Genomic DNA, 72,089 nt, shown 5'->3' with positions numbered 1-72,089 from the left:
GATAAAATAAAAAGGATATGAAAGCTCTATTCTTCTTTTAGGATTAAATATTAAATTATTTTATTTCTAACGGTAAAATAGCAAAATTGTTGCAAATGTTCAAAAACCAAAATTTTCTAATTTTTTTATGTTTTTACTTCTCTCGTAAGGAAGTGGGAAAATTTTTTCTGATAAAATGATTATTATTTTTAGAAAGGCTTTTTATTTGGCTTTAGAATTTCTTTTGTTTCAAACTTACGATTTTTTTTACACTGCAATATCAGTCATCAAACCAAAAACCATACTTTTGACTTTGACTGTCAATATCTCAACAACGGATCACTAAACAGAAAATTTAAGGACACATTTAAAAACTTCATTCAATTCTCTACAAAGAAAATAAGTTTGTTTTGTAAAAAAAAATGTTTTCTTATTTTTGAGATTAATTTAGGAAAGCTATCAAAATAGGCATTTTTACGGTTTTTTAGAAAATGTACCGCTATTTAATTTCTATGGGTGAAAAGATTAAACTGAGGCTTAATTATTGAAGCTTAATATACCTGGAACTAATATGCAAAGTTTCAGGCTTATTCATCAAGCAGTTTTTCTGTTGTGAAGGTTTGAACATTTGAGATGAAGTAAAACACCATATTTCTGCAGTTCTAAATGACTTACTTCTTGTTACTTTTTTATGAGCAAAATCAATTTTTTTTGAGTTTATTTGAACATTTTATTGATAAATATCGTTTAAAGAGCTTTCACATCCTTTTTATTTTATCACGATGCGGTCATTTTTTACTGAGATACGGCTGTAAAAAGATTCGATAGGCTTATCGAAAATCACCATTCGGATAACATTCTAACATATGAAAATCTTTTTCGGTTTCATCAAAGCACCCTAAATGATCTTAAAGAAGCGGTTAAAGTTATGAATAAAAAAAACGATTGCTCGGGTTTAAACTGCATAATTCTTTCAGATTGTGAAGATGTGGTTCTACTATCTCTACTTAAAATAATTAATTTGTCACTATACCATGGAACATTCCCGGAAAGCTGGAAAAATGCTGTTATTGTTCCTGTCGAAAAAGTTAAAAATGCAAAAAAAAAGCAGAGGATTAGAGACCGATAAACATGTTACCCACATATGAGAAGGTTTAGGAACATATTTTTATGTGAAGAGCAATCAGGGTTTAGGCGTGGTCACTCTTGTGAAACCTCGATATGCTGGATTATCAATGAATGGAAAAAGGAATGACAAAAGGGTAACACGATACTGGCAGTTTTCTTGGACCTCAAACGGGCGTTTGAAACGATCGACATAGAATTACTTACAAAAAAACTGTTTAAATATGGTATAAAATGGAACTAATAAAACGCAGAATGTCAAGTTAAAAGATACTTCGTCCAGTTCAAAAAAAAGTATCCATTGGTGTGCCACAAGGAGCAGAACTTTTAGATTTTCTATTTCTGTTGTACATAAATGACTTTGGTAGAGTTTTAACTGTTTCTTAAGTTTGCTTCTTTGCTGATGTTACTCTTATATACATATGTGGCAAACATTTTAAGGATTGTGAGAGCACTATGCAAAATGAGATCAATGTTGCGAACAATTGGTTGTGCAAGAACAAATTAAAGATAAATGTTAAGAAAACTAAATGTATGTGTGTAAATAGTGGGGGAAAGTGTGAACACTATCAAATACTAGGAGTGTACTTTGACAATAAATTAAAATTTGATTTTCATTTAAATTACGTCTATAATAAAATTTCAAAAAAACTGGGCTTTTTAAAAAGAATCAGAAATAACATTTCTCAGAGTTGTGCTTAACGGTATACAATACCATAATATTTCCACATTTCAACTACTGTTCGTCAATAATATGTATGTCTAGTATTGCAAACAAAAATATGCTTCAAGTTTTACAAAATAAGGCAATGAGAACAATTTTAAAGTGTGATAGAATGACCCCAATCAGTCAAATGTTACAGTCCTTAAAATGGTTTAATGTTGAGTCACGTCTAAAATTCAATACTCTTATCATGATCTTTAAAATCAAAAATAGTATTTATCCTGTTTATTTACAGAAAAATGTGGAATATATAACCAACGAAACATTGAATATTGGCGACTTCCGGCTCCCGTTAAACAGAAGAGCGCAAACACAAAATAATCTTCTTTACAAAGGAGTTCAAATGTTTAATCTTCTTCCTAGAGATATAAAAGCTATAACAATGTTGAATGAATTTAAACTTAAAATTAACTATCTTCTTAGAAATAATTTAATTTAAAAAGACTGAATTGTAAATAGTATCAAGAGTTTTTTTAAAACTAATAAATGAAATACAATTACAACATTTAACAAAATTTTACAGCCCTTGGTTGGTCTTTCAGAAAATTTTATTTCGAAATTATATGTAAATTTTTGAGTGAAAACTGCACGGCTACTTTGTATTGTATACAAATATGGAATTAATATTTTTCGGCTACTAAAGATGTTCGGAAAAAGGTGTTTAGGTAATGATAAAGGTTACGATAACCCATAAAATGTATTTATTCTATATTACCGAGGTATAAATAGAATTTCATAAATATAATATTTAAACTAAAACTCTTCTACACAGGAAGGACATTTTCCCCAAGGTGAATTATTATCTACCTACCTCGGAGATTTTCTTTAAAGTGGTATTCAATCGTTAGCGCATATTTTTGCATATTTTGATATAAGGCCGTGTGTGAATTGCGTTAAATAGTTAACCCCGTGTAAAATTTTTGACACTATTGAGGTGAAAAAAAAAAATTTCAGTTGTTAAAAATGTAATGGGCTCTGGGACCTGGTTAAATTTAGGTTAAATTTTTTTGCAGATGGTTTTGATTTGTTTTTTTTTTTTTTATAAAAGAGGAGTATCATGGCAGAAAAGGGGCAGAGATAAATGTTAAACAATAAGCCATACAGGACAGCTGAAATTTTTTTATTCACCTCAAAAATTTTACACGGGGTTAACTATTTAACGCAATTCACACACGGAGTAAATGCATATTTTGGCTTATTGATACGGTGACCATCCGTCGCGGTTTGCCCGGGACTGTCCCGTATTTCTATAGCTTGTCCCGGGTTTTTATTTAAGAAACCCGAGACGTATAAGTGTCCCGTATTTTGTAATTTGTCCCGTGATTGTCCCGTATTTCTACATTTTCTGATTTTTGTATCCAAAATTTTAAATACTTTGTACGGAAAACAAGAAAACAGTGGTTGGTAAATAAAAGTTTTTTAATTTTTCGTATAAAAGCATTAGTTTTTTTTAACTTTTTCGTCAATTATTTAGTTTTAGCTGGTGTTTGTCAGGTTGAAAAGCTACATCAGAAAAAGTGAACAACATCGTCTGCTCAAAGAAAAAACTCACTAACTGCTATAGAAATCTTATGTAATTAGTGAGTTTTTCCTTTGGACCGACGATATGAAAGGGGAAAAAATCGGCTTAGTTTCAAGAGTTTTAAGGACATATTTAAATGTTGAATTGGATTTTTTTTTTTTTTTTTTTTTTTTTTTTTTATAATTAACGCGCACTAAAGGGAGTTAAATACCCTTAATATGTTAAACACAGTGCGAGCTTCAGGAAAATAGGGAGGGATTTAAAAGGAGCAACCGATGCACATTAGTTTTAAAGCTCTGGACATTAAAATGGCAGGGAAAAACAGAGGCGGGTAATATATTCCACATTCGTGTGGTGCGGCTAAAGAAAGAATCTCTGTATTTGACGGTACGTCCGAAGTTGGGCTCAAGGGTAAACTGATGAGCATTCCTAGAAGCGCGAGTATTACGGTTAAATTTTTTCAGGGGAGGAATGCAACTAGCTATTTCATCTGAACATTGTTTATAAAAATAGCGATAAAACAAGGAGAGACATGACACATTACGTCGGTGGTCTAGGGACGCAATTGTCTCAGTTATCGATCTATCATCTATCATTTTGAAAGCACGTTTTTGTATTCTGTCCAAGAAACTCAAATACGTTATCGGAGCACCTGCCCAGATGTGACAATTGTATTCAAGTTTTGGTCGAATGTAAGCTTTATAGATTACAGCTAGATCAGAAGATGAGAAGAATTTCTTGCATCTTCGGAGAAAACCTAAACATTTCGCAGCGTTTTTGGCGACATCGAATATGTGTTCGTTCCACAGAAGGTGGTTTGTTACACTCATACCGAGAATGGAAAGTTTCTCAGTTTCCTCGATGCAAGTGCCACTCATTGATAGTGGCATGGGTGGAAGGTTCCGTTTTAATGATAGTAAGCAACATTGTGTTTTTGATGCATTAAATTCTACACGATTTCTTATTCCCCATTGAACAATGCTGTCAAGGTCAGAATTTAATGAGCTTATCATATTTTGTCGTTGAAAGTCATTTAAGTAAAATTAAATTAAAATGTTAAAAACAGCTTCACTATTTTGATTAAACAAATATTCTTTAAGAAGTTATTAACAGTACCTATTATAAACCCGTTTTCTTGATTTCTGACTTCCTCGTAAACGACTAAAATGAATTTAAAGGCTTGGCCACACTGGAGGGTATGCGGTAGCGGTACGGGTAGCGGTGAGGGTACTTGTATGAAAAAAATTCCAAACTGACACATCAACGTTCAGGTTTGGAATTTTTTTAGTACAAATATCGTTACCGCTATACCGCGTACCCTCCGGTGTGGCCAAGCCTTAACGAAAATGTTTACATAAAATAGTTTAAGAAATCTTGATATCAAAATTAGGAAAAATTATGATTTTATAATTTGTTTTTTTTTTTTTTGAAAAACCAATGTTTTCAAAACAATCCAACGAATTTTTTACCTGTCCCGGGTTTTGCCCGTAGAAATATGGTCACCGTACTCATCGAGCATATTTTCACAATAAATGCTTTTTTTTTTATATATACAAAAAAATTTTGAGACCAAATCGCCAAAGTGTCGGTTTTCATTTTAAAAACTTCTAGGGGACTATTCTGGTTCTGTGAATAAGTGAAACGAACAAATAGTTTTCACATTGTTTTCACTTTTACTATTCATGTGGTGATTCTCTTTTCGTGAATAAAAGCAGCCAATGAATTTGCTATCGACGTCAAAACATTTTGCAATTTCTATCGCAATACGCTCAAATTCGGTACAGTTTTATATATTTTTTTAGAGAACGAGAATCGGTTTTAAGAGTGAAAAAGTGAATATATTTTCGATTCACTTATTCACACAACCAGAATAGGTCCCACGAAAAGTTATTTTAAGCGCAAATTTTAGGCGTATTTTTTTTATTTTTTAGTGCATTAAAATCCGGGCCTTGTGGCCTAATTATGGAATACGAAGTCGATCGTTTAAGGAGGCGAATGTGAAGTATTTGTTTTATTTAGAAAGAAATTTTTGTTGCTGTTTTTCATAAACTGTTTGTTTGTTCCGAGCTAAAGCCTGGTACGCTGTTCGCGCTAAATTTTAGCTCCCATACAAATTATCGAAAAATTTTAGCTGGGCTAAAATGAGTCCCAACAAATTATCGATAACTTTAATGGAAATTTTATCTTGGCTAAAATTTAGCGCGAGCAGCGTACCAGGCTTAAAGAAAAAAAGTATACGTGTTTAGACAGACTGGAATATTGGAAATATTCGCTTCGAATTCCATAATTGAGCGATTCGCGGCGAATCGAAAGGGGGACATCGAATCTTAAACGATCGACTTCGTATTCCATAATCAGGCCACTGTTAACTTTTTATAAATAACTAATAACTTCTTTTGTAATATTTCCTTGTTATCACCTCCAACTATTAATAACACCTAGATATTTAAGAAAAATATAGCATTATACCTACCTACCTACCTAATTTGTACTTACCTACCTGCCCGAAAATAATATCACTGAAAAACATTCCTACCTACCATAAACTTCTAGGTATAATAACACTGTGTTACAAAATAAAAATCATGTTAATTACTTTAGAAGTGACCTAGCACTCTAGCAGAGGTTGTAGGTATTACTGAGTACATCATATCTGGGCACTTGAAATTTTTCATAGACCCTCAAAATTTTAAGTCAATTTCAGATTTGTGTATAGTTTTAAACTTGTTCTTTTTGAAAATATTATTTTGCTCAAGCAAAAAATTGGGTGTAGATTTTATGGACTGAATCTCAAAGTACAACATTTTTTAACCGTTTTTTTTTTTTTTTAATTCGGAGACCGTTTTAAGCTACATTTTGTTTTTTTTTTGTTTTAAAAATTTTTTTTATGAACAGTTTTACTGTTCTATTCATGCTGAACCATAAAAGTTTTTATCCATAAAAATTAGTTAGGAATTGTGGAAGTTATGATTTTTTTACTCGAGAAAGAAATTTCAATTTATTGCAAAAAACCCAAATTTTCATGATTTTTTGCAATTTCCTCAAAATTTTGAGGGTTTTTGGGCAAAACTGACAACACGCCAAAATACATAAAGATAGACGGGTCCGGTTAAAAGTATTGGCACTTTTTTTTTGTGAGCTTGTTTTATCATGGTCAAGAAAAAATGAACAACATTTAAAATTTATATCTGAGCAACCAAAAACGATATCAAAATTTTTCAAACGTAGTTTCAAAAAATAACATATTTTCTTAAAATTTAAGACCATAACAAATCAAAGAAATTAGTTTTTCATTTCCTCGATTGTCCCAATAAATTGAAATAAAAAAATCATAACTTCCACAATTCCTAACTAATTTTTATGAGTAAAAATTGTTTTGATAAAAAAAAATTTAAAAACACAAAATGTAGCTTAAAACGGTCTCCGAATTAAAAAAAAAAAAAACGGTTAAAAAATGTTGTACTTTGAGATTCAGTCCATAAAATCTACACCCAATTTGGTGCTTGAGCAAAATAAAAAAATATTTTCAAAAAGAACAAGTATTCCTCTATTTAAAACTGTAAAAAAATCTGAAATTGACCGAAAAATGACTGAGTAAAAAATTGTTGAAATGTGAAAAAATTGAAATACGGTTTTTTGACGATAACTTGAAATTTTTGATGTACTCAGTAATACCTACAAGCTACAACCTCTGCTAGAGTGCTAGGTCACTTCCAAAGTAATTAACAAGATTTTTAATTTCTAACACAGTGTAATTATAAAAATACAAATACCCACGTATGCAAGTATTTACTCAGCTGAAAAACATAAGGTCAGCAACATGTCCATTAACCCTGCAACTGCAAACCCATAATCATGATATACACAAATATCAGCATCATAGATGCATTTAAAAAACAAAAGCAACCAAGAGCAATAGATATTAAATGCCCATTATAAATTTTCGAAAAGTAAAATGTCATAAGCAATAAACATAATATAAGTATAGATAGATACCTACCTACCACTCACCGAAAATAATTCGTTCGTACACTCGAGCTGGCAACCAGCAGTCAGACATCAAGTACAAACAGCACCAAGCAGCCAGCACAAATTTGTTGTCTGCCTGCACCCACTTTATATAGGGGAAAAAGATACATCAGCGAATACAGCACATAGTTCACACATACATGCAACAAAAATTCGTTCGTGTAAACTGAGGCAATTTACCGCCTTCTTTGCTTCTCTCCTCTTCATCGTTGTTGTAAACTTCGACGAGCACGCTACAGCTACACACAAACAGTTCGAGTTGTGCTCTGGTACAGCAAACAGCAAGCAGCACAGAAAACGGCTTGAAAATGAGGAAAGAAAAATCATCGAACGAACAGAGTGGCATGTGGACAAAGCCATCAATCGAAATCATTCTTAACGAGCTGCGGAAAAAAAAAACTCTTTATGATCAACGGCATCCAGACTATTTAAATCGTTCCAAAAGACAGCTATGCCTTGAGAGCATTTGCAAAGTGCTACTAGATAAATTGGGCCTTAAAGTTAGTGTTGAGAATCTGAAAACCAAAATTCAAATTCTTCGCGCTCAGTTTAACAAGGACCTGCGATGCATGGTGCGGAGCAAAAAATACAAACCAAAGTTCTGGTGTTTCAAAAAAATGGAATGGTTGAAACCATATTGTAATAATCGGTATAACAGTTCGCCGTATTGTACGCCTTCAAATTCAAACTCAAAAACCGTAGATGTAAGTAATTTTTTAAAGTTTTCTTTTATTATTTAACGTTAAAAGTTTATTTTTTTTAATTATAGAACGCGATTGAAGATGCTCCATCGAATACAAACGGTGACACCGAACACAAAACGGAAAGTTTACAAAGACCAGAAGAAAACCCAAGGCTTCGTGCTCAGAGTGACATGACATCTACGACGACGTTAGACGAAGATGCTCCAATGTCGTCATCCAACATCCTGACATCAAAGGTAGGTACATTTCCCTCATTTGCAAAGTAATCTGCAAACTCCTCTCTCATGGCCTCGGCGTTTTCATTGTAATGCGTAACTCCACCTAAAGCTATAACTTCAGGTCCAGCTTCTGTGTACTCCTCGTCAGGTTGTGCTGCATACAAATCCGAATTATGCTCGATTAGAAAGTTGTGCAAGATGCAACAGGCCTTGATAACGTCTTCTAAGTTGGGCTGAGATATGCTCAATTGCGACGAAAGAATCTTAAAGCGTTTCACGAGTAATCGAAACGCGTGATCAGCAACTTGAGCGGCAGCTTTCAAGCGGTTGTTAAAATCCCGCCGAGCAATTGTATCGGTGTAAACAAAAGGGGTCAGAATATGGTCATCTAAGTCAAAGCCGTTTTCCGAAATGAAGACATACGGTAGCACTCTGTTGTTACCGATACTTTGTGGTGGAGGGGCTGTATCTTGGGCCAAATAGACACTTTCTTCTTCCTTTTCTATAGCAACATGTAAAAATTTGCTGTTTGCATCGACCAAGGCAAGCAAGTTCGCTGTCCGCGGCGACTTGAATTTGAAGTGCCGTCGTGTCAAGACTCCTAGACATAGGGGAAAATGCCATTGGTTGTCGAATTCTTCCGCTTTATTTGCCCATTCAGCTTCACATGATGGCAACTGAAATAAATACAAAAGCTTATAGTATTCTTTGTTTTCTTGTTTAATTATAGCTTGTGGAAGCGGTTTTGGAGGAACCAAACAATGAACACAATATCGAAGATATTAACGAACAATTCTACGAGACGATTGCACTAACACAGCAGATTGTTCAAAACAGAGTAGCAGCAAAGGAGCTGAGAGCAGACAACCGAATAAAAAGCCAAAGTAGCTGGGAAGGAGATCTTGTGAAAAGTCAACTGGATCTCATTTCTGATGAAACGATTCGCACCGACACTATGTGGGAGATACAATGTGTCCTCAGACGAGGTATTGAGCAGGACAGAGTCCTGCCGAAAAGACGTCGTGCAAATAACCGAAAGTTATCGCTGGCCAATTCGGAGGTATCAGCCAACGGAAGTTATATAAGTTTAGACTCCAATGATAGTATAGACGGCATGCAAAATTGCGTCTAGTTTAATGTGTTTTGTTTCCTGTTAATGTAAACTTAAATAAAAAGATATAGTTATACCTTTAAATATTTCTCCTGTAAATTTGTCCAAAGTGCTTTTGATAACTGTGGCAGGTTGACGCAGAGAAAAGATCTTGATACTTTGATATTCCTTTCCATGGTAATATAAGTTTCTCCGGCGGCCAGGTACCTCAAAATTATTGCCAAACGTTGTTCAGATGCAACAGTCATTCGCATGCAGGTTGTTTGATGATCGATATCTTTTTTGATAAGTGATAAGAGTAAGTTGAAGGTGTTTATGTCCAATTTGAGAAAGTCCAAGAATAGACTCATGTAGTCAGTAATTTTGGGTTCGGCACAGAATAGGTCAAGTGAATCGGTGGGTTTCAGACCGAGGAGTACTCGTCTTCGTTCGTCTTCGAACTGGGACCATTGTTTTCGACGTTTTTTGTCAGAGTCTTGTATTCCGTCTTTGACATCGCCGTTCGTTTCCGTGTCATTAAACTGCTCCCCATTCATTGGCGTCGAATGAAGTTCGATCTTAAAGTCTTCGTCATCTGCATCACCGCTATCTTCAATCTTTTCTTCAATAGGAGCAGGCGGTGAATTCATAACAATCTGACGGCGCATTTCCGGACGAATGTTTGGAAGTCGTCGTACAGTCATTGATCTATCCGGCGATGGACTTTTAGAATAGCTATTGAAGTCATCATCGAGCTCATCTTGAACGGCAATGCGGCGTATTTTTGTTCCATACTTTGGTTGTTTAAGCAAATGCAGAGCAACTGCAGATGTGACCAAACTTAGAGCTAATATTTCATCTTCACTATCCGAACCCTCTTGCAAAAGAGCGAGAGCAGACTTGGCCAACTCTAGTGGTGCTAAGTTTTTATGCGACATTTATTTATCGTTCAAATAAATTATCTCCCGTGTGAACATTGGTTTTCTACGAAAAGAAATGGATACTAATGAAAATCTTACAACCAGCTACACGTTAAAGCTAGTTGATTCACAGGTTTACACTAGCGTTCGATTGAGTATACACAGCACGGCACATGGCAAGCGAGTTCTTCTTGCCATGATTTCTGTGCAGCCGCTATGTAGTACCGTGTCTAGTGTGGCTTGGAAATAAGTTCCTTTGTGTGCATGCTATATACATAGATGCTTCGTATATGGATACATAGAAACCTCATACACAAAAGCAAAAACTTCGTCGCAGTCACTCGTCGTTCATGTTTTTTTTTTATTTACCGTGTTGTGCCGATGCGATACTATTTGTTGTATATATAGATATATGTATAAGTTCACAATTCTATGTTAACAAAATAATACACACACAAAAGTGTATGTACATACATAAAGTAAAATGCGAATTTGCGAGCTAAAGAAAAGAAAATATAGATGAAAACAAAAAACCAAAAGGCTTTGTTGTGTTGGATTGCATGAAATAGTCAACCAGAGGAAGCAAACAACAATCGAGAATTATACGATTACAGCTGTTGTTTTAGATATATGCGTTAAACTATAAAACGGCGAGCCACGGGACGCAACAAAAACAAAATAATGCTTCAATGGGTTCTTGTTTTATTCTTATCTACCCATGAAGCTATGTTGCCAAGTTTTGCGTTTTTTTTTGTGGTAGGAAGGTTTAGATAAGCGAAAGGTTTTATTTTTACAGGCTGCCATTCAAAATTGTATTCAAGATCATAATTGGTGTTAGTACCTACCATTGAATAATTACAACATTTCATTATTCAATGGTTTGGTTAGTAGGTACATACCTACCTACTTGCCGTTTTAGTTCTTCTTCACCCTTAACAGGTATTACGTATTAACATACATAAGTAGGTGCTTAAAGATAAGTACATTATTAATGTCGGCACAACAGTTCCTAAAGTAAAAAAAATCAAAAGGGAAGCACGTCCAAATATAACTTTTTGTGGGAAATTAAAAAAAAAAACTGCAAAATTAGTTTGAAAAAAAACTGCAAAATAATACAATGACATGCTATTCAAAAACTTGTAGGTAGGTAGGTACATATCGTGGGCGTAAAGCAAAATTGTTCTAAATCCATTTTTTACCGAAAATGAGTTAATGATGCAGTTTTACTAATTTGAGGGTGCTCTTTTCGTTTTTGTCAAAAAAAATTTCATTCCGCAGATACCTAATATAGGTAACACCGGCACACAAAATAAAAAAAGTGTCATGTACCCGGAACCAGACCTATCTCTCTATATGTTTTTGGTCACGCTGAATCCGAATTTCAAGTCCGTTTGGCCCGGTCACCCTCCAGTTTTGAGCTGTGACTGCATTTTGTTTGGATTTTTATGACTTTTTTTTTAGTTTTTTGCATTTTTCTCAAAACTGAAGGGTGTTCGGGCAAAACGGACTTGAAATTCGAATTCAGCGGATCCAAAAACATATAGAAAGATATGTCTGGTTCCTGGTACATGAAACTTTTTTTTTTGTGTGCCGGGGATGAAAGCGACATTTCGCGACAGTGCCAGCACACAAAAAAAAAAGTTGTATGTACCAGGAGCAAGACCCATCTTTCTATATGTTTTTGGACCCACTGAATCCGAATTTCAAGTCCGTTTTGCCCGGTCACCCTCCAGTTTTGAGAAAAATGTAAAAAAGACCCCAAAAAACGGCAAAAAAACTTCCTTTTTTGAGTTTTTTGCATTTTACTCAAAACTGGAGGGTGACAGGGTCAAACGGACTTGAAATTCGGATTCAGCGTGCCCGAAAACATATATAAAGATAGGTCTGGTTCCTGGTACATGACACTTTTTTTATTTTGTGTGCCGGTGTAATTTAATGGGACATAGAACAATAAAAACAGGGAAGTAGCCTTTTGAAAATGAGCCCGAGTATTCCTGATTGTTCTAAGTGCCATCATATTTTATTCTAAGTCCACTTTTTATTTAAGGAAAAAACGTCCTTTATAGGAATTGTTCTATGTCCAATTTTGGGTTTTTAGTTTTAAAAAATATTTAAAAATAGTATAGGTACACCAACTAATGGAGCTTTCCATTGTAACGTATATGAAATTTTGGCATGTTTTTTGGTGTTTGAAATAGATTTTAAGTGCCGTAACAGTTTTTAGATCGATTTGAACACTTAGAAATAATTTTATATTATCCCTTCTATGTAATGAAACGTCCTACGTCCACAAGTCGCAATTTAACAAATAAAGTTACCATTAATTAGATACAAATGTTGCGTAACGTATGCGACATTAGGTGCACCACGTTTAAGCGTTTATTTTTACTTAAAACTTGATGAAAACTTTGGCAAGGTGAATATCGATTTAGGAGTTAAGTTCGCAAACACTTTTTTTCTGCCTCTAAAGAAGTTTTTCATTGCAATAAATCCCATCTATTACTCTTTTTCCTAATTATAAAAAGTTACCATTTTTCATGGAATGCCCCTAATGAGGTAAACTTGTATATTTAATTCAAGAGAAAAGAACAAAATTTATAAAAACATAGGTATTGTGAATGGCAAACGAGCAGAAAATTGTCGCTTTAGGCTACGGCCACGTCCTGAGCGGCTGAGCGTCAATCCTAAGCGACGAGGTGGCCACGTCCTGATCGGCGATCCTTAGCGGCAATTTCAAAACCCTACAAGTGCAAAATATTCGATGAGTATTCAGCTCGCACGTGGGAGTCCCAGGTTCGATTCCTAGAAGTGCCTATTTTTTTTTTATTTTATAATTCTAAATTAAATAAAGTTCGTATGCCATATTGTAGTAAATATAGATCAACACCTAAAACCCAAATTTCAAAAGAATTCAATGACCTGTTTTGGAAAATTTGATTTTTCAAAAAAAAAAAAAAATTCAACATTTTTTCAAAAATCCAAAAATGCATTTCTTTGAAATTTTATTTTTGATTTATACTAAGACTATATAAATGCTTTTGTATAAAAAATTTTAATAAAATTTAATAAGTCGTTTGAGAGAAATTCAGAGTTTAAAAAACGGTTCTATGACAGGTACCGTTAATAATGACTTTCGAAAAAATCTTTTTCTGTTAAAAGATAGGCCTTGTAAAAAAACCCACACTTAATTTTTTTTTGTTTTAATCGTTAAAAGAGTATTTGAGAAAATTATACTTTTCTAGAATAGGTGCATCACAGGTATGGTTAGATAAGGTTCTAAAAAAATTAATTCCATAGAATCATCTGCACAATCTCCAAAAACTGCTACATACCAAGTTTGAAGAGAATTGATCCATCCGTTTAGGCTATAGCTTCTTAAACAGACAACGATGCGAGTATTGCGAGTCACAGGTTCGATTCCTGCCGGGGCCTTTTTATTATTTTTTTTTATTTTAACGAAAAAAATTTATATATTTTAAATATTTTTCTTCAAAAGAAACCATAATTTTCACCATTTTTTTCTTTTATAATTAACGCGCACTAAAGGGAGTTAAATACCCTTAATATGTTAAACACAGTGCGAGCTTCAGGAAAATAGGGAGGGATTTAAAAGGAGAAACCGATGCACATTAGTTTTAAAGCTCTGGACATTAAAATGGCAGGGAAAAACAGAGGCGGGTAATATATTCCGCATTCGTGTGGTGCGGATAAAGAAAGAACCTCTGTATTTGACGGTACGTCCGAAGTTGGGCTCAAGGGTAAACTGATGAGCATTCCTAGAAGCGCGAGTATTACGGTTAAATTTTTTCAGAGGAGGAATGCAACTAGCTATTTCATCTGAACATTGTTTATAAAAATAGCGATAAAACAAGGAGAGACATGACACATTACGTCGGTGGTCTAGGGACGCAATTGTCTCAGTTACCGATCTATCATCTATCATTTTGAAAGCACGTTTTTGTATTCTGTCCAAGAAACTCAAATACGTTATCGGAGCACCTGCCCAGATGTGACAATTGTATTCAAGTTTTGGTCGAATGTAAGCTTTATAGATTACAGCTAGATCAGAAGATGAGAAGAATTTCTTGCATCTTCGGAGAAAACCTAAACATTTCGCAGCTTTTTTGGCGACATCGAATATGTGTTCGTTCCACAGAAGGTGGTTTGTTACACTCATACCGAGAATGGAAAGTTTGTCAGTTTTCTCGATGCAAGTGCCACTCATTGATAGTGGCATGGGTGGAAGATTCCGTTTTAATGATAGTAAGCAGCATTGTGTTTTTGATGCATTAAATTCTACACGATTTCTTATTCCCCATTGAACGATGCTGTCAAGATCAGAATTTAATGAGCTTATCATATTTTGTCGTTGAAGTTCCACATCCGAAAGACTTGGGTGTGAATCCTCAAACGAATATGAAAAACTGAGGGTACTAACATCAGCGAAACAATTTAATGGATTAGAAGTTTCAGAGAGCAGATCATTTATGAAAATGAGGAAGAGAGTCGGAGACAAAACGGAGCCCTGGGGCACACCAGCGTTTATTTTGTGGGTTTCAGACTTGAAACCATCCAATACGACTTGTATTTGAACGGCCCGAAAGGTTATTTCTAATCCAATGAAGAAGAGAATCATCGATACCAAATGCATGCATTTTCGATAAGAGAGCTTGATGCCAAACTCTATCAAATGCCTTTGAAATATCAAGCGCAATAATCTTGCTTTCTCCAAAACGATGCAAAGATTTGTTCCACTGTTCGGTGAGATATACCATCAGATCACCAGTGGACCTATTGCTACGAAAGCCATTAAGAAGCTTCCGTTCTTCGAGATATTTCTTAAGCTGGAAATTAATTAGCGTTTCCATGACCTTGGAAAGAAGGGACGTGAGTGCAATCGGTCGATAGTTGGAGGGTGAGGAGGATTCGCCTTTTTTAGGGACAGGCTGGACAAATGCGGTTTTCCATCCACTCGGAACGAGCCCAGTAGAGTAGGACAGATGAAAAAGCTTACGCAGTGGTTTTGCCAGCGTGGAAGAACACCTCTAAAATGTTCGTGGTAATTTAGTATATAATGTAGTTCGTCGCTCAGGATTTCAAAAAAAAAAAATAGAACAGAGCTGAGCGACATCGCTCAGAGCTCAGACGCTCAGGATTGCCGCTCAGCCGCTCAGGGTGTATGTGGCCACCCCCATACATTTTCATACGTTTTAATTTAGTTTTGACGCTCAGACGCGCTCAGCCGCTCGAATAAAATTTTTCGATAATTTGTATGGGAGCTAAAATTTAATTTAGCGCGAGCTACCAGGCTTTAGCCTGGTACGCAGATCGATCTTAATTTTAGCTCGATAATAATTTATATAGCCTGGTACGCTGTTCGCGCTAAATTTTAGCTCCCATACAGATTATCGAAAAATTTTAGCCGAGCTAAAATGAGTCCCATACAAATTATCGATAACTTGTATGGGAATTTTATCTTAGCTAAAATTTAGTGCGAGCAGCGTACCAGGCTTAAACAGAAACATGAACAAAAACAAAACATACGAGTTTAAGTATATGTAGCTTTCCTTTACTCCACTGAGTTTTTTTTAAACTTTTTAAAATTTTGTTTTCCTTAGCGACAAAAAAAAATTTATTTTCAACATCACTCTAGAAATAAGATTAAATCTCGAGTATACTCCTTAGTGGAGTGAAGGAACACGACAACGAAAAAAGACACAACACAATTTTAATTAAGGTCAGAGACAGAGAATGTGTCGCTTTCCTCCTCTCCAATGAGAGTAGGTTCGCTAAATTTTAGCTCCCATACAGATTATTGAAAAATTTTAGCCGAGCTAAAATGAGTCCCATACAAATTATCGATAACTTGTATGGGAATTTTATCTTAGCTAAAATTTAGTGCGAGCAGCGTACCAGGCTTAAACAGAAACATGAACAAAAACAAAACATACGAGTTTAAGTATATGTAGCTTTTCTTTACTCCACTGAGTTTTTTTTTAACTTTTTAAGATTTTGTTTTCCTTAGCGACAAAAAAAAAATTTATTTTCAACATCACTCTAGAAATAAGATTAAATCTCGAGTATCCTTAGTGGAGTGAAGGAACACGACAACGACAAAAGACACAACACAATTTTAATTAAGGTCAGAGACAGAGAATGTGTCGCTTTCCTCCTCTCCAATGAGAGTAGGTTCCTTTTTAGAACTTATTTTTGCACACTTGACATTTGTTTTAGTATTTGTTAGGCAAGGTTTTTTTCATATAAAAAATCTACTCTCATTTTCGTTCCATCACTCCAGAAAAAAGGGTAAATCGGAAGTGATGAAAATCTGGTGGTGATTCTCATAAGAATAAAAAAGTGTGATTGATAATGACATTTAGAACTAATAAACTTGTGGAATGCAAATCTATCGATAGTTTTTTTAAGCTATCGATGTACGCGATAGTTTTTTACTATCGATAGCCTATCGATGTTTAAGCAACCCTATAATCAAGTTTTAGGTTGAATAATCGCGGCGATTTTTTAAAGTTTGGACCTCCTAAGTAAAATTCTCTCCAAAATTTAGCCGAGCAAAAATGTTTAAGAATTAATTAAGAACACGAGACGAGTGACTCCCTCTTTGGTCTGAGGGATGCACTTTTTTTGCTAGATACCTATGGCAAATTAGATTTTCTGAAAAAATATTGGGTGTTTTGCATTATCAAGATTTTGAACGTGGAGGTTAGTAGCTCTATACCTACATATGTACATGTTTTGAAATTTTGCACCAAAAAGAGGCCGATCAGGTTCCAAAAAGTTGTAAATTTTTGTTTCCAATTACCTAGGTATATCGCAGTGCTATGAAAAGGCTTTTACGTAAGTTAATTTTACATTGATTACCTACATCTTGGTATAGTCCAGTCACAAAGTAGATATTAATTCTAATCAAGCATATATGTACCTAACCTACCTATGTAAGTTCGATGGAAAAAATTGGATTAGGTAATATATACGTACATTATGTAGGTACCTTACTATCAATAAATAATAAAAGGTCAAGAATCTTTAAACATCACCGAGATAGGTAGGTATACCTACATACATACATGTTGGTAGATAAAAAATCCAAAAAAAAAATACAACTAATCAAGAAGTCGGTTTAAAATCGCCTGGACCAGAAAACGGCAGCGACTATGATGTGACGAGCGTTCGATTCTTTTGTTCAGCGCTCAAAAATGTAAGTAGGTACATATACCTACTTAAACCTACCTAACTACCTATAACACGAGACGAGTGACGACTGACGAGTATACCGAAATCCAACGACGCACTCGACTTGCAAAATATTTACACCAACACTTAAACATTATTATATCATTTCTGGATTCAACTTAACTGTATATATGTAAGCTTTGATTAGGAGGTACACTTAACTTATACCAAAAAAAAGAAGATAAATATGTCATCATCATGGGCATGGCGCACGTTCTGCAATTCTACATACCTACATACATATACATATATAAACATATATTTAACTGCGTTCTTAGTTTTTCATTACATTTAGGAAGGTATAGATCAGGGTTCGGACTTCAGTTTCAAAATTTCGAAGCAAATTTGAAAAAAAAGTGAAGTAGATCCAAAATTTCGGAAGTAGATTTTAAAATTAAACTTTCATAACATTTATTTACAAAAATTATTTTTTAACAAAATTATTTTTCTTTACTTTTTTTATTATGATCGTTTCCAAAAAATCCTTTCATATCTAGTGGTTGTAACGGTGCTTTGGGGCAAAACGGGTAATTCAGCATAATCTAACAAATTTTTGATCAGGAATTCTTCAAAATCATTCAAAATTACTTTGATAAACCTATTTATGTGTTGAATTCGAAGAATAGTTGACCTCCATTCATCTTTTGAGATTTCAGTTGAGCTTTATTTCTCAATGCCTCGACCAGATTTAAAATTGAAGTTAAATCCCTTTGTCTAAATTTATTATTTGAAAAATATTTTTCAATCAAGAAATAGAAGTAGATCCTGAAAAAGAGAAGTAGGGAAGTAGATTTTATTTTTTTCCCAAAATCGAAGTAAATCTACTTCGATCGAAGTAAAGTCCGAACCCTGGTATAGATATATGGATGCATCTATTGTTGGTTTTACAGATTTTTCAATTCCATTTGCCAGTATCTAACACTTACTTAATTTACCCACAAGCAAACAGCAACAAAAGATACCTACATGTACGCATACAGAAATAAGAAAGGAAGAATTTACTTTTTCATACCTGTATCTATGTGTAACTGTAGATACAGAAATCCAATTTGTCTAACCAAAAATATCCCAACGACGCAAAACGATAAAACTCCCCTCGTTTTTTTGACACACACCGACACCAGCAACAAAAGAGGAAGCGAGAAGGAACTGTGATGAAACTATTTCGTACCACTGAATACCACGACGGCGGCGGATACAGTTTGGGGCTTGTCGAATGTCGACACTGGCCATATTTATTCAACCGTATGTGTATGTATGTATGTATGCACATTCATATGCAATGAATAAAATATTTTCTCATAAAATTAAGCTTTTGTCGGTCGGCGTTCGCGTTTTTTCGGTGTCGGTATAGTTTTTTTTTAAGAGATGTTGCCATCTTGCCATTGCCATGTACATAGTGTTATGACTTATGAGGACCCGATGTATCTATCCATCTATGTTATACATATCTTACTTATCAAGCAATGTTGCCAAGTTTCATTCTATTTACCTTTCACAACAGAAACAGTTCCTACAATTCGCTTTTTCTGGTGATAGGTACATTCGAATGATATGTATGTATTTTTGAAATCACTATTCACTAATAGTGGCCGGTGTTTATATCATTCATTGTAAGTACATCTACAACCTTTACCCCTTTTTTCCTTTAATCAAACTTTTTTTGTTCCTTCGCGGTTTTTTATGTTCCTGGTGATCGTTATGTTGGTTTGAGGTTGACTTTTTTGTCGTCATAAAAGTAAAACTTGCTTTTGGCACGTATCCAATTATGTAGGTATCCAATAAGATGAGCTGGATTGTTAGGTGTGTATACGTGTACCACTACACTGGTATGCGTTTCAGCAGAGGCCAAATAGGTATTATTATGTCTATTTATATACATAAGTAGCCCTATACCAGTACCTAGATGTTATTTTCTGTATGAATATATGTATGTAAGTGCTTTAATATGATGTGGCTAGTGCAAAGGATAAGAGTGTGTGTAAAATCATATCGATTTTTTTTAACTCAAATGTAAATGTGTACGGAAAGTATTTTTGGGATCAGTGACGCAGTACGTGAATGTTTTGTGTGTAGAAAATGATTTGTCCACGCTACACATAGGGTACATCATCATTGCATACCTATTGAACATTATTTGTTACCCCGTTTGTATGACCGATTTAAAGATCGAATTGAATCTGAATTGAAATTTCGATCCAGGTATATGACTATACCAGATCGAGGAATCGAATTGAAATAGAATCGAAAACACAATTTTTCTTTTAAATATATTGGCAGTAAAATAGAAAAATCTAACCAAAAACAAAGTGCAAGTAAAACTAGATATCATAATACATACATACAGTAAATTTGCAAATAAAAAGACAGCTGAGAGCGCAGATTGAGCTTTCAGCAAGTTGACATTACTCTGGGCCTTTTTAACCGCTGTAATAGCTGCGTTCCTTTGGAAATATTTATCTACTGCTTAGTACTTAAAGCTGCTTTGAACTACTTTTTCAGTATAGCAAAAGTAGTTCAAAGTAGTTTTAGGTACTAAGCAGTAGATAAATATTTAAATATTTCGAAAGGAACGCAGCTAATATAAACTAATGTTGAGAGTATGTTGCTTACAGATTTGACTGAAAACTAAGCAATTTAAATTTAAGGAACCTTATGCTCAAAATTAGTTTTCATTTAATGCGAGATTTTGATATTTAACGTAGGCAGGTACTTGTAGAATTTTTTTTGGTTAAAAGCGAAATTTTTATTTGCAGGATTGTTAAAATGCGAGATTTTCTTATGTGCGATTTTTAAAATGCAAAATTTTATTTTACGTGATTGTTCCAAAAATGCGAGAATTCGTTATAAGTGATTTAACTTATGCCGACTTTTCACGAAAAAATAAGGCATAGAAGCATATGGTTTTCAGAATTTGATTAGAAATTAATTGAGGCAGTTTATTTCATTGATTAATTTCATATTTAAATTCACAGTCTTGGTAAAAATAGTATTTAATGTGTTTTTTTAACTGTTTTTTCCCAAATTTTGACTTTGAAGTTGATTATTTCGAGAACAATTAATTGAAATAATTTGAGTTAAAAATAAGAATTAAGTGTACAATTCTGGCTTTTGAAAAAAGTATCGTTCATAACGTGTAATGTCGTTTTCTATTGACTTTTGAGATTTGTGTGTAAAATTCTCAGATTTTCCACTGCAAATAGAATATGAAATCTAGTTTTGTAATTGTGTGCGAAATCTGTGCGTATAAAAAAAAAAAATAAAACAACAACAAATGTTCAGACAAATGTCAAACAGAGGAGTGTGTGTGAAAGTGCGTGTGTTTGTATGCGTGAATCTTGATAAAAATCCAGAATCAGATTCTTGAATCTCAGATTCATTTTTTTGTCATTTTTTTGAATCTCAAGACGCAAATAGATCATGAAATCTGATGTCGAATTCCTTTCAATTTTTTGAATCGCCTCAAAAAAATCGAATTTTTGGTCTTAAAAAGGAACATGAAAACAGACCGAATTCTTTTTGCGATTGTATGTGTGTCATTTGACAACAATTTTTACACGAACGTCAAGCTGAAACCAAAACAATTTCTGCAAAATAAAACCAGAGATTCCTTTGATCAATAATTTTGTTTATTTTCTTCGGTAATATAGATTTATTTTAATCAGAATCAAAGGGAAATTGCAGTTATTATTAAGATCTGAGTGAAGATGAAGTAGAAGATTATTATTTTGGCCGTATGCTGTGGTTTTACAGAGAAAACATTTTCTGACGACAATTACGAGAAGAAAAGTCACAGTAATTTAACTTTTTCACAAGAACTATGCCAGGAAAAAATATATTTTGATCGCACATTGTTTTTTTTTTATTTATTTAATATTTTTCCGCAATAAAAATAGGATATTCAATTAAAATTTACTTTTTATTTGAAGTTGGTGTTCTCAAATAAACAAACAACACGAAGAAAACTTTCAGCTTGACGTTTGAGAAATGTCAAATGTTCCAAGTGTGTGTGCAAATCCGTGTAAATCTCTCAAAAAAGAGGGATTAAAAAAAATTCGAATTCTGCTTCGTTTGAGGCGAATTTTTTTTCTATGGAACATGATTTTCAGAAAAAATTCGCTTCGAGATCGCCGAAAATTCGATTTTTCAATTGAAAGGAATTCGACATGAGATTTGTTCACTATTTTCCCTCTTCACCCCCCCTTTCAGCTGTCAAATTCACAAATCTCATTCTGAGATTCGTCAATAGAAAACGAAATAAGTGTTTTTTTAATATTTTTTTTTTGTATTTTACGTCATATTCTAGAAAATTGCCCCTCCCGCCTAATAAAAGATTGTATTGAACTTCTCTACAAAATACCGTTATCAATTCTTGTCGCCTAGGTTATCGTACTCTCGCCTAGCTTGCGATCAATCCTTACCGCTCCCCACTAACATAATAGTGTAAGCTTGAATTTCTCTTACATCACAAGTAGCTATGCTATACAAATATTTTATATACTACTCTGTGGCAAATGCTACAAACAAATTCCTCTTTCACAGCCGAAACTACCAGACTACTACCACTACACAACTCACCATTACGACACCAGTATATATATATATATATATACTGAGTTTTCATCGCCCATTTTTTTTTTCATTCTTTCAATGTGTGCGAATTGCTTATTGTCTGATTCATGTTTCGGTGACTTCAAGAATGTTATTTGGCCGCAGACAATTTTCTGAGTTCGAAAGGAAGGAGTGTACGTTTTTAGCGCGCTGCACGCCCAGACAGAAATTAAGAGCAAGTATAAAGAAAGAAAACAATTTTTTATTCTCAAAGGAAATCTTAGACCCGAATTTCCAATTGGATATTTAAGATACTAAAATACTTCCTTATATAATTAATTATAACTCGAGATGTAAATTAAAAAAGCTGCGAAACTCGCGCGCGATATCAAAATCAGAATACTTATAAAAGTAAACCAGCTTGAAAAAAGATTCGATTGATAAAACTCATTGTGAGTGTGAATTGAAAATTTGTTGTTGAATTTTCAAGTGCTTGTGCGGAGCCGAGCGAACTGTGGAGTGTAGTGTCAGTGAAAGGCTATTTACGAGACACAACGGGAGTGTGCGTATTTTTCTGTCAATAAAATACTGCTCTATCAAGTGTATAATAATGTAAAGTGAATTTGCAAAATGCAATATAAAAAATAAAAGTGCATTGAATTTATTTATTAGTACCTACACAGCGCAAAAGCCCTTTTCGGAATTTATTTTATTTTTTTTTTGTTGGTAATTTGAACGACTAGCCGTCAAAATAGATCGCGATCACGTCGGAAGTTCCGCCCGGTTTGTCAGGATGTCGCTACAAACTAAACGACAACACTGCTACCTGTGCGACTTGCCGCGTATGCCGTGGGCAATGATTAATGATTTTTCGGAAGCCGTGTGTCGTGGTTGCGTTAATTATGAAGGCGCTGATAGAATCGAGCTTGTATTAGACGCGGCGCGACAAATGAAACGCTTACACCAAGCCGCAAAACGCAGTCATGAAAATGGTGAAGTTGTTCAACAGCAGCAACAACAACACCGAAATAGCAGCGGCGGTGTTGGCAACGTATCCGTTGGCAACGCTGGACCGCAGCAACACCATCACGCATATACAACTCAACGGATTGGCCCTCCACCGCCGCAGCCAACTTTAATGGATTTCCCGGTCAAAATTGAGTCGCATGAAGCAGCAGTTCGTCCTGTAAGAATATCACACATGCCACCACATCACATGACGATGCCAAATCGTGCTGCTGTGGCGGCGGCCGCTGCATCTGGCAACGGTCCCCCAATACCAACTTCTTTGTCTGTGAATCTTAAAAGACCACCGCCAGATGATGACGATGGACATGGGCATAGTGACGCACCTACTGGCATGAAACGTAGTGCTTCGACTGCAGATGATTCGCCGTCGGGTGGACGACCACCGCTTACTAGAGGCGAATCATTGCCTGCAGTTTCATTTGTGCAGGATCGACAACAAGGATTACGCGATAAGCATCAGCCCGTTAGGGCACCGTCCTTTGATTCGACTACTTTTAAGCCAGGCGGTAAGTTTTGTTAGTATTCTTTTATAGTATTTTGGTTTATACTTTTTTTTTGGAAGATTGTAGGTATGTTGTTTTTTTGTTCAATTAATGATTTCAAAATAGGTGTTTTATACCTTTGGTCAAACGTCTAATATTTTTTTTTTAATAGATACCTACCTAGGTATTTTTTTTTGTTTCCAAATTTGTAAATGGTGCTAGAAAATGTATTTTCAAAGTTAAAATACCTAATAAAACGCAATTGTTGAAACACTAGGTAGGTAGGTAGGTATATTACAGTAAAACCCGCTCAAGAGAAACGGCAAAATGTCACAGTTTCTCTTTCACTTAAGCGGTTTTTTTTTTTAAGTTATAGATATAGCATATAGGTATTGTTATGGGGTTTTCGTTTGGTAAATTTCTATTTTGATCCATAAATTGATTTTTTTTGTTACGAAACGAATACGTTTTCAGATTGATTTTTATTTGCTATAGTACTGGTGTGTATTTGTGTCCGTGAACCAGGCAGCTATAGCAGTTGTCAAATATTGATTCGACCGTTGATTTTTTTTGTCCGAAGATGAGCCTGATTACTTCCATTTGAATTAAAAACTATTTAAATACTTTCTCGAAACCGAAACAAATTATTATCAAACCTAAACTTGTAAAACAGATGGATACCAATAATGATGCATAGTGGTGTTAGTAAAAGAGGGGTAAATCTGTCGAAAAATCTAAATCTGTAAAATTGATCTAATATCAAAAAATAAATCAATTTTTTTGGCCAAACGAAGACAAAAATTGTCCAAATCAGTTCTTTGACAAATCTAAATCAAAAAATAAATTGATTTTTGTACCAAAAACGTTCATGTCGTGGATGGAAGCGCGCAGACGTGTGTTCTTTTTCTAACAATAGTTAACTTTTGTCGTTCCTTTATTTCAAAATAGTTACGATTTGGAACTATTTTCCTAAACTCGTTTTGAGGTGTCAAATATGTAGTTACAAATCGTAACTATTTCCAACTCACCTCCATGATATGAGTTGAACACTTATGAGATGTTTGATGTGCCAAAGTGGATGTTTTGTTTACAAAACGAACTCAAAGATTTTTTTCTTTTGAAATAAGCGGAAAAAATTAAAATAAAAAGTGGGTACTTTTTGTAATTTTATGATGCGAGAGAATTTATTTTGATTTAAAAAATACCTTTGATTATTTGTTAAAATTATGCAAATAAAAGTATTCTCAAACCAATTTTTTATGGTTTAACAATATCAAACAATAAATTGTTCCTAAATGATTTGTAAAAAACCCAACAATTTCTAACAATGACATAGGTAGCAACAATATTTTTTGACATAACAACCATAGTTGACTATTGTTCAAAAAAGAACGCAGCTCAGTGTGACTGTGTAACTCCCTTTAAACAAATCTTAGAAAATTGTAAAAATAAGGAATTCCTAATTTTATTAATGTTTTTTTTTTAATTTATTTTGTATTATTAGGTAGTAGGCTATTGATTATGTAGTTTAGAAAGGAACTAAGACGTTCACGGGTTTTTATTGCAGGAATCGTTCAATGGGTTATAAAAGAAGATAAAACCGCGGAGTGCTATTAAATGAGAGGGTGGAAACTGAAGATAGGGGTGCAAAAGCCCCCTTTTTGGTTTTTTCAATATAACTCGTAAACCAAGCAAAAAAAATACTTAAAATTAAAAAAAATTATTAAAAAACAACGGCAACACTTACAGTTTTGATTGATACTTTTTTCAAAAGCTAGAATTATAAACTTAATATTAATTTTAAAATGATGGTATTTTAATCAATTGTTTTTGAAATGCCTGATTTCAAAGTCAAAACTTGTGAAAAAAAAGTTTAAAAAGCACATACGAAATTGTTCGACAAAGTAAACTGCCTTAATTGATTTCTTATCAAATCATGAAAATCATAATGTTCCTATGCCTTCTACTTTTTGAGAAAATTGAAAAATAGACAAAATACTTTCTTTATCGGAATCACTCGCTTATTTCAAAAACAATTGATTAAAATAACTTCATTTTAAAATAATATTAAGTTTATAATTCTAGCTTTTGAAAAAAGTATCAATCAAAACTGTAAGTGTTGCCGTTGTTTTTTAATAATTTTTTTTTATTTTAAGTATTTTTTTTAGAAAATTGCCCCTCCCGCCAAAACGGGGGGACATAGACCCCCCCTCCCATAGTAAACAATGATTGTTTTTAAACCCTCTACAAAATCTCATTATCAGTTCTTGGTGCTTAAGTTATCGTACATTCCCCTCAAATGTTTCTGTTTTACTTGAGTAAAACTAAAAATGCGAAAAAAAGCTAGATTAAAATGGCCATACTTCGGTTAATTTTTAATGAAAAAATTTAGTGAGTACAGCATTTTGAAGGAAATTTAATCTTCTTTTTTTCTTTGGAGCAGCGTTTATGTCTATCTCAACCCAAAAAAAATGTTCAAGTAAAAAAGCAAAAAAACTCAAAAAATCGATTTTTTTTTTAAATTTTTTTATGATTGTTTCGACTATTTTGGTATGGAAATTTTTTTTTCAATTTTTAAAAAAACATTAGTCAAATAGGAAATTTAATTCTCTACAAAAAGTTATATGTGCAATATATCAAAATTTTGCTTGGTTTACGAGGTATATTGAAAAAACCAAAAAGGAGGCTTTTGCACCCCTATCTTCAGTTTCCACCCTATCATTTAATAGCACTCCGCGGTTTTATCTTCTTTTATAACCCATTGAACGATTCCTGCAATAAAAACCCGTGAACGTCTTAGTTCCTTATTATGGATGGTGTGTCGTTGAGCTGTGTTGAGAGTATAAAGTACTTGGGTGTTATTATTGATAAAAAGCTTAATTTCAAGGAACATGCAAGTCATATTTGTTCAAAAATTTCCAAGAAAACATATTTTTTGAGTAGAATACGAAAAAATTTAACATTTGATGCTTCTGTTCTTTTGTATAATACACTGGTTAAACCACACTTCGATTATTGCTCTACTCTTCTGTTCGGTTCGAATGCTGATGTTAAATTAAGACTCCAAAGATTACAAAACAAAGGTATGAGAATAATCTTAAAGATGAATATTTACACTCCTGTTAGTGCTATGCTTGAATGTTTGAAGTGGATGAGTGTTAAACAAAAGCTGACATATGATGCAATGGTTTTTATCTTCAAAATGGAATGCTGCCGGAATATATCTCGGATGGAATCTTAGAAGTAGCGGACGTTCAACCGTACAGTCTACGGAATAGTAAGAACACAAAACTCCATTATGTATGACGGAATTAATTATTTTAACAACCTCCCCACCGTTATAAAGAGTGAAAACAGAACAATCGAACTCAAAAAAAAGCTTATTAATTTCATTAAAAATAATATCACGTGGTAAAAATACAATTTATATGACAATTATATGCAATCGTTTATTTTAAAGTTATATAACTAATAATCTTTGTTTCTTTCATAACTTAATCTAGGGCTAGGGATTTAAATAGAGCCCAATCTTCTGAAGATGGGTACTCTTGGCTTAAGCCAGGATGTTATGCAGAAACTCTATTATTATTATTACCCTGTTTTTTTTCGACATAATCAATAGCCTATAGGTACTTACATTAAATCTAAGAAATTGATTCAAAATCTTGTTTATTTATTCATTTTATTTAATTTTGAAAAAATTGGAGTTACACATTTTGCGAATGAATGTTAATACAACAAAAGTAAGTCAAAGTAGTTTTAAGAACTTAGCAGTAGATAAATTTTCCCAAAGGAACGCAACTATTAGGTACCTAGGAACTTTAAAAAAATTGCTTCAAACGGAGCCGAAATCGCTTCTTTTTAAACTTTTTTTTTATTTTGCGGATTTAAATGGGGATTGGCACAGACATTATTTGAAAGATTTGACAATTCGCAAATGTCCAGCTGAAGACCACCAATTCTTGCGGGAAATACTTCTTCATAAGACCACTGTATAGGTACGGCCAAAAAAATTGACCTTCTGATTACTGTTCACTCAGATTTAAATAGTTTCCTCACGTCTATTGGTTTTGATTAAATTTTATTTATATATATTATCCTTGTATATAGCAAGTGTTTGAAAAAACTTTCAAGTCTACTCATAAATTTCTTAAGAGTTATTTTCTAAAAAGCTAGTTTTTACGCACGTGTAATTTAAAAAGTCTACGATCGCATATGAAAGGTGAAATTATCAAATCCCAAATTTCATTAAAAGTGAGACATTGCTTAGTAACTAACATTTGAATATTTTCAACAAATCGCCTTTTTTGAGAAAATTAACTTAAAAAAAAATGTATTCCAAAAACTCCTCTGGAGAGGTTTATCGGTAAGTTCGTTTAGGCTGTTACTCCGTATACAGACCGACAGACTGACAGACCGACGGATTAGGGAGACCCACTTTTTGCATTCTCTGCATATAATCTGACAAATGCAGACATAGGCAATCTCTCTCGCTTCAAATGGTTTAACGACTAGTGATAGCCACGTTTACCTTACCTTACCTACATAACTACTCTTACACATTCTTAAAATTGATCTCGAATTATTACTTTTGATACATCTAAAATATATATTAGATATAATAAAACGTTACTAAATAAAATCCAACCTTGGGTGTCTGTTTCCATTGTTTCGTTTCGAAAAGTGCGGATTTGGAAGACCATATATGATTTGACACCATTAAATGTGATTTGCCATTGTATATGCACACAATTCACAAATATTGTTCAAGTTATCTACTAATATCAGAATCGAGCCAAAATACCAAGGTGACTATGTCCTATGGCAATAAAAGTTAGATAGCAATTTAAATCATAGACGTGTTGTAGATATTTAGAATTATTTTGTTTAACAAAAAATGGATAATCCTGTATCCTATCTACGTTTTTTCTGTATTTCAAATTTTAAGACAACAATTAGATGCCAATGAACTGGCAGAATATAGAAAAAACAACCATAAAACATCGGTAAATATTAGATAGGCATCCGTTGAACCTCGAAGTCCAGTCAGTAAAAAGTCATCACATAATTTTAAAAAAATGAATGCTGAGAATTACAAAGGAACAAAGGAAGGTATTTTCTTCCAGTAAAAATGAATTTTAGTAAATGGGACATCAATATAAAAAGAGGTTTTAAATAAGATACAAAAAAATTGCTTTACTTTCAGTTCATAATTCTCACGATAACATGGATATTGCTTTCGGTGCTTACTTTCATGTGTTGCCCATAGGTAATTATTACAAAAACAATACAAAAAAATAAAACCACGTAATAAAAAGAAAACAAAATAATGAAATGAATGTTTCATTGAAGAAGGTTTGTTGACCTTTAAGCGATGTACCTATGTATGTTTGAAGAAACCTGCTCTCAACAGTCTTTTTCATCGTTCTTGTCGTCTTTTCAACTTGTTTATGAAAATACTGGAACTTGCAGAATAAAGTATCAGTGTTGCTTAGCGTGTGTGAGTAGATCGGTTAATCAGACGGCGCAAGCATAATCTATGAAAAAAAGGTTTTTCTTTTTTTGTGTGTGTCTATAAAAAGTTTTTTTTTGTGGATCATGGCGTTAAATAACTTTAAATTGAAGAAACAAAAACTCAATATGTTTTCTTCGCATAGCTGCCTTCCTAGGAAAATGAATGCAAAATTGCAAACTTAGTTTAAGGCTCGAATGGGTGAAATGTAGATTTAAATTTAAAATAAATGTAAATTTAAAATAAAACTTAATACTTTTGTACCTATGCGTGATAGAAGATGATCGCCTTGCCGATGCCAAAGTGTATATTGAACTAACAATCTTCTCTTATCTGCTTGTTGATATTGGTGTTCACTAAATGACCATGTGTCCTGGATTTTAATATGTTATCAATTAATAGACTAGATACTAGATATATAAGCACTTGTTGAAGCGAAAAGTTGAAAGCTTTCAATATAAAAGGAATCCGCAATTTAAAGCGGAAATATGTAATTTTTAATTAAGTATTTTTCGGACTTACCTACGTAATTACCTACAACTTTTTATCACATATTATAAGCTAAGCTAACCTATGTAGGTACATATTGTTGAGTTAGATTATAATGGTACCGTAGGTAGTTACTTGACTGAAAAAGAAAGAAAATTTCAAACCTTTTTTTGCAGGAGTTCGCACGATGAACTTTTTTTCTATGTCTTACAGATCAATAAAGAAAGAATCATTGACATTTTTTGTACATTCAAACACCCATACATACCTATGAATTTATATAGCTTTTATTATGAGTCCGACCTCCACGTCTGCATCTCTAGGTATCGAGAAAAAATTAAACGTCACATGCGCAAAATAAAGCGGCTACGTCCTCATGGACGATACAAAAAAAAAAAAACAAAAAAAAAACGACACACTTGCAATATTTTGTTATTATTTTGGTATATCTATACTGCGCTTTCTTTCTCTCGCTTATGTGTTTTATCTACCCATTGAAACTTGGATTTATTTTCAGACAGTGTGTTGCATATTTCCTTCCATGCGTTTCTTGTTCAACGTCCGCAAAAACAGTCGTAAAATGAAAAGAAAGAAGAGAATTATTGAGATGACCATTATATCTACGTTTTCCCAATACGCTCTCACCTCACCCATCGCACCACCACCCACTTCTTTTTCTTATTGAATTCATGTGAAATACGTAGTAGGTACCTGATTGTGTGTGTATACATTTTGTATACCTACAAGGCACAAGGGATATAAAAAAGGTACATACAGTAGCGAGCAAAAAAAATGCAAACAATAAAAACATTTGCATTTTTTTGCTCGTCTAAAATCGCATATTTAGGTAGACTTTTGACCAAATAATTGTATTGGAGTATAATATTCCACAAATTGACTCTGTTTAGTGAAAATAAAACAGTTTTAATATGTCAAATTTGGTAACTTAGTTCTTGTTCAAAAGTCTTTAAACCTTTTTCGTTTGCATTTTTTTTGCTCGCTACTGTACATACCTATACACATAAACACAAGTTTGCGTCGGAAAAAGAAAAAGTGTGCACACTGCAACTTAAAAAAAAGAGATTACAAGATGCACTAGAATGCAATAACGCCGAGAAAAAGAAATCAAAAGATCATCACTCATCAGTATCTTCGTAGCGGAATATAATCATGTACCGTTAACCCTGAAAGAATGACTACATACATAGTCATCAGCCACAAATACATACATACATACTCGATACAATCAGCACAAATAATTGACACTTATTTTGTTTGGGTACCTACCTCATTCTGAAAGAATATTGTTTTTTGGTAGGTAGGTATAATTTTTAATAACAGTTTATCTAGATTGTTGCAATAAATTCTCTCAAAATCTGCATGGATTTACTCAGTCGAAAACTATTTTTTTAAATATATTTCACTACATGTATAATCTAGCTAGGTAGTCACCGTTCGATTATTACAATAATGCATTTTTTTTAATATACCAAAATCTAGAATTAGGAAACAAAAGCGATTTTTGGACGCTTTTAGTTCTGTTTAATGAAATCTAGGACAGAACAGACCAGAGCAGCACAAGTTTGTAAATACTGTCAGAACAAGAAAGAACAGAACTTCGTATTTAACAAGATTGACAGTCGTCTATATCAGTTGCAACATTTTAATTTCAAAAATCATTTCTTTAAATGATTTTTTACTTTTCGCATCATTTCTGTTCTTTTCTATACGGATCAGATTCATTAAACAGGCCTCTTGTTTCAAATGAAAATCGACCTTAATCTCCTTTTTTGCTGTCAATGTTTTATGAATACCTGCAGTAATTTATCAAAGAAAGGTTTTCACTATTTTCAAAAATTCCAGCCGAACATTATTTATTTGACATTAATTTTCCTGTACACACGCCCATCACATCGACAAAATAGAACTGAATCTTTAATTCTATTTCGTTTCGTGTCACCCTGGTGGTGAAATTGCTCGATCGTGCTATTTTTGCCCAAAATGGCTCATAACATTAAGATTTCAATTCTTCAGTCACGATGACGACTGCGATTTATATACAGTTGAAACTCGATTAACCGGGATGGTCGGGACCGAGCTCATTACGGATAATCAAAAATCCCGAATAATAGAACTTTCTTTTCTCAAACAAAAATTAATATATGTCAAAGTTTTTATTTAAAAAATGTAATAAACAGAATAAAAACAAACATAAGGTCCTCGAAAAAAGCAAAAAAAAAAAACAGCACATATAACGTAACTTCCTTTTCCGTGTGCTGAATTAAAGTAAAGGAATTTGTTCGGTTCTGTTTTATGCTACGGATAGTAGAGTTTATTACGGATAACAGAGTTTAAATAACATTGTGTCTATTGTTGAAATATTTTCATCACGGATAATAGAGCGTTCCGGTTAATCGAATCCCGGATAATCGAGTTTCAACGTATTTTTTTTAAATAAAAACGTAACCCAGCTTCATAAATCTTCATGAAACATGATATCTGTTTGTGGCACTGAAAAGACGAAAATGGCCCGATTTTTTTAAGAGAGGCCGGATTTAAAGCAAAATCGGCAATGCTAAACACCACACATCAATAATTATGCCATCTAACTGAATGAATATAATGGTGTAGCTGTAGCCCAAGTTGAAAAAGTTTCAACTTTTACCTCAGCTGCAGCCTACTCGTGAAGCGTTTTCCCTCAATAAATTTTTGACAGCACTACAAGCTACAGCTACATTTGCACCATTGTATTCATCCAGTAAAGACATAAATTTAAATCCGACAGATATTGTCGTTGGCAACCTATATTTTTTATTCATGTTTTCAACCCGTCGAAGATAAAGTTGATTTCTTCTTGTAAACTAAATTTCATTGTAAGCATCAAATAAATCGACTAGTTATTTTTCTTTTTCGGTTCATCCACTTGCGTTGATTTTTAGACTCATTGCAAATAAATTCGTTCTTTTTTTTGTAATGAAAATGTATAAATTATGCTTAATTTTTTGTTATCTTCACTGTCGCAATTTTCTTGAGTCATAAGTAGGTACGCGTACCCGACAGTACATCATATATGTAGATTAGGGTGGTCGTTATTTTCCAAAAATTGGAATTTCTATGCTCCCAAGGGCTTATATGGTTGGAAATAAATTAAAAAAAATATTCCCGAAGTTTCAAGTCTCTAAATTAATTTTAACCCGTGCCGAAAAGCGGTTGAAGTTTCTTATGGGAATAACATGGGGTTTTTGACCTTGTCCCATCAAATTTAAATTCCAGCCAAACTATTCGTTCTAAAAATCTGAAACTTGGCAGACTTATACCTTATAGTTGTAGTGAATTTTTTTTCAGATTTTTAACTATTATAGTTTCGGATATTCAGCTCGGTAAAGAAAACCATTTTTTTCTGACTTTTTTCATTTTTTTTTTCAAAAAAAAAAAAAAAAATAATAATAATAAATTCCTTATTCGTTTATGAGTAATTCCATGTGAAAAGAATATAGGAAAAATACCTATGTATGTCATAAAATCTTGTTGTGTCATTTTGTAACGGTTCCTTAGCTCAAAATATGAACTTCTGTATATAAATAATCCCCCAAAAAAATTAGCAAGTGAGTAGAATGAATTAATTCCCTAAGTCACTCAATTTTTGAGAGTAAAAAAAATATGATCTTTAATTACTTTTTTGCATATTTCTTGCGACTTTATACATAATTGAATTAATGTTTTTTTTTGCATTTGTAGGGTGATATTTAGACCTTTCAAAAACCGTTATTAAAAATGAAATTAGTTCATTGTAAGCTGATCTGTTACAAAAAAGGTGAAAAACACATTTTATTTTTTTTTTCTAAAAAACACATTTTTTTATTTTTTTTTTTTTTTAAGTAAAAAATTATGATCTTTTCAAAAAAAATAGTTTCGTAATTATTTTTTCACTTTTAAGCTGTTTTTTTGCAATTTTTTATTTTGATGATTCAAATAAAACCATAATGAGGTTCGGCACGAGTAAGATAACTTAGGCGACAAGAATTGATAACGGTATTTTGTAGCGGAGTTCAATACAATAATTTTTTACTATGGGAGAGGGGGTCTATCTGCCCTCGTTGAGGCGGGAGGGGCATTTTTCTAAAATATGACGTAAAATACTAAAAAACTTATTAAAAATCAACGGTAACACTTACAGTTATAATTGATATCTTTCTGAAAAGCCGGAATTGTATTATTAATTCATTCTACTCACTTGCTAATTTTTTTGGGGGATTATTTATATACAGAAGTTCATATTTTGAGCTAAGGAACCGTTACAAAATGACACAACAAGATTTTATGACATACATAGGTATTTTTCCTATATTCTTTTCACATGGAATTACTCATAAACGAATAAGGAATTTATTATTATTATTTTTTTTTTTTTTTTTGAAAAAAAAAAATGAAAAAAGTCAGAAAAAAATGGTTTTATTTACCGAGCTGAATATCCGAAACTATAATAGTTAAAAATCTGAAAAAAATTCACATGATTGCTACAACTATAAGGTATAAGTAATTTAAATTTGATGGGACAAGCTCAAAAACCCCATGTTATTCCCATAAGAAACTTCAACCGCTTTTCGGCACGGGTTAAAATTAATTTAGAGACTTGAAACTTCGGGAATATTTTTATTAATTTATTTCCAACCATATAAGCCCTTGGGAGCATAGAAATTCCAATTTTTGGAAAATAACGACCACCCTAATGTAGATTGTAGGTAGGTGCCTTTAACTATTCAAATAAAGTTCTTAGTATGCCAAAAGTTTGTATGTATTCGAATTCTCAGCTGTTTGTGTCGTAATTGGCGACGATAACGACAATAGCGACGACGTCTGGGTGAGTTGTGAAGATTGTTGTTTGTCGTCGACTAATTGAATAGCAGTGCAGAAATAATTTATGGATAGATGGGTGAAATAAGAAAAAGAGTGTATAGTAAGTATCACAACCCACACGTCATCTGCCCTTGAACTTTATAGGTGAAAGTTCTTCACGATTAAATGTATTCTTATTCTTCTCAATTGGTTTCTGAGCATACAAAAACTACCTAAAACCTATTTCAATCATTAATTGAAATTTTGGACTTAAATTTTAGTTTAATGTTCAACTTTTAAAATGTTTGAATTAAGGTAGTTACTTTTTCGTTGATTTTATTTATTGAATTCTAATCTACCCACAGAAAAGTATACCCAAATAAATGTATATGAACTTACTGTCATGCGCATGCACCCTGATTTTAAAACCATTTCCAAATGTAAATACATACCTACCCTGTCGAAGAGTTGCCTCGATAAGTTGGAACTATGAGGCGTAGGCGCCAAAAGATGTGCCTAAAAAAGGCAAAATATCAGTGATAAAAAATATCTTCAGAGGCTACTCATATGCCATGACGCCCAGTAATCAGTGGGTGATACTGGTAACTGGTGTCATGATAACGTAATCAAAACTGTTGTTTGATAGAGATACTAACACACAGGCAAATAAATAAACATGTGCATGCACGTACATAAATATATATTTGAATACATATCTAATCCATGATATAGCAACACCTAGATATGTATATATATATATCTACAAAAAAAAATAGTCTTTATGTGAGTCGTCATGTGAGACTTGGAGTTATGCCATAAAAAGCTATCTACGTCAAGTTTTTCAGATGATTGTATCGATTTTTCGACTGTTTATATCTACGTAATTCTACGTTTTTCTTTCTGTTTTAAGGATTGCCATGTCATTAACATGACTAGGATTTAAAAAGTGGTTCAGTTCAGTTGGAAAAAACAGTAGTTAGGTCTACTTGAGCCATAAAAAAGGCATCGAAATCGAGATCCTTTCGGGAGTTCTTTAACTCATATGAGTGTGTTGATCTAGAGGTTATCCAGTATTTGGATGCGCTGGATTTTAGTTTTTTTTTTTTGGAGCTGATAGTGTCGGACATTTTTATCCCGCTTTCTTATGGACTCTTCGGTATTTATTTATTCATAATAATAGATTAACTTTCACAGAAATTATATCCGTTAAAATAGCGCAAGTTTCAGTATTATAACACTATTGTAAAAAAGAAAGTGATTTTAAGAACGAAAACAGGTTAATACATTATACAAAAAAAGAAAAATCTAAACAAGAAATAATAAATATTTAACCGAAATCATTAATTTAATGGTTTAGCGAGAAAAGAAGAAAACAAATTGCATTGCACTCTAACGCCTAAAAATATTGCCTAGTTCTCATCTTAAACCGAGTGGTGCATCCTTATGATTTGATTGTTTATTCGAGAAAATGACTGGATTCAGAAGCTTATCATCTTTGTTTTCACATATTTATTTTTGATCCCACGATATCCGCTTCTCTCTCCATGCTAGATGAAATTTGATGAATATGTTTGAATCTGTGAGAGAGTAAGCATACGTCGCGTCGACCGTGCATAGCCTAGATGTTTAGACTAGATCAAATAGAATAATTCGTTTACTTTCAACGTTGCTTGATATCGATCCACGACATATCGATGGATTGTTGACATACAACCCTATAATTCTCAGATTGGTGTAAATCACTGATTGTTATTCTCTGTCCGATACAAATTGACAGTACAGGGAAGATAGGGTGTTTGCATCTCACTCTGCTTATCACATCAAAAAGCTCACACAGCGATGCCGTATTATCAATAAAAAATGTTTCAAGTTTGGTCGAAAAAGTACGAGCGTTACCATCTTGTCGGTAAAATTTCAAAATAATAAATCTTTAAAACTAAGAAAAATAAATGATTTACTGTTTTCCTAAATACACAAAAAAACAAACAGCCACGAACAACACGACAACACATATGTATTCTTTTTTTCGTTCTAAAAGCTTGAAAAAAAGCATTTATCCTGAAAGCCCTTTTATAAAAATAATGGAAAAAGGAGCAGTTCATGAAGGAAGCTGCCAATCAATGTTAACTCTTATGTCTTGTGAGTACTTTTAGTACACATCTTTTATGATTGAGTTTCATTCTGCCACGGCTACCGATCGCGTGGCAGATAGGTCAAGGGGTAATGTACGTTGCTTAGTAAAGAAATTACAACACCAATGCCAAGGCGCAATCTAGCGTCAAACTAAAATGCAAATATTAGAGGATTTTTTTTTATTATTTTGAAATAGTTTTGCCACTTACGAACTTGATTCTCGCAAAACCCTTAAATAACGAATGCGAAGAGTTTTAGGGAAATAGGATATGATTTTGGTGGCAGCATTATTTTTAAAATTAAAATCGCTCTTTTTGTAGGCAAACCGAATTATTTTATTTTAAACTAGTGATCATAGTTCATTTTACGCAAAAAAATGCTACCACCGAAAATATACCTTAACTAAGATCGTGTGTCAATTACCTATACCTAAAAATTTTGACCTAAAACCTTTGAATTAAAACCTATCCTGCTGTTTCCGTCCCCCTCAACCTGGACGAAGTGAAGGAAATCAGATTCAAACTTAAGTAGTAGCAGATCAATTTAAAGCTGGAGATGTTCTGGAGCGAAATCGGCTAAAGCAATAGTCCATAGTTGATAGTCAAAAAACTATTATTTAGCTCCAAAAATCGTCGATTTTGAATATCAATTTATTGACTATCGCGTTAGTCGATTTCGTCCCTGGTTGGGAGTATGCACCAAACCATCGACCAAATACGGTCGAAGGAAAGTATGCCCGAAACTTAAGGGGGGAAATCCCTCTGAAATCTCTTATTTTTGCATTATTTTTTTGTTCGATAATAAATTTATTTATCAACCGAAGAAACTATTTTCAGTGGTCTTAGCCTTAAATGAAGCGTCATAAGTTCCTAAATAGTCCCGAAATCCATGCGCTCCGAGCCTACCATAGTACGAAAACGAAAACTTTAAACGCATTTTTCTCGAAACGCGTTTTTTTCCGCGCCGTGCAACGTAACTCAAAAACCAATGAAGCTTTCGACTTGAAATAAAAAGCAAATTCCTCGTTCACTAACTGGCCATTGCATGAACCTAAAAGTTCAACAAAATTTTTACAATAAATATTTTTTTTTAACAATTTGTTTTTCGTTTTTTTGGTCTCTAATTTTTATTTTACACTTGTTTTTAGTAAATTTAGGTTCATGCAATGCGTAGGTCGCGCATGACAGTAGTTATATATAGAGACGAGCTGTATAGAGCAATACTATTTTGGCATACCTGCAAAGCTCGTCTACCTGGCAAGATGACGATGGAGAATGCACGCCACCCCCTCAAGGCTCAGGGTCACCAAAGACTTCACTGATACCTTTGAAAATTTTTCGGGCGATTTTCGCTCCCGTCTTCGTGAGTTACCTAGCGAAGAGAGTAAAGGTAAAGCGCCTCAGATGACTAGTTCATGTGAAGCGCATAGACAACAATGCTCCGGCCGGAAAAGTTTTCGACTCCAACCCAGAGGGACGGCGGCGCATTAGAGGGTGAAACTGGAAGCAGCTAGCTAAGGATAGAGTTGGCTAAGTAAGTACCTATGCTGCGGTCTAATACGGAAATAACTAACACAGAACGTGGCATTTTTTCTCATTGTTTCTTGAGTTTCCTCTCACATAGTGAATGTTCCTATAATGATAATGTAGATAGATCCCTATAAATTCCACCTATTTATAATGAAAATGATCATTACGCAAATCGATAGTTGGCAACCCTCACGTAACCCACACTGATAGCAAAGCAATGTTTCTACTGAAGCTTTCGTATTACCTACCTACTCGTTTTTTTAGCTGTATAAGTTTCGCAAATCTAGTGGAAGGAAAGATAGGCTGTACTTAACTATACATATTTGTTAGTTGTAGGTATAGGTACCTACATTCCATCCCAAATCCGAATTCTCAACGTTCTCAAATAAAAAATGTTCTTCATAAAAGCTTTATCGACACGTTGCAAATTTTCTCTGAAAAAAAAACAAGAATGTCACACACCAGTCTACTTATATCTGCACGTAATCTGTTATTCATTCAATTCGCAAATGCACTTGACACAGTAGGTTGTAACTGTATTTGTAGGTGCTGTTTTTATCATGCCTGGTTATTTACACACTGCAATCACAAAACTCGTTTCAATAAATGTGCTCACGACTACATTCACATTCTACATTCAAAATAACGACAAGACATATACTGTTATAAAATATACGCAGATGGAAAGAAAAAGATGTTCACAATCAAAAGTTAAACAACCTAAAATATACATATATAAAAAAAAAACAACTCACACTCACATAGTTATTGAAGTCATCTATATACAATGCATAAAAATATACTATCTTTGAAGTGGCGCAAAAATGACGTATAGGTTGTAGGTAGACCAACTCAACTTGACTCGTCGTCGTCGCGGTTGGTTTCGCTACACCAAACAGCAAGTCATTTATGTACTATATTATGTAGATATATATATACCAAATGTGCACACAGGGGAACTTGAAAAACCAGTTTTGTTGCTTTCGGGTCTTTTTGTTTGTTTCTTACTGTTTTTTTTTTTTTTCATTTCGTTCATTCTACGATTTTTCGTTTTTGTTTCGTCACAGAAATTACGATTATGGGAGAGAATGACTTGACTTTGTTCAGTAGAACTGTAGAAGTAGCAGCCCAGCAGACATCGATTCGATATTGAACAATTGCTGAGGTCTATTTCTGTCTGACTGTCACTGTGGTGTTTGGATTGGTACAACTGGCCTCTGTTCTCTTTTGGTAGGAAGTTTGGTTTATGTTCGTTTACGTTCTTTGAATAAAGGATAACTACGTATCTTTATTAGGCAATGAGATAAAATTAAACTATTTTATAGTACTTTCCAGCAATACAAAAAAACGAAATATATCATAATATGGTTCAGTAGCAGTAAATTTTTAACTCAAACTTTGGTGGTTTATCTGTGGTTCATCTCTGGTTCAAGCATAACGTTGGTACCTAGTTGGTTATATTCAGTGCGTTTCCTTGGAGGTTGTAGACTACTCATGAATAGAAGTCTAGTAGGTACATAGGTACTACCAACTAGGTACATATCCTGATCATATCTATTCGATATCACGTGTTAAATGAAGTAGGTACTAGATCAATTATGTATACCTATGTACCTAGTTACAAAATTAAAAAAAAAAACGAATTTTGAATGCTTTCCTCAAACTTTGATGCTCGAATACCTTTTAAATGGTTATATACCTACCTATGTAAATAAAAAAAAAGTTCGTTAGGTTGTTTTTGTAGATCGTTCAATTTCCTTCTAGAATATGTATAGAAATCAGTCAGTCGAACTGAAGTAAAAATGGAAATTTACACACATACATTTTCCCAAGCGCCGGAAAGGTCTAGAAAAAGACTAATATTTTTGTTTTATTTTCTTTTTATCTATAGTGCCTTTAAAGCTGAAAAATTCAAACAAACGAACATTGAATTTAAATATAAGGGGTTTATTGAGCCAATACTTCCAGGTAACATTAGCGACTTGATTTTAATCAACGTCGTTTTCTGAACGAAATTAAGTAAGACCATTAATACATGTTTCTTTGTTAACTGCGGAACTTTTCGTGGACTTAGAGCGTACAAATTTTCCTCTAACAGTCGTCTCCGAATGGTCACTGCACTGCAATCCAGGCTTAAAGCCTTCTGGATTTCAAACGACGATGCAGAAGGCTCAACTTTGCTCATGTGCGCAAAAACGCTTGTCTTCTACGGTGGCTTTTTTCTTTTTCTACCGCGCCTTTCGGGTCTTTTGCTGAATTTATCGCTTTGGCTACCATTTTAGGGGAGTATCCTTATAAACCTTGAAATTCCAAGTAGGTTTTCCCTTCTTCACGCAGCTTTCGTATGAGTTGCCATTTTTCCGCACTGCAGTGTTTTGCTCTTCCCACTTTAAATTAATTTAAAACCGAAACAAATTTTTTTTTGTATCAAAAATTGTTAAAATTATATGAATATTTGAATCGGTGATTGTTAAAACAACATAAGTGAAATTTTATTTTTTTTCGTAGGAGAGAAAAAACCCTTAAAATTTCCATGAGATGGTCAAATTTTCAACGCTTTGACAATTTTAATACCTCAATTGACATTCCAAGATTTAATATTGATTATTATTATGTACAAATCCGTAGCCTATTTAAAATTATAGCGGTTTTGGTTTCACGTTAGAAAAAAATAAAAAAAAATCACTTATGGTGTTTTAACAATCATCGATTCATTTACTTTTAAACCAAAATAAATATTCTAAGTTTTAAACCGCTTTTAAATTCTTCAAAAATAACTTTAACTACTATTATTCTGAACAGGTCTAATTAAAAAAAACAACCAAAAGTCAGTGAAAAATTAATTGGCACATTATTTTTAAGACAACGATACATTTTTTTATAATTGACCGTTGCAAACTTTGACATCAAAGAAATTCAATTTTAAACCGTAGAAGCACCGTAAATATAACAAATGTTATTTTGTTCCAGGCACTACTAATATTTTGAACACAGCTATATCGTGGGCACAACGCCAAAACCACGAATCTGCAAAATTGTAGTTTTGAGAAAAACGGCTTCAAAGTTTTGGAAATGCATACAATCTTATGGGAACTCGTGCTACGGAAATTGATATTTTAGGCTTTTAGGCAACAGATGGATGATTGGGGTCGAAGCAGTGGATAGAGGGACCGATAACAAGTTAAATGACGCATTAAAGTGAAAATGTCCAAAAATGCAGATTCGCGGTTTTGGCTTTGTGCCGACGATATGTTCTAAACTGCAGGAATTAAAGATTATTATTAAAGACATACTTTACCTTTATTAAAGACGTACGTTGAGTTGTCGGGGCCTCAGGCCAAGACTAAATTTTGGGGCCCCTTTGATATAGAAAATAAGAACAAAAAAATTACGTATACGCCCCACATTTTTCTTGGGACCCTGATGTACCTATCATTTGTTGGTCGTTTGGATTATTCAAGTAATATTTTTTTCGGGCCTCAAGATAATATGTAATTTTTCTTTCAAAAAAGCCATTTATTTTTTTGGTACCCCAAAGGTAATATATTTTTTTAGATAAAATATTATTTGGCTGGCTACCAATTCATTATGCATTACACGGAAGAGTATAATTAGTCTCATATCTTATCTTTTGTTTTGAATTGTCTCCTGTGGCTTACCCCAATGGTGTGTACGCCCCTGGCCTTTATGTTTTTAATGATATATCTAACTTAAAAACTATTGTTTAATTCCAGAATCGGCCGTTTTCATAAAAATCTAAAACTTAAATATGTAGCAAATATCTGAAATTATTTTTAAAAAAGTTTAATCAACCTTGCGCTTATTTTTAGTTTAGATACCTACTTATTGCTATGGCGAAGACATTATTTTCCATTTAAAACTATATTATTCTAAATAGAACGAATTGACTCATAAATTTTATATAAAACTAAAATAAAAAAATCAAAAAGAGCAATAAAATGCAATAAGTGTAAATGTGTTCCGATTAGGGTATAAAAATAAATTTGTTTACGAAAACGTTTCATGAAAACTTTAAGTTATTTAATATAGTTCTTTTTTAAATTTTTAGTTCCTTTATGTTTGTTTTTAAAGCGATTACGTATGTATAATATGAAATAAAACGCACGACTTGGTCTTACGTACTTGCTCTAATATTTGTATTTGCAAAAAAAAATTTATTTTTTCATTTGTATCTAATAAATATTTTTTTTTAATGCAAATATTTTAATGCAATTTTTTTCATACGCGAAGAAAATACCGTTTTCCGCTGTTTCAACTTTTAAGCATCTTTATTTTTCTTTCACATGACTCAGATTCAGATTCTTTTATTGAGACTTTAATAACTTGTTACATTTAAGATCTTATTGAAAATACCACAGTAGTTTTATAGTCTAAGAGCCCAGAGCACATTTTGGGAGTTTTTGGATAACCGAAAATGGGTCATATGTATGTGTAGATAATAGCGTCCTGATGAAGAATTCGAAAGTCTGGCAGGTTTATTTCACGGCATTCTATGGTTTATGGGGAGTTGAAAAATGCATTTTTTCCGATTTTTGTGTCGAGTATATAACCACTTAAATTCATATAGAGCCGATAAAGGGCGATACCTTGATTGCAAAAAGTTCGGTCCCAGACGTTTTATTCGCGGCATTACCCTTGCCAGACGTCCTTAAAGATTCGCGAAATAGCGATTTTCATACAAAAGTCAGAATATCATTTTTTGCAAGATATATAACCGTCTGGTGGTAACTCTTAAAAAATTGCCACTACCCATTGATAGAAAATAAATTAGTGCCAGACGTTTAAATCACGGCATTACCCCCACCAGACGTCCTTAAATAGTCGCGTAATAGCGATTTTCATACAAAAGTCAGAATATCATTTTTTGCAAGATGTATAACCGTTTGGTGGTAACTCTTAAAAAATTACCACTACCCATTGATAGAAAATAAATTAGTTCCAGACGTTTAAATCACGGCATTACCCCCACCAGACGTCCTTGAAGAGTCGAAAAAATTTGAATTTTTTGAAAAAATCCAAGTTCAAGTTAGCAGAACACGAATTTGTATGGAAAATGAAAATATTTTTTTTTTAATGAAAAATCTCGGAAAATTCTTCGGAAAATGAGGTACTTCATTCAAATTAGTCGAGCACTTAATTACTCAATTCGAATTTTGTCGAAAAAATTTGAATTTTTTGAAAAAATCCAAGTTCAAGTTAGCAGAACACGAATTTGTATGGAAAATGAAAATATTTTTTTTTTAATGAAAAATCTCGGAAAATTCTTCGGAAAATGAGGTACTTCATTCAAATTAGTCGAGCACTTAATTACTCAATTCGAATTTTGTCGAAAAAATTTGAATTTTTTGAAAAAATCCAAGTTCAAGTTAGCAGAACACGAATTTGTATGGAAAATGAAAATATTTTTTTTTTATGAAAAATCTCGGAAAATTCTTCGGAAAATGAGGTACTTCATTCAAATTAGTCGAGCACTTAATTACTCAATTCGAATTTTGTCGAAAAAATTTGAATTTTTTGAAAAAATCCAAGTTCAAGTTAGCAGAACACGAATTTGTATGGAAAATTAAAATATTTTTTTTTCATCTAAAATCTCGGAAAATGGGGTACTTAACTTATATTAGTTAAGCGCTTAATTATTTAAGACAGTTTGAAAAAAAAAATTTTTTTTTTCGAAAATCACAGAAAAAAAATTATTTTTGGAAATTTTTTTTTTGGATTCGTAGAGCACTTAATTAGCACCTAAATATTATACCAAACCCGATTTTTCTTCGAGCAGTTTACAAAACATATGTTAGGCTTAGGGCCAATTTTTCAACAGTCAGTTAAACAGTCAGTTAGTACTTATTTTCCTGATAGAGGAAAAATCATTTTTTCAACAGGCAGATATAGCTTATTCCTATGAATAAAACTATCTGCTTCTTTCAGAGACGAATAAAAATTATTCTAAGGAATAATATCAATAAAAATACTGTGTCAATTGTCAAAGCTGCTTTGAAATAATTTTGACAAAGAATACAGAGGAACACAAGAAAACAAAAACAATTATTAATAAAAAAGACGTTTAGTTTTGAATATTATTGAATTTGACAATTTTTTTTTTGTTATTCTATAGAATAAATTATTTTTGATTGAAAAATTCAATGTTGTTATTCGATTGTTTATGAGCCTAATAAATTTATTCGTCGAACAGTTAACTGACTGTTTATTAGAAGATGGAAAAATCGGCTCTTAGTATCCTAATATTAGTGTCTCTTGTTTTTTTATAATTTGAATGAGGTTTTTGTTTTTAATTGAGCTCTAGAAATGAGTTAAATAGCGTTTGTTTGTTCATTTGTTGGTCGTTCCATATTCTCGATGAATATCTTTTAAGTACCTGGGTGACCGAGCTTTGCTCGGTATCCTTAAATGTTATAACTTTGAGTGAAAAAAAAATCAAATGTAAACAGCAATTTTTTGGAGTGGGTTTGAGTTTGCAATGACCAGTTTTTTCGCGGGTTACAAAACACCACATTCGCACTTTATAATCCAGTTTATTTAAGTTTGAATATACGATGAGCAATGAATAGAAGGGTTACAGGAATCTGCATTATCGAAAATGCTTACAGCAATGAGATCCCTTTTTGTTTAAATTTTAATTTACGGGTCAGAAAGTTTTGGATGGTGAATATAAAGTTATTTTTTTTTTTTGTATAGCCTTGTCGGCAAAGCTTAGTATCAAGAAATACTATTTTTATCCCTGTCTCTGTTCTATTCTGTATCAGTGGATTAAGATTAAGATTAAGATTAGGGTAAGAGGTGGGAATAATTCGCCTTATCACTGCGGCCTCTGATGGGCCTATTGTGATGTCCTCTTTTTAGAGTTCACGTAGAAATCCTGAGTTTAGAAAACTTAGTATGTTTTTGGGTGAACTAGCTAGTATGAACTAGTATCAGTGGATGCTTTACTCCTTTCTTTTTTTACTTATATAGGGTGTCCCAAAAGTAATGGATCAAACGAAATATGCTGATTGGGGAACTAAAGGGCTCTCAGAATTTGGAACCTTGTTCCTCCCAAATCCTTACGGGTTTCAATTTAATGCAATTCTTGTGAAATTTCGAAAAATCCCTACTTGACAACAGTATTTTGCTTCCTGCGCCCATTACTGATATTTGTTTTTTTTTTTAATTCTTTTACGAAAACATTGCCAATAATTAGGAACAATTAATTAATCAAAATATTTTTTATTCCATACGCCATATTTCGCTGCAAATTAACTAACAGTTTCAAGTTTTATAAAAAATCTATTTCTAACTTTTATTTGGGACCAACACCGCAAAAAAAATTTTACGCTGTGAAAATGGTTTATTATTTTAAAAAGTTGCCCTGTTATTGTAGTTTTCAAAAAAGTATAAAAGTTTCCTAAGTTGCAGTTAGATCACAAAATATTACAATTTGAATTCAACAAAACAGGGTTTTTCAGAACAAAAAACAACCAACTGAATAAATGATCAATACATGATCAAAAAAGTCATGATCTAAAAAATTTTGTTTAGTTATTGTAACAAAAAGAAAAAGAACAATGCGTAAAACATGGAACCATCCCTCAAAATTTTATTGAAGTCGTTGAATCTCTCTCTGCGAAAACAAAACTAATAAAAGAGAAAATACTTCCAACATGTCTAGAGGACCTCAAAATTTCATCGAAATCTTTAAAGTTTAAAAAAAAATTCTATGGTAAAAAAGTGGGCGGATTTTTCCAAAAATACTTACAAAACTTTTAACTCCCTTAGATAAACAAGCCCTTAAAATGTCATCGAAATCGTTAGAGACGTTTCCGAAAAAAAACTTAAATGTTAAAAAAGTGGGCTTGGCATGGGCAGATTTTTCCAAAAAAAAAACTTCCAAAACTTTTTACCTGAAAATTTCATCGAAATCATTAGAGCCGTTTCCGAAAAAACTTATATAATAAAAAAGTGGGCGTGGCAGTGGGCGGATTTTTAAAAAAAAAACTTCCAAAACTTTTACTCGCTTATATAAACAAACCCTGAAAATTTCATCGAAATCGTTAGAGCCGTTCCCGAAAAAACTTATATGTTAAAAAAGTGGGCGTGGCAGTGGGCGGATTTTTCCAAAAATACTTCCAAAACTTTTTACTCGCTTAGATGAACAAACCCTGAAAATTTCATCGAAATCGTTAGAGCCGTTTTCGAGATCCCAATTTTATATATATTTATATATATATGTATATATAAACAATTTTAGCTCGTTTAAAGTTATAAGATTGATTGCATTATAACTTAAATTTAAAATTATTCGAGTAATTTTTAGAAGTTATTGCATGACCATTAATCTTTTCTATAATTAGAATGAAAAAAAAACATTGAGTGCAGATCTAATCCCCTCCTTTCCACAACCCCAAATCACTACCAGTTCCTAAAGTGGCAATTTTTTTCATACATATGTAATTTTAGTTATTAATTATATAACACCAAAGGTTTAATTCAATCATAATTTTTTTTATTTTTAAACTACAAAGAGACTGTTTTATTTTCTTAGATTTTATTTTCTATCTTCCAAGAAAAAAAGTAAAACAATATTTTCGATGAAAAAAAAAAAAAATACCATGGTGATTTCCAATTTTAGTTTATCCAACAATGCCACATCCGCCAGTGTCGCTGGGTAATTCAACGCCACCAGCATTACCAACATCACAACCACAATCAATACCACCACCACCTCTGCCACAATTAACATCTGCCTCTTCAGTCACTCAATTAGCTCAAAGTCCGATGGCTAATTTAATGTCAATTACAGAGACATTACCTCCAGGTAGCCCTCGAAATGGCCCTAGCCCACCAGGACCACCACCACCGAGAACGGCGTCAAGAGGCAGCCAGCATTCCCCAAACAGTTCTGGTTAGTAATTAAAAATTTGTAAATTTGTTGCTTAATATAAACAAATACTTATTATTTTTTTATTTGTCTAGGATCGTCATCCGGTCGTAGATCTTCAGGTTCAAGGCATGTATCCAGCACTACAGTCACAAGCACGGAGGTCCAGTCAAATCAAGGACCCCAAGTAGGACCCGCATCAGTGGGCGGTGGTTCAGTGGGACCAATTCCCCCTGGTTCAAATAGTTCAGAGAGTGGAGGGGTAGGGACGAATAATGGCGGGTCAACAGGCAACGGAAATAGTTCCAATGGTGGAGGTCCACCTGCTAATGCAGTACCTACGTCAGCAGCTCAAGCGCCAACCTCTGCGCAGAATACAACCCTAAAGTGTACGTTGTGCCAAGAAAGGCTCGAAGACACGCATTTTGTGCAATGCCCCTCTGTAAATCATCACAAGTTTTGTTTCCCCTGCAGTCGTGAAAGTATTAAGAGACAAAATGTAAGTTTTTATTTAGTTTTATAAATCTTAATTTCGAATATGGTTATCGTTTACAAAATTTCTTATGAATGACACGAAAAACGAAACTAATGATTGCTTTTAGATAATATACATTCCAAATTGTTGAATTACACAAATAACAATAATGTGGAGTTAGAACGTGTTTCCTAGTTGCTTTTTACTTACTTACTTAGGGTGACCAGTAGCCGCCTTACGGCTACAATCCGCTGTGGATTTGCACGCTGCTTCCAGTTTCGCACGCCAAGTTGATTGATGTCCCCTTCTACTTGGGTACGCCACCTCAGATGAGGTCTTCCTCTACTGCGCCGCACAGTGTGCCAATCTATCGGAACTTAATTCGTGATTCCAAGTACACTTAATTTTTTTTATGCAAACCAGCTTAATTATGTTAAATATGTAGGTATTTCTACAAGTTTTTATTGATTTTCAAAATTATATATCTAACTACATACATCCAATATGTGATATACGAGTACAAAATGTACCAAAGAAGAGCCGACATCGAGCAAAAGATTTTACTGTCTATTTTTAATTTTAAACTTTCATATTCGCGGTTTATACACATTATAATTAAGTATTTTTCGGACTTACCGCGGCAATTAAACTTTTAATCATATAAAATATGACACGGCTCGACGTTTCGATAAGGTTGCGTGGTCACGAGATGACTGATGGTTTTTCAGAACCATCAGTCATCTCGTGACCACGATAAGTGCAACCTTATCGAAACGTCGAGCCGTGTCATATTTTATATGATTAAAAGTTTAATTGCCGCGGTAAGTCCGAAAAATACTTTTACTGTCTATATCTCGAAAACGATGCAAGATATCGAAAACATTTATTTAATCTTTTCGTCTTATTTTGCCAACAAGAATCTTAAATGTTTTGTACGATTTTTAAAAACATCAAATTTTTTTTCAATATGAACCTGAACAAATAAAAAAAATTGCATGAGGTTACAAACCAGACGCAAGAAAAGTTAACGAATTCTAACACAAAATATACCAACGGAGATTTAAGGCCCAATAACACGATAGATACATAACGATACATTTTTATAACGCTATATTTTTTTGCTAAATTTAATCTTATGTTCAAGACGCTGTAGAACGGCAAGTACAATTTTATTTTTTTTTTCTTTGTTTACATTTTATTGTATGAAATTTTAGCTTTGATTCTATCTACATCAAAATATTTTTGTTGGGACGACTTAAAATTTTGAATAAAATACTGCTAGATATGCAAAATTGCACACTGTGCGCCGTCTTTCTGGGTGGGAGTCGAAAACTTTCCGGGCCGAAGCATTGTTGTCCATTGTGCCAACATGACCTAGCCATCTAAGGCGCTGCACAGTTCGAAGTTGTAGGGGGATTATCGAAATCTTAGGCATAAGCGCTGTTGACTGTTTCCCCCTATTTCGGACATGAGAAACCGATTAGTTTTTCGATTTATCGGTACGACTTCGAACAAAATTTATTTCAGAAATTTTTTTCAATAATTTTAAGGCAAAATGCCGGTTTGAAGTCATTTTTCTCATATACACTTAGGCAAAAAAAATGAAATCAAACTGGGTTTTGTAAAAACGATAATTGATCAGGATGTAGTTGACACACATGAATGTTAATGGTACCATTGAAAAGCTTGAAATAAAAGCTTTAAGTAAATGAACTTAAAAATCTGTTCACTTAATAAAGATGCAATCAACATAAAGGAATTATGTGAAAATTTAACATTAAAAAAATGAAGTGCAATTTATTGACAGATAACGCTAACACTATTGTAAGGAAAAAAAGACCGCAATTTGAAACAGACAGTATCTGGAAAATTAACATTTAAAAAAAAATTAAATGCAATTTATTGGAAAATAGCGCTAATACTATCGTATGCATTTTTATATTTTTCCCAACAACTCAAAGTAAAAAATTCAAGCTTTAAAAAATGAGACCATGAGACTTTGAAGAAAAAATATTTTATCCATTGCAATTTTTGTTTTTTAATATAAGAATTTATTTGATTCCGTTTTTTTGCTCCTAAGTGTATATTGCTTTTTATTCTGCTCAAACGTAATTTACTGCTAGCATAAGGACAATTTAACAATTGAAAAATTTATTTAACAATTTAGCAAGTTTTCGTTGGAAAATTCAAGAAACTTGAATTTTGTTTGCATTGTTATCGTTTTATTATGTTTTAGTGGAGTAACTAAAGCAAATTTAGTGGAGTAACTAAAGCAAATTAAATCGCCTGAACGATTTAATCTTATCATTCACTCCAATTTAAATAATCATTATACATCATTTTATTTATGAAATTAAAAAAAAAAAGTTTTGAAAAAAATTTTATTTTTAGTTAAAAAAAAAAAAAAACGGCAACACCGGCAATTTTTAACCGATAGAGGTTATAATATTTTTAATTACCGACATTTAGGAACAGAAATTATTAAAATTCTGCAATTTGCTTTAGTTACTCCACTAAAACACAATAAAACAATAAAAAGCAATATAAACAAGAAAAATGACTTTAAACCAGGCAAAATGCTTTGACAAACATTTTGTTCGAAGTCGTACCGATAAATCGAAAAACTAATGATGCCAATCAATTTCTCAGGTCCGAAATAGGTGTAAACCGTCAACAGCGCACTTGTCTCAAATTTTTTTGAAAAAACTTGCAGTGTTATTAATGCGCATAGGACCAAAATTGCACGAATAACTTTTCTCTCAAAACATTCCAAGATGTTTTCATCCCCCTTAAGACTTCACAGATTCCGAAGTTTCCTTATACTTTCCCATAGGTTCCTTAAGCGCCTTTATTACATTGGCCACGTTCAGGAAAGATTAGATATTAAGTCAACGTCATTTCTGAATGGAAATTTAAGTAGACGAGTAAATCGAGTTTCCAATAAAATTGCCTAACTTATATGGATTTTTTTTTACACTAAGCAATAAGAGACGCGAAACTTGACTAAATGTTTATTCTCTAACTCTTCTGACCCTGCCCATTGCTTGTAGAATAAAACATATTCGAATATCATTCATCATCAATATGAAAATTTCCGCATCCCTCAGAAAGAAACGTGAAAACTCATACTTTCTATATCCTGCAAGGTTTTTAGTTTTAGGGATTTTAAGAGAAACACTTGCTAATTTAAGGCGCAAAAGGTGTGGATAAAACATATATAAGACGTGTTTTATGGGTACCTAACTTAATATTAAGACTACGCCATTAAAAACAATTAAACACGGCTATACATAGATATGATGAAATTGTTTTTGTCTAAATGCAAGAGTTCTTCTTTGATTCATAAGAAAAAATCAGCCAGATAAAAATACGAAAGTTAAAAATAACTTAAATTCTTTAAACGAAACTAATATAACCATATCGATTGAGTTTTTAATATTGAAAGTATACCTATTTTAAATCTTTTTAATCCTAGGGATCCGGTAACGAAGTCTATTGTCCAAGTGGCGAACGCTGTCCGCTAGCCAATTCAACTATACCGTGGGCATTTATGCAGGGAGAGATTGCGACGATCTTAGGCGAAGAAGTCAAAGTAAAAAAGGAACGTGAATCTTAATGACTCTTTTACTCCAAAAAAGTAAGGAGAATTTTGAAATATTTTAAATAACTGGACAACAACAGCAGCACCAACGAAAACAATCCAAATCGAAAATCCTAGACGCAGTCAAACTTTTTTGAATACACAATATGGATTTTTTTGTTCTATTTAGAATAATAAAAAAAAACTAACACTAAACTTTGGTCAAACCGAAAAGAGTTCGATTAAAAAAGTTGTAATAAATCCAGAAAATCCATTTTGTTCTGGAGAGAAAAAAAAAAACACACACACACAACTTAATGTTGGTAACGACTCTATTTGAAAAACAAATAAGAAAACAAAACAGGTTTTTACAAATGAAAAACAGTTTTTTAATACAAATTGAAATTTGTAAACATTTTACAACAGTTAAAGTTTGTTATTGCAAATTAACCGAATGAATAATATATATAACCAATATATATAAAATTATAAACTAAAAAAAAAACTATATATAATGAGAAAATTTTGTGATATTGCTACAAACATTAGAGAAAAAAAGAGAAATAAATACAAATTTGTAATAATATAAAAAATAGCAATAACATATTTGGTAGTGAGAATTGTTCGTCTTGTGTATAGACGAAATTCGCAAAGATAAGCTTAAACCTCTAAATGTGTGTTTTATAAATATAACGTATTGTAGTTGTTTAAATCTTATTAATTTTGTATATTTTTAGTTTTTAAATAATATTTATGTGTATTGGATAAGTTAACACCTCAAAGAGGTAGAAATTAAATCTTAAGGGATTAATGTAAAGTATAAAGCTAAAGTGTTGGGAGGATTTATTTACTCGATTATTCTTTTGGAATGATTTTTGAACTAAGACCTGTGGTCAAATCGTCGCATACGTTAACGAGTAACTCGTTAACGAAATCTGTTCATTTGGCATGATGTCATACGTACAGTAAACGACTTCGTATTCAACTGAACGGAATATCATTCGTTTGGTTTGAAGCTTTCGAACAAATTGTTAATGGGTTCAAAAAGTAATGAAAATATAAGAATATCTTATTTTAAAAATAATCAAACTGTTTGAAATCACGAAAACATACATTAGGGCATATTTTAACAAAATAAAATTTCACCAAAAGAGTTCAAAGCAACAGCACCAACCCCCAATGATTTAAGAAAAAAATAATTCCTCAAATTAGAATTATATGGAAAAAAAAATTTGATTTTAAAACTAAAACGACGTGATTAGCCAAAAAAATAATAAAACTCTTAAAAAAAATAAAAAAAAAAATTCTTGTCAAAAGTGGGATTCGAACTCATGTCATTTACGCTCCCATATCTTTAGAAAGCAACTTTGTTTTTTGAGTCAGGCGCCTCAGACCACTCGGCCATCCTCGCATAGGGGTCGACGAAGTCAAATTTATCACCAATTATGTTTTGGCCTATGCAGTTGTACATTCTACCAAAAATTTCGTTCTGTTTTCTAACGTATGCCGTCATCCCAATCGCTGTGCTCGTTTAATGTATCACGAAATTATCTTTCGTACGCTTGAGGTTTCGTCAACGGATGCGACGATTTGGCCCCTGTATTATTTAGATGTTTCGGAAATTATTTGATTATGATTGGGAGAGTTTTTATCATTTAAAGTCAACATACAACAATAATTGATTTAAAAGTTTTCACAAACCGGAAAGGTATACGGTAGAGGCATGGGTAACAATACAAAATTGTAAATCAATAACGCTTACGGTATACTGTCACCAAGTGTGCATCTATATTTACCGTTACAAAATAACTTACGTATCGTTGTACCTGTATAGCTATCCTATACATTTCTGGTGTGCCAATATCTGTAATGAAAATAAAAATTGAGTACCCAGTAAATTGTTAGATAAGAATAAAGCATGCTTTTATTTGGAATCACATTTTTATATACATAATTTTAAAGAAAAATTGTTTCAAATTCAGAATCTGTGTATAAATAAGAAAGAAATTTCTAATCTCACGATTGAAAGAATAGGCGGCTAAATTTATAAGCCAGTTTGACTTTTAAAAAGTTTTCGTTACAGCCACATCCGCAATTTCAGATGTTGTGTTCCGAGTTTCTTTTAAGAGCCATTTTGTTTGAAAGGGTATTACCAGGAAGTTATGCACTGCTTTCTTCAAGTATCAATTCTTTTTTTTTTTTTTTTAATAAAACAAAAAGGATAACTTCTTTACAAACGTCCATAGTCCCAACTTTTTATAAATTATGGCTTATTATCATAAGAAAATTAAGGAAAATAATAAGAATTGCAATAATAACGACTTTTTTAGTGAGTAAACGAGCACTGTTGATACTGATTTACGAAGAAGAAGAAAACGTAAACAAGAATTTGTTTTTGTTATTTTGGACTATAGGTCAAAACAAAATTATAAAATTGAATACTGATTTAATGTAATTTGTCAATCAACTTGTTCGTACTCATCAATATCCCAGTATTTTATTTGCGTCTTAATCACCACATTGAAAAACATAATCTTGATCATTATTGAATAAAATCTAACCACACAATTATTGTAATGTAAATATTTATTGTTCGACTCTTTGTTTTGTATTTGTGTATGGCAACGAAAGGCATAGAATCGAAAAGTAAAAATCAATCTGTTATTTCCTATGTCAAATGTCTGTACGTAAGAAAAGCATAACAATTACATTAATTTGTTAAACTTTTTTTAATTTGTAACATTTTTTAGTTTTTAAGTTATTTTATTATTTCAAATAATATCAATAAATATTATACAAACATATTTTTAAAACAATACACACTTGTACAAAGTTGATTTTTTGTGTGGAACTATTTTTTTCTAAGTTTTTGTTAAATAAAAAATGCAAGAGCCTAAATAAACAATTATAATACATAAATATAATTTTGAAAAAAAAAAAACAATTTTATTTTAATTTGATTTAATAATTTTATTTCATTTTTATAAGACAGGTTTTACTTTTCAACATGTTCACTGTTCAGGTTTTTAGGTTATAGTTCCCCTGGCAATCCAAATCGAAAAAAAAGTATGGCGTTGGTAAAGATTTTCTAAAAGGAAAGATTTTCTTGGCATCTATTGGACAACTAGAACACTAATACATATTTTTTTAATAGTTGTTCAATTCTTTTTTATTGATACAATCTATCAAAAGATAATCAACATTGTTGTGCAAATGTGTTATTATTCACCCCTATTACGTTGTCGTTTGTACTATGACACGATGATTGCTTTACCTCAAAATGGCGTCTAGAACGAGTCGTTTTTGTGTCGTTTTGGTACAAACGACATACGTAATAGGGGTGATTACTTATAAAATACTAACACTAAGTTCTGCAGTAGCATACATAAATATTGTAAAATATATCAGAGTGATGTTTGGGAAAATTATATAATAATACTACACAGGAGTTACATAGTAAAGTGGTTTTCGATGCGAATTGTTTTGATATACATAATTTGTATGTAGGTATGCACAAAAGTAAAAAATATTACTTAAGGCCCAACTATAAATAGGCATGTGCGCGCATGGGCTTATGTCAAAATGGCATGAGTGAGTTGTCGAACATACACAATTCTTATGGGATAGCCATAATGCGCATATGCGCGCTTCGTTAACTTACGTTAAGCATATGCCATGCGCTCTAAAGCGCACGGCATGTGTAAATTTCTCAGAATAAAATGTAAACAACATGGATGGAAGGGGGATGGAAAAATTAAATTAATTTGCACTTAATAAAAATGTGATAAACGAATTGTGAATTAAATAAAAACAGTTTTAAAAAATTTTTGTGTAATTCAACGCGTTTTTTTTTACAAAAAATATGGAAAACAAAAATGTAAATTGTGACAGAAGGCTATGCGCGCATATGTTCATTATGGCTACTTCTCATGTTTTCAGAAACAGGACGAAGCAGTTCGTTCGATTTTGACATAAGCCCATGCGCGCATATGCCTATTATAGATGGGCCTTTAGATACAATAAAACCTGTTCGACAAAGACAAAAACGGAACTCTCCTCATGTAGCATGAAGTTTTTGATTTTTGACTTCCTTCGAGTTCATAAAAGTAAATTTAAATCATTATAAAAAAATACAACTTCAGCTTTTTTAGATCAAAGAGAACGGCAACCCCTTCAACATTAAATATTACAATTTATAAAGCTAGAAGCTTCATTCAAGTAAATTGAATGAAGTGTTTTTCAAAAAATGGTCAACAAACTCAGAATTTTGAAAAAAATTAAAAATGTCTTAAACTTTTTTGTATCAAAATGTGAATTGTTTGTTGAATTCAGAAGAGATAAAAGGCTATTTATTACAGTTTTGAAAAGAGAAATAAATACAAATTACTTCAACTTCATTAAATTTAAAATAAACTAAATTTTTTTATTGAAATATTTGATTTTCTATTAAACTTTGGCAAGCTAGACCTTCAAACCTTTTCTGTTTTTTCTTCAACAATAAATTCTATTAAATACAGAAAAAATAATTTCACATGTTGAACTTTGTTTTTTAAACTGTAATACATATTGTAAAACATTTTTCAATTACAGTTAATATGACCGAAAAATTTTGAAAAATAGATATTTTATTACGAAACATTTTGAAGAAAAACGTAAAATTTTTTTCAATTTTTTTTTTTCAAAGTTTGAAGTTTGAAAACCAGGGGTCGACGTAGTCAAATTTGTCACCCAATTATATTTTGGCCTATGCAGTTGTAGATTCTACCAAAAATTTCGTTCTTGTTTCTAACGTATGCCGTCATCCCAATCGCTGTGCTTGTTTAATGTATCACGAAATTATCTTTCGTACGTTTGAGGTTTCGTCAACGGATGCGACGATTTAGCCCCAGTTTTTCACTTTATTCAATTTACTTGGTTTTAATTTTACAAATAGGAATAAGTTTTTAGCTTTTTAAAAATATATATTTTAATATTGTAAGTGTTGCAATTTTTTTTTCTATTTAAAATCAATTTGTGAGAAAAATACAATACGCCAACAGCAGCATAGAGGTTAAAGTATTTTTAACTAACGACGTTTTGAAAATTTTTTTTTTTTATCAAAATAGGAACTTTATTATCGGCTTGAAGTACAATCAAAACATTTATGAATGGAATCGTTCGTATGGCCACCGCGGGCAAGTTTGCACCGCAAACAGCACCAAACAGTAATTTTTTGTGGGTGAAGAAGTGATGATTAATAAAGCACATGTGGATTTTCACCCGACTAATAACGCATATTTTGTTTAGGTAGGTATTCTGCAAACATTTTTTTTATTTGAGAATTAAAAATCATAAATACATATTTTTAACCAAATACCAAAACGACTGGCTGAAATAGCTTATATTACTATTATGAGAAGAAATAATTAAAGAAATATTTTAGATTTTGATCCACAAAAATTAAAGGAACAAAGAAAATTTGTGTCTTTCAATAGACTGTATTTCAGTGAAGAATGATCTTATCTTACAACAAGAAGCATTTGAAATGAAAGCTTCTTTCTTCTTTGATGTTGTTTTCTCTGATGCCATGTTTGGATAATCATTACAAATATCATCAGGGCAATATTTTCAAGTTTTCAAGAAAGTATTTTTCTCAATTCTGAATGCAAATTTCCGGCGAACTGTGTTCGGGAAAAGTGCTCCCAATAGAAAAATTCCAAGAATATCATTCCTTTTCTATTTTAAAAAGCTTAGAATTTTCCTGAACTTTTTGATTGGTAGCCCTTCTCCCGAACGCAATTCCCCGGGAGTTTTTATTCAGAATAGGGCTGATCATGTTTGATAAAACTATGCAATAACATACAATTGCAACCTCTCTTTTGTAAGATCAAACTTTTCAGTTGTAATAAGTTTCAGATATATACGACCTACTACTCCATAGGACACAAGAACAAAATCTCAAAAATGCCCCAAAATGTTTTTTTCCGAATTATTTATTTTTTTTTATTTATCTTAGGCCCAATTTATTCACTCTCCATTATATTTAAAGGCTCCATTAAAAATTATAAAACTGTCAAATCGCATACACATTTTAAAATTTCCCTTTTTTAATGGAGACTTTAAATTTAATGGAGTGTGAATAAATTGGGCCTTAAAGTTCTACGTTCATTGAAAATATTTTTTTGGTTTGAAACATTCTTCAATAAAATTTGAAAGAATCAAAAAGTACAATACGATACACTTTTTATTTCACTTTCGAATACAATGCTGAAAGACATAGAGTTAGCCACCGAACCAATTACTTTAAGTACAATATGACTGGATTAATTTTGTATGTATTTAATCATTCGATCTAGGGCTATGGGAATGATTTCGTGAAAAGCAAAAGGAAATTGTATAACAGGAAGCTGCTGAAATTTCTGTTCAGCTTAATTGTGTGCAGAGAAAAAGAGAATGGCAAAATAGTACTCTGCTTGTGTTGTTATGAATTGAGACCGGTAAATAATATTAATAATATAAATACACTTTTTGCACGAAAAAACAACACTGACGAATATAAGGTCTGTTTCAAACTCAGGGGGTTTATTACGTAATACGAAACGATCGGCAGGTAAACGATAATGATGAAATAAAACGATTATCGTAATACAGTTTCACAGTTTTGGGCCGTCGCATACGGTACGTCATCGAATTCAACTGAGGGATCGATAAAAAACACAAGTTCTTATTATGAGAACTGACCCATAAACCGCATTCGTCATGTATGGGTAAAAGAGAGTATTTTATCGGGCTGTAAATTGAAAACTTCGACGTAACGCACGCGACGGATCGGACGCGTTTAGAATTAACTTTGTAAAATGTTCGATATCCATAAAAGAGGAGCATATTAGCTTTGCGCGCAGTGTATCGCATGCGAAAGGAGGTGACAGTTGAGTCCGATTGAACGTCGGGAAATACTTGTTATGGTTTAAATAGTGCAAATGTTCAAAAAAGTACTTCGGGAAGTCCAACAAGCCGCCGCAATTATGTTTAAAGTCATTAGCGCAAAATTTTAAACGAAATACCAAATCGTTTTAAATTTTGTGCCATTGATAGTTGCTGTAAACAATGTAGTAAGCTGTGAAATAGGCCCTAGTGTCCCTGTTCTGTAACTTATAGGCGATAAGATTCTTGAATGACTATAAAATCTATTTTATACAATCAAATTAAAAGAAATAATAATTTCTTTATTTATTATGTTTTATTAGGCTCTTTTGGTCTTTTTGTTTTTGGAATGTGAATAAATAAAAAACTTTATTCCATTCTTTTAGCACTGACACAAATTTAAAATGTGCTGTCGGGAGGATGCAATACGGAGTTTTTAACAATTATAATGTGATTTAATACAAGTATTGAATAAAGAACAAAAATCCCCTGAAGAAGTAAGGAATTCTTACGAAACGTTGGGTAAAAGAATGGTATAAAGTTTTTTATTTATTCGCATTCCAAAAACAAAAAGACCAAAAGAGCCTAATAAAACATAATAAATAAGTATTAAAAAAGAATTGGTCAAACACATACAACAATAATTTCTTTAATTTTTGAAAGAAAATGGATTTTATAGCCTTTTAAAAATATTTATCGCCAGTGATAAAGTTACAGAACAGGGTACAGGTCTAACTTAGAGTGGAGTCTAAAGTTATAACTTATAACACAGGATAGAAGCACCTCAGGAAATTGGTTTAGAAGTGGGTCTAAATTTTCTATAAACCTCTGATTTTCTTAGAAGAGATAAAGTCACTGCTTATAAGAAGAATATAAGAACTACGAATATAGCCCACATTATTTTCGAACGCAAACACTATTTGGTCTGAAAATATTCACATTTGTTTGTTTTGTGAAATACCCAAACCTACTTATTTTTATTTTTTTACATACTGCGAAAACGACAACTAAATTGAAAATATTAATTCGGATTATACCTATTTGTTTCATTATCAATACAATAAAAGAAAATATAAACATTCAAATCATAATAGAAAAAAATTACAAAAGAAAATAAATAAATACTTAAAACTCGTGTAGCCAGCAGAAATAAGTGTTATAACGATGAAATAGATAAACAGCTAAAAACTTAGCTCAAAACATTTGGTTTTTGTAGCAAATAATTGGAACTCAAAACTCGCCATATATTCATGTAAATATGTGTATAATTTTAATTCAAAAGAAATTTTCCGCATTGAAAGAACATATTAATGTACTTGCAAGAGTTAATCAATACAAACAAAAATTGAATAAAAAACACTTTCATAAAACAAAATATAAATATACTTAGCAAAAAAATATAAAATGTATGCAAAATATCTAGAACAATGTTTTTCCATGGGAATTTAAATAAATACATTACAAAAAAAAATTGAATTTTTTAACACAATTTCATAATTTTTATCTGTTAAATTGGAAACAAAAATTTAATAAAAATAATGAAATACAAATGGAATAACTTCCGTTTAGAAAACTTTTGGTAACCGTGATAAGCTTGAGATAAAATTAAAATAAATAAATATTATGCATTGCGTAATCAATTGTATGTAATTTGTAATTGTAATAGGAATTTTTGTAGATTTAACCATTATAATTAATAATTTGTATTTATTTTGTATCTATCCTCTTGGAATGGGCATTTTTAAATATAGAGTGCATTTGTATTATGAAAAGTTCGAAGTAAGAATAATAATTTTAAAAGTCAAGTTTCGGAAATAAAAAAAATATAACGAATGCGCTATTGAATTTTTAAGCTACATATAAAAAGAAACAAAAACACTTGAAAGTAAAAGATGAATAAAATGCAAGTTTAAAATCATAAAAAGTGTATTTCATTTGCCAATGACATTTAAGACGAATTGCGCGGATGTCCCACAAAATTATTATATTTTTAATTATTAATTTAGTACGATATACTATACGGTATACATATACATTATGTACCTACGTATATTCTTCATTCATAAGAAAAATTCTAATGAATTTACACACAGGCCGTGTGTGAATTGCGTTAAATAGTTAACACCGTGCAAAATTTTTGACACTATTGAGGTGAATAAAAAATTTTCAGCTGTTAAAAGTTTATTGGGCTCTGGGACCTGGTTAAATTTGAGTTAAATTTTTTTTGCAGATGATTTTTTTTTTTTTTTTTTTATTAAGGCCGTGTGTGAATTGCGTTAAATAGTTAACACCGTGTAAAATTTTTGACACTATTGGGGTGAATAAAAAAATTTCAAATTGTTTAATATTTTTCTTTGCCTATTTTCTGCCATGAAACTCCTTTTAAATAAAAAAAAACAAAACGAAACCATCTGCAATAAAAAATTAACTCAAATTTAACCAGGTCCCAGAGCACAATAAATTTTTAGCAGCTGAAAATTTTTTATTCACCTCAATAGTGTCAAAAATTTAACACGGATTTAACTATTTTACGCAATTCACACACGGCCTAAAAAGGAGTATCATGGTAGAAAAAAGGCAAAACAAATTTTAAACAATAAATTTTTGGGAAACTTTCTTACGTTTTACCCCCTAAAACCCATTTGTTTATTTCGTGTTGTTGTAATTTCTTGTGTATTCGTAAATAAATGTGAAAAACACACACAGTGTAACCAGTGTTTTTACGCATACCTAGCCAAAAGCAGCCGTTTTTTCACGCATACTTAGCCAAAAGCGTCCGATTTTTCACGCATACTTAGCCAAAAGTATCCGATGGAGCTTTTAGGCAAACGCGTATGACGTCAGAAGTTTCCCATCTCCTTTGTGGGTATCTCTGGTCTCAACTACTGGAGCAATTTTCTTCAAACTTGGTCATTCAAATAGAAAAGTTTCTATATTTTTTCAAAAACCACTCCAACGATTTTGATTAAAATTTTATACTATGTTTCCACTTACCCTAAATCCGAGATTAAGCTAGTAGATTTAGCATAAATCTCGAGTTTTATTCTAAATCTCGGATTGAAAGTAGGTGAAAATCTTAGATTTAGGGTAGCTGAACCCATATCTGAGATTTAGCGAAGTAGATTTAAAATAAATCTCGAGATTTATTCTAAATCTACTTAGCTAAATCTCGGATTTAGCGTAGGTGGAAACGTAGTATTAGTGTGTATTTTCCAAATGAGAGTCTATTTTTGGGTTTAAACTGTTTTTTTGGACAGAAACATTTTTTTTTAGATTTTTAAGATTAAGGGTGAAAAAATGTAGTAATAAATCACGCAAAACCTCAAAAACTGTTAAAATAAAGTTTTTTGCATTTTCAAACAGTAATATTTCAAAGACGGAAACAAATAACATTTTCGACTTAACATTCGAGTTCAGCACCCTTAAATCCTTCAGAATAGAATTGAAATATCGGTAGGTCCTACGTCCTACAAAAAATTGTCTTTGAAACTTATTTGCAAAAAAGACGATGAGATGTAGACTCTCAAATTGAAAAAAAAAGTATAAAAAACCCTATTTTTTAGGTAAGGTTGTTGACTTTTGTTTATCTATTTGGACTTAATTGTTAAGTTATACTCTTTTATAATATATGATGGCACCTGTAAGTATAAAAAAAAAATGAGAAAATGAGGAAAAAGACCGTTCAAACACCTATTGGATAGGCTATCTGGGATACCCGTATCTGGAATATTTTTTTGAACGAAAAGCTATCCAGGATAAAAATGAAAAAACAATTTTTTTTTTTCAAGCGTACCAACTTCACGCCAATGAAAAGCTGTCAAAAAATAAGTAGATAAACAAAATCTTCAGTGGCAAAAAAATTTACTTTTATTTTTATTGTGCTATTTAATAATATTTTATATTCAAAAACATAAAAAAATTGAAGTTATGGACATAATTTGTGATTTCGACTATTTATTTTATGAATTTAAAGAAGAAAATCATCTTTCCGAGAACTTTATCTCTGCCATTGCAAATTGGCCATGAAGATTGAGATCAATTGTTTGTGGTGCTTTAATAATAATAAAAAATTTACTTCTTCGTTTTAATAATTGAGTATGTTTATATATTTGTTATTTCATTGCAATCAGTGGAAATAAAATTGGCTTCGAAATTTGGCAAATTTTTTTTTTTAACCAAGAAAAAACGAGAACGAAAGTCAAACGATAGGGAAATGACAATCGTAAGCATTAACGAGTATCGTTTAAATCAAACGATTATCGTAATAGCTAATCGCATTTGAACAAGAACGAAGTAGTTTCAACGATAATCGTTTTACAAAATAGGGACCCTGGCAATATTTTCAACCATGCATTATCGTTGCATGGTATAAAAAGACAAGGTATGATCATTAGAGCCGCCATCTTGATCTTACAAAATGGGGTAATAAGGTTTTGACGTTTGGCATTTGGCAAAGTCAAAAGCAACAACAATTTCCAAGACAAATTTGTTTACAACAACAATTTCAATGGGCTGGGCTGTCAAAACCTTAAGTAGCCATAAGTTTTGACAGTTCTCGATACTGAGTTTTTTCTAATGATCATACCTTCTCTTTTTATACTATGTTATCGTTGTACTAAATCGCTCTATGTCGTGACTATCGTTGTCCTGGGTATCGTTGATTTGCCTTTCGTTTCGTAATACGAAATAGGGCCCCAGGGGCCCTATTATATAAAACGATAATAATCGTTAAAACTACTTTGTTCTCGTTGAAATGCGACTACGTATTACGATAATCGTTTTACTTCAACGATACTCGTTAATCTTTACGACTGCCTTTTACCTTTCGTTTAATTTTCGTTTTCGTTTAACTGTCATATTATTCTTCCATATGCTGGTAGAATGGATGTGAGCCTCAAAAAAATATTTTTTCGGTTGAGTTTGGCCAAACGACTTTATCGTTTACATAATCGCTCTTTGTCGTGACTATCGTTTACTTCAGTATCGTTGACTTGCCGCTCGTTTCGTATTACGTAATAGACACCCAGATACCTTTCCCAAGCAGCTACAAAAAAAATGTGTAAATATTGAGGAGAGGAAATTGTTTCTTTTGAGCAAATTAATTGTACGAAAGTACTTGTACTATCGATTTGACTTTATTTTTTGCGCATTTATTTTATTTTCAAGCTGAATAATCGGGCAATCAAAATAAAAAAAGGTCATAATGTTTATCAGCTGATCACTCGGATACCTGAGGCATACCAGAAATTCTCGGATACCTTCAGATTATTTTTTGACAGAAAATGGTTCTTTTCTTTGCTAATTTTTAACATTGTTTACAACAACAAAAAGCTATCCGATAGCTTTATGTTAGGTGTTCGAACGTGACCAATGTGACTCGTAAACTAGTTGAGATCCCATCTTCAAACTTGATATCGTGGGCACAACACCAAAACCACGAATCTGCAAAATTGTAGTTTTGAGAAAAACGGCTTCAAAGTTTTGGAAACACATGCAATCTTATGGAAACTCGAGTAACGAAAATTGAAATTTAAGGCTTCTAGGCAACACATGGAGGATAGGGGCGACGCAGTGAATAGAGGGATCGATAACAAGGTAAATGACGCTTTAAAGTGAAAATGTCAAAAAATGCAGATTCGCGGTTTTGGCTTTGTGCCGACGATATATTGCATCCATATTGTATGGGTAGCATTAACAGTAAAAAAAATATAATAAAAAATGATCTAAGATACCCAAAACTTAAAGTGAATTGCTTATTTCCGTTTTTTTTTTAACAAAAAAATCAGTCTTTTGCACGAAGTCCGCTTACTAAAGTGTTTATATTTTCTAAAGGAATAGATATCCCAATCTGAAACTTGGCACATGCTTTATTTTAAGACTATTTGAAAAAATATCAAAAAGGTCGAAGTTTCTTAAATATGGATTTGAAGTGCCAACTTCCGTTTTTTTATTAAAAAAATAAATCTATTTCCGGTTTAGAATTCATATTTAAAAAGCACGTTTAATTTTGCATATAATCCATTATTAAAAGAATTTTATTACTCCTTCGTTTAGTTTATATAAATTTTTCAAATAAACTCATTCCACAGTTTTCCAAAACTTTAGAAGCCCATAACTCCACTATTAGGGCCTAAAATTCAAAATCCTTCCGGATGTATTTTTTGAATCGGCCATTGGTCAATATACAGGGTGATTCAGGAGTTATGTGCCGAGACAAGAAAAAAATCGTATGCGAGGGGGGTCTATTCCCACCCGTTTAGCCAGAAGGGGCAATTTTCTAAAAAAATGACTTAATTTGGAGAAAAAATTATTAAAAATCAACGGTTGCACCTACAATGAAGTTTGACCTTATGATAGTTTTTCAAAAATTAATTTTCAAAATAAAAATTTAAAAAAAAAAATTTAAAAAAAAATTTGAATCATTTTTTTCAAAATTGTATGTATTTAAGTACTATTTTAGTTTTCAAAATACAATGCTCTAGTTTGTTTTTAAACAAAAACAGAAAACCATATCCAAAAATGTCTTGTCGTTTTCGAGAAATTAATAAAAAACCAAAACTACTTTTTTCTAACGAACCGCATTATTTTTGTTTTTACCTGGCTGGATTTGTTGGTAAGTTAATTTATGAATCATTAACTTTTGGTCTATTATTTTTTTAACATTAAGACTTCAATAAAGACAATAAAGTGATACCGCATTGGATTTACCCAGAATTAATAAGTTTTTTTTCATTGATAACACCTCAAAACCGACATGTGAATTTTTCTTATTGTTTCTGGGGCGCCCTCCGCCAATATTTTTGTTTTTACCTGGTTTTAAAAATTAATAGCAGAGTAATAAAAAAAGATATTAACATTTTTTAAATGCAGTTACAAATCAAGACATTACTAAAGTTTCTATCATAAGTTTAAACGGAGAAATTAACTTTAACATGAGTAAAGACATACCAAAGTAAGCGTTTTCTTAAGGGGGGAAATCCCTCTGGACGACACCCTTTTCAATATTTTTTTATGAAAAACTGAAAGCACTTATTGAAATTTGGAAAAAGACAAGATATTACTGACATTATTAAGTATTGAAAAAATTTTGTTTGAAATGAAAAAATAACAAAATGACGGCTCTGGAGCCTTTCAAAGTTGACGCCTCTAGTTTACGCCGTGCAATGCACAGGTCCAGGAAATCATCTTAAATTTCCGTTAGATGATATTAGTACGCATTGCATGAACCTAAATTTATTTTTTTTAAATGAAAAATAAAAATTAGAAATCAAAAAAACGAAAAAACCATGTTTTTTTTTTACAAAGAAGTAGTTAAAAAAATATTTACTGTACAAATTTTATTCAATTTTTAGGTTCATGTTGTGGCCAATAAGTTAAGGAGTAATTTGCTTCAAATTTCAAGTCGATAGCTTCATTAGTTTTTGAGTTACATTGCACGGCGCGGAAAAAAACTAGTTTCGAAAAAAATGCGTTTAAAGTTTTCGTTTTCGTACTATGGTAGGTTCGGAGCGCATTGGTTTCGGGACTATCTAGGCACATTTAAGGCTTCATTTAAGGCTAAGACTACTGAAAATAGTTTCTTCGGTTAATAAATGAATTTATTACGCAAAAATAAAAAAATTCCAGAGGGATTTCCCCCCTTAAATCATCGCTAAAGGGTATCAACTTTGCAGATAGAGAGTTACTGTAGAACAATTTTTTTTGTTATAATATACCCAAGAATCATCCCCTAAAATGTTCTTATCTCATTACGGATCACCCTTTATATAAAATATACATATATTGTAGGTAGGCACCCAAGATATCGTATTCTTTCCCGCTTTTCTTTCTTTTGTTTTTGTACGATCTTTTTTTTTTAATTTGTTTTTATAGTAAATTTAATGAGAAATATGATGATAATAATTTCAAACGTTATAAGAAAAACAGTAAAACACTCGCGTTCAAGGAATGCTCATCAGTTTACCCTAGAGTCCAATTTCGGATGTACCTCAAATACAGAGATTCTTTCTTCAGCCGCAATACACGAATGTGGAACGCATTACCAGCCTCTGTTTTCCATTCCAATTATTAAAGTTTTAAAAACATTAAAAACTAAAATAATAAATTTTTTTTAATACAGTGGTGCGCGCAACCCCTAATCATCATCGAAAAATTCTGAAAAACTTACGGCTACTTCATTTTTTTTCGAGAAAACAAGTTATTGGTAGACCAAATTAAAATAATGTACCTAAACCAAAATTTGTTGGTCCACCCTAGTGTCCATAACATTTGTGTATTTTTAGAAATAATCTGATGTTAGTTTAAATATTATACTTTAATACAAAGTTTTTAAACTTTACATTTACTTCAAGTTTATTGCTCCGATGTCTACCTATTTTTATTGTTTTTTGAGCTATTTTATTTCACATTTAACTTAAAAACATCTTAGTCCTCTCCCGGGGGAAGAGGTTGGCTATGATCTGGTACAAAAGGCTCTACGGGGACGGGATCCTCCTTCTCGACCTTGATATTTTCTAACATCATAAATCCACCAGAATCATCCTGTAAGTTTAAATATAATTCATTAAATTTCTATTAGAATCTCAAATGAAAAAAAATTACAGTTATAATGACATCCAAAGCATTTCCAGTCAGAATATCCATTGTTTGTTGCGATATAATTCCTGCTTGATTTTCTTCAACAGACTCTGCATATTCTAGAAGAGGCGCACGAAGATCCGGACACTGATTGAGAGCATCTTGCAACTGTGGCAATGGCAATTGTATGAGAACTGATGATGACTGCGGCTTCAATCGTTGGCAGCATTTCAAAAAACCTTCCCAAATAAGTTTTTGCTTCCAAACTTGTTTCAAAATCAATCTTTGCAGCAGTCCAATAATGAAATTAGAAAGTCTTGGATAAAGAGCCAAGCTTTGAATGACTGTTCGCATAAAGAGTGTAGGGATCGGGACGATATCAACCAACTGTTGCAAGCAAGCGCCAAGTATGTCCTGTGTATAGACTTCTTTTTCGGCTAAGCACAAAGACGTGGCTTTGACAACATATTTAAGCTCACATTTATTTTGGTCGAGCGTGTGAAGCGAAACTAATATTTCGCTTGGTGATATTGGCATTTTTTGACTGGCATATTCAGTACCAATTGCCAAAAGTCTATTGAAAACTTCCTTCACTACAATTGGATTAAGTTTTAAAAGTTTTGGAAGTGCAGTTAAAATCTCAGTCTTTGTTAAACCACTAAGAACAGGAATTAACAGACGAACATCATTAACTTTAGTTTGATAAAGATCTCGCACTTTCTTAACTAGATTTGATGTGGGTACGGTGCTTTCCGAAAGAATGTAAATTATCCTTGTTACTAGCGTTTCAACTCCTTTGGGGCAGTCCTCGATCAATTTAAGAAGCGTCGAATTCTCAACACCAAGTTTTTTTATTGGCACTTCAATAGAACGTAAAACAGTACGTTTAAGATCAGGTGAAGTTTTTGTATATACGGCACAAAGTTCTTCAATTAGATCTGCAAATTATCAAAATATATGTTATAATTGCACAAACAAAAAAAAAAATTAAAAAAACATGTGCTTTTATATTTCTGTGGTCCACAAATAAAAAATGCATAAATCGACTTATTCGCATATGTAACAGAGAAAACATAAGTATTTTTGGAATAGTTTTTGAAAGTTTTTAAAATAATAAACCACACCATATAAATTTTTTCTTTAAAATAAAAGTAAGAAATTGAGTTTTTATTAAACTTGGAACTGTTAATTAATTTGCACAAAATGGCATAAGAAATAAAAAATATTTTAATTAATTAATTGTTTCTGAACCATTACGCAATATTTTAGTGAAACAATTGTGAAAAACAAAAATCATTTTATGGGCGGCGGTAGCAAAATACAGTTGTTGCAAAGTAGGGAATTTTAGAAATTTCACAAGAACTGCATTTAATCAAAAACCGTAAGGATTTGGGATGAACAAGTTACCAATTTTTGAGAACCCTTAAATTGGCCTATCAGCATATTTCTTTTGATTCATTACTTTTGGGACACTGTATAATACTGTAAAAAAAAAAATCGTGTAAGTTACACTGAAAGTTGGTGGTATATTCAAAGGCAGGTTTTAATGAATTAAAAACATGTAAATTGTAAAAGAATACCGAAAAGAACAAAAATAGTAAACTTAAACACAAAAATTGATTTTTATTCAGAATTTCAATCTTTAAATTTAAAAAAAACTTTCATTAAAAAAAATTTATTTTTATATTCGGAAGTCAACTTTTTCTAAAGGTCAAGTAGTATTGGTTTGTAAAAAAAAAAAAAAATCAAGGTTTTAATGAATCAATGATTAAGAAATCCAAAATATATTTCGCTTCTTGGTGTCACGCCGTCTCTCAATCTACATAACGTGCTTTGTTTTTCTCCTTTCCACTTTGCAGGAAAGAAAACATTGTGATATTTTATCCATATGAAAAAACGCCCCCGGGTGGGCTCGAACCACCAACCTTTCGGTTAACAGCCGAACGCGCTAGCCAATTGCGGTACGGAGGCTACAAATGCGGGGCGTCCAAAAACACTATTTTTAAAATAAAAGGCTTAGGATAGAAACTAAACTTTTCCATTAAATACAAACTTAATTCAAGTTATATCTGTAAATAATATGTTTTGCATCGATTTCCCAACTGGCCCATTCGCTCAGTTGGTTAGAGCGTCGTGCTAATAACGCGAAGGTCGTGGGTTCGATCCCCCCATGGGCCACACTTAATTTTTTTTTTACTCACTTTCTGAATGCGGCAGCAAAATTAAGATTGGGCCCAGGCAAATTTTCGCAAGATCCTCTTTCCAAGCAATCTCAACTATATCGCGTCCATAATCTGCACCAAAAACTTCGGCTGGTGGTGTTTCTTTCACAAGATAATTAATCCATTGTATAGCGAATTCTTCAATTTTAACTGGAAGCACTTTATGTTCTGCGAACAAAATGCGTACATGGTCAAGGGCTCGTTCCCGTAATTCCATTTTATCGTGCACACAAAAATTTAATAGAATCCGAACAAAACGAAGCTTCCTTGGAGGTCTTAGTATTGCTAAATCCTTTATTAAATCAACGCAATAATTACATGTGTCATCATTAAGGCACATTTGAACCAAATGAGTAACTGATTCATCGGACAGTAGAGGCGCCTCCAGATAAACTCTTCGCAAGAGAATTAATTTGTCTTTGAAGTCACATTTTGTACAAATTCCATTTATGATTTGATTGAGAAGATCATTGTAAGCATAATCTGGGCGATGTTCAGATTTTACATATGAATGCCTGGTGAAGCCTTGCAGTAGGCAGTATTCCTCGTATAACCAAGAAAATGCCAAATCTATACGTCCTTTGATATCCATCATGATAAAATCAAAAATAATAAGTCTGACACTGTCAGGGAAAGTAGCAGCCATCACAGTAAGGATCTTACGTCGCTTGACCGAAACACCTCCTACAATACATTGACGTTCTGCACTCAAAATCCTTTTGACAGCATCTACGAGAAACTTTGCTTTGGTGGCTCTAGGGAATGGCTTTGTAACCTCTTGCAACTTAAGTGTCTTAGCTCTCTGCTTCATGTGCTCTAGCAAAGCTTGTTCCCCTTTCACCCTTTCCATATTCTCACGTAATTTTTTGGTTGCTTCCTCTTTGCGCTGTTGCTCATCCATATCAGCAGTTGATTCTATCATTTCTACGTCGTTGGTTTCGGGTTCTTTTGGAAAAGCTGCAGCACCTGGACCGATTCTTTTTTCGGTCATTTGCGCACTGAGCAAAGAGGCAATTTTCGTTATTTGAACAGGTAATGGTGTATCCTTTATAGGCACATACTCCTCGAAGAATATGTCTGGCACTTCATTAGGCAGATGTTTCATATAAGTTAGTACTAAACTTACCGCAGTCTCGGGATTTCTTATATTTTCTGCAATGAATTTCTCATTGATTTTATTTGATCTTTCTATATTCTTTTCCAGTGCATCAATGTCTACTTCCATGATATCATCTGCCACTACGACACCGCTAGTCTCATCCTTATCTAGCCGCATTTTTTTACTCATACTGTGGGCAGCGTTTTCCACAATTCGTTTTTGACGCAAAGTCACTTCTTGTTTGTCCATCTTTGGTGTTGCACGACTTATTTCTGATTGGGAAGCACCCAAATCTAGCAACATTCGCTTAATTGAATTTTGGAATTCGAATGATCCTCTATTCTTCAATAATCCAATTAATTGCATTTTTAAACTTTTGCGAACCGAGCTGACTTGGGAATCTGTGAGAGTGGGCGGTAGATTAGTGCTCAAGCTTTTAAACGCTTCAACAACAGGACTCATGAGACATGGTCTCATTTTGGCAATAGTACTTAAACTACCTGTACATGCTATCAAATTAACAGACGAAACATGTGTTGCAGCATGGAATTTAAGCAAAATATCAAAGATATTCATGGCCTCCTCTTCAAGTTTCCTGCGCCTCATAATTTTCAATGTAAGCGGAATATCTTCAAGAGAAAAGTCGTTTTCTCTTTTTTGGCTGTCTTCATCTGGATAAGTCTGAAGTATTACAACTCCTTCCAGAAATTTGAGAGCATTTGTTCGAATTCCATCATTATCGTTGTCTATCATATCAAGAATTTGTGCTTTCACCAGACTCAAAACATTCCAAGCTTGTTCGGTGCTGTCCGTGATTTCAGCTCGAGTGCAGATCCACTGCAAACCGTTTTTATAAACTGAACCACATGCCTGGATAACACGTTTAATAACTTGGGCTGACGAGTCACGAAGAAGCATCGATATGACATTCACGATTTGCGGCATGAATTCCGGTTTAAGTTTGCTAAAAAGTGCATTTTATTTTGGAAAACAAAAACATTCTATTAGTTTATTTACCATATCTGTTCCATGAAGCCTATTATTTGTTTTCGAACATCAGTGTGGGCATCGTGAGCAAAAGATAGAATGTGTTCGAGGAACTCTTCTATCAATTCGGGACAGGTGCCTAGTATAATTTCTTGTATTTTTGCAAGTAGTTCACATTTTGTACTAGGCTCGGCAACCATCATTTCATTAAACCATTCAACAACCTAGAAAGTTTTATTATTTATTTGTACCTGTTAAACTTAACAAATTTGTAAGTTACCCTGGATCGAGCTGTGGCTGTTCGTTCGTCTGTGAAAAGATTTGAAGTTTCACCCAGAAACTGGGTACGTCCGAGAATTCCAGACATTTTGCAAAATAAGTTGTAATTTGTTCTGGATGAATTGTTGAATTATTTAAACAAATTGAATCTCCAAAATAGAAAAAAAAAATTCATACAAATCGCGGCTTTCGCAAAATGACATATGAGATATGACAGATGTGTGTGTGTTTAAATTTAAATTCAAGTGCTGCCAATTAATTGGTTTTTGTTAAAATATCAGTGTCAAGCATTGAATAAGAAGTACAGGAAGGGATGTTTATCCAAATAAGTGAAGCCGCTTTTTATTAGTGTGAGTTGTACAGATGCACATGTATTGGTAAAGGGTCGGAGTGCAGATATATTGTTCACTCAAGGGGCGCCAACAGAAAAGTAACTGCTCTCGTGAGAGACTTCCGTATAAGTGCTATTTTTTATCATAATTATATACGAATTTTAAACTGTTTTTTTCTCAACTAAAAACAGACTGAAAATTGTTTTAAAATCATCAAGATTAGCTGAAACATTTTCGGTCAATGATTGCATCGCCTTGTCATCACCAATAAGAGTAAGTTCGCCCATGGAAAACGAGCTCGAAATTTGACAGATTATATCAAATTTTTGACAGTTTATATAAAATTTATTTTTTTTTTTATTTTTTTGTGGCTTCCACTCGCCAACTCTATAGGTGTGATATACACCCCTTCCTGTACTTCTTATTCAATGGTGTCAAGATTTACATTTGACGATTTTTCCATAGGGAGACTTCAAAAACTATCTTTGTCTTTTCCATTTCTAATTTGACATGTTTGTGCAGGGAAAAGGTAAACAAAAAACATATATGGTCACAAATACGTAAAACAAACACTGTATGTGTTTAACCACAAAAACTTGTATATTTCGCGTATATTAAG

The 72,089-nt window shown here is 32.5% G+C and overlaps 3 protein-coding genes and 2 non-coding genes across 6 annotated transcripts; 2 read left to right on the top strand and 3 right to left on the bottom strand.

Moving 5' to 3' along the window:
• Window positions 1-2,804: 2,804 nt before the first annotated feature.
• On the bottom strand, window positions 2,805-18,781 carry LOC129918667 (uncharacterized). Its single transcript, XM_055999296.1, has 3 exons — window positions 18,575-18,781; window positions 9,490-10,375; window positions 2,805-8,978 (listed from the first exon to the last, which is right to left on the bottom strand). Exons 2-3 carry the CDS (start codon window positions 10,327-10,329, stop codon window positions 8,244-8,246), a joined length of 1,575 nt encoding a protein of 524 aa, XP_055855271.1. The 5' UTR covers window positions 10,330-10,375; window positions 18,575-18,781; the 3' UTR covers window positions 2,805-8,243.
• A 3,484-nt stretch (window positions 18,782-22,265) lies between these two features.
• LOC129918669 (interferon regulatory factor 2-binding protein-like A) lies at window positions 22,266-53,275 on the top strand. Of its 2 annotated transcripts, none has more exons than XM_055999297.1 (4): window positions 22,266-23,657; window positions 46,768-47,040; window positions 47,112-47,515; window positions 50,967-53,275. In XM_055999297.1, the coding sequence occupies exons 1-4, from the start codon at window positions 22,907-22,909 to the stop codon at window positions 51,105-51,107; spliced, it is 1,569 nt and encodes a 522-aa protein (XP_055855272.1). In that variant the 5' UTR covers window positions 22,266-22,906; the 3' UTR covers window positions 51,108-53,275. The 2 variants fall into 2 exon arrangements, with proteins under 2 accessions (XP_055855272.1, XP_055855273.1); XM_055999298.1 differs by having other exon boundaries at window positions 22,267-23,648.
• Window positions 53,276-66,212: 12,937 nt separating this feature from the next.
• On the bottom strand, window positions 66,213-71,374 carry LOC129918570 (symplekin). The gene is made up of 5 exons (XM_055999180.1): window positions 71,140-71,374; window positions 70,890-71,083; window positions 68,753-70,836; window positions 66,576-67,489; window positions 66,213-66,515 (listed from the first exon to the last, which is right to left on the bottom strand). The coding sequence occupies exons 1-5, from the start codon at window positions 71,224-71,226 to the stop codon at window positions 66,399-66,401; spliced, it is 3,396 nt and encodes a 1,131-aa protein (XP_055855155.1). The 5' UTR covers window positions 71,227-71,374; the 3' UTR covers window positions 66,213-66,398.
• Window positions 68,449-68,522, bottom strand: Trnan-guu (transfer RNA asparagine (anticodon GUU)). The gene has a single exon. It is a non-coding gene; the product is annotated as a tRNA-Asn (tRNA).
• Trnai-aau (transfer RNA isoleucine (anticodon AAU)) lies at window positions 68,656-68,729 on the top strand. The gene has a single exon. It is a non-coding gene; the product is annotated as a tRNA-Ile (tRNA).
• Window positions 71,375-72,089: the final 715 nt, after the last annotated feature.

The sequence above is a fragment of the Episyrphus balteatus genome, chromosome 4 (assembly GCF_945859705.1).
Source record: "Episyrphus balteatus chromosome 4, idEpiBalt1.1, whole genome shotgun sequence".
NCBI lineage: Eukaryota > Metazoa > Arthropoda > Insecta > Diptera > Syrphidae > Episyrphus > Episyrphus balteatus.
The sequence above is the reverse complement of the archived record's forward strand: the minus strand, read 5'-3'. Positions and strand labels throughout refer to the sequence as shown.

Excerpts from the sequence above, each read along its gene's own strand:
- LOC129918667 (XM_055999296.1), bottom strand. The coding sequence starts at position 10,329 with ATGTCGCATAAAAACTTAGCACCACTAGAGTTGGCCAAGTCTGCTCTC. Across the intron at positions 8,979-9,489 it reads TACAGGAGAAATATTTAAAG|TTGCCATCATGTGAAGCTGA; the intron begins GTATAACTATAT and ends TATTTATTTCAG.
- LOC129918570 (XM_055999180.1), bottom strand. The coding sequence starts at position 71,226 with ATGTCTGGAATTCTCGGACGTACCCAGTTTCTGGGTGAAACTTCAAAT. Across the intron at positions 71,084-71,139 it reads CAGCCACAGCTCGATCCAGG|GTTGTTGAATGGTTTAATGA; the intron begins GTAACTTACAAA and ends AAAACTTTCTAG. Across the intron at positions 66,516-66,575 it reads CTTTGGATGTCATTATAACT|GATGATTCTGGTGGATTTAT; the intron begins GTAATTTTTTTT and ends TTAAACTTACAG.
- LOC129918669 (XM_055999297.1), top strand. The coding sequence starts at position 22,907 with ATGTCGCTACAAACTAAACGACAACACTGCTACCTGTGCGACTTGCCG. Across the intron at positions 23,658-46,767 it reads TAAGCCAGGCGGTAAGTTTT|TTTATCCAACAATGCCACAT; the intron begins GTTAGTATTCTT and ends TTCCAATTTTAG. Across the intron at positions 47,516-50,966 it reads AAAGTATTAAGAGACAAAAT|GGATCCGGTAACGAAGTCTA; the intron begins GTAAGTTTTTAT and ends TTTTAATCCTAG.